The sequence below is a fragment of the Helianthus annuus genome, chromosome 8 (assembly GCF_002127325.2).
Source record: "Helianthus annuus cultivar XRQ/B chromosome 8, HanXRQr2.0-SUNRISE, whole genome shotgun sequence".
Classification (NCBI taxonomy): Eukaryota; Viridiplantae; Streptophyta; class Magnoliopsida; order Asterales; family Asteraceae; genus Helianthus; species Helianthus annuus.
In genome coordinates, this window is record NC_035440.2 from 112,019,072 (window position 1) to 112,091,160 (window position 72,089).

Sequence of the window (72,089 nt, forward strand, 5' to 3'; positions counted from 1 at the left end):
ACAATGTGTAATTTAAGTGTGGGGGGGATGCTAAAACCTTGAATTTTGCAAATCCTAAATACAAGCCTTACACAAAACTCTATTGGAACCGCTAAACACCCCAAATTTTTTCAAAAACTTTTTCAATTTTTTATCATTTACTTGTCTTAGTTTAAGTTGGGAATAACAAGTTCTAAAAAGGTTATATTTTTACAAATTTACAACCGATAGCGTCGTGATAACAAAGAACCAACATAAGAAAATTACGAAACGGCGTAACAAGTCTAGTTAAAAATTCGATTATATATACTTGATCACATTAAAAACCCATTCCCACAAAAGTGAGTTTTGAGCCTTTATTGAGCATAAAGATATACATATTTAGACTAAATGCTCATTTTTCGTTTCTTGTGTGAATAGCTGCTTGGTTCTTACAACTCTAGAACTTGCCACGACGATACATTCCCGGTCCTTACCAACTTAAACCCGAGTAAGTAAGTGATGGAGGCATTAGGACTAACCATATTTTTCCTTCTAAACCATTATTTTTCATTTTTTTTACCACCTACCCAAAATCCCCCTAGATAGCCCCTTTGAGCCTAAACCTTTCATTTCATTACCCAAAACCCTTTTTACCCACCAAAAACCCTTTTTTATTTTTCACCCTTTATTTTAGTAACAAGTTCGGTTTTTCGTAAACTCGCCTTTTTATGTGATGAAAAAAAAAACAATGATGAAGTCAAAAACAAACAAAAGCTATATAAAAGCTTGTTTGGAGAAATACTTTAAAATAAAAAGTCACTAAAAACAAGGTATGTCACGAAAACCGACGCTTTTTACGATTTTCGCCCTTTTACTAACAACGAACCCAACCACCCACCTTTAACCCAAGCCTAACCCTTCACCCAAAAAGTCCTCTTGATATTTACAAAGGTAAAAAGTTAAAAAGGAGGAGGATTGATTGCTTGGCAAGCCTATGGAAGGCGTAAGTTCCATGCCGCTCTCGAGTGATTCACTAAAAATTACACCTTCGGCCGAGTGTTGAGTGATCCCCCGTGAGGTATGTGAACTTGTATATAAATGGAATTTTAATAAGGCATGCTATGCCCAAATAAGTAATTTATCTTATGAAACGTTCAAAATAAATCATAACGAATAGGATTGTAAATAAATAAAAATAAAACTTACAAAGACCTTGGACTCCCGACACTCTAGGACAAGCTAAAAACTTTCTCTTCTACCTATTCCATTTGGGAGTGTAAGCAACATTTAAAGAGTTTTGCTTGAGGACAAGCAAAAGTTCAAGTGTGGGGGTATTTGATGTGTGTAAAATGCAACATATAAATCACATCAATTAAGGCATAAAACTAACCCTTTTTGAGTACTAATGTTGGAAAAAGAGTGTTTTTGTCTTCCTTTTGTATTTTCAGGATGAAATGAGCTCAAAATCACAAAAGAAGCAAAAAGACAACTAATTCTAGCATAAATACAAGAAAAGGAATAAAAGTAGACTGCCCGGATCCTCAACGGCACCTCCCAAGGCAAAGAAGAGAAAACAGAAGACTGAACACGCCCCGTGTCCAGCGAACACGGGGCCGTGCCCAAGAAGCAGCAGAAAAGACAAACCAGTAGAAGCTTCCATTGCCCACCACGGGGCCGTGTCCAGAGGGCACGGGGGCGTGGTGAAAGAACAGCAGGCGCATTAATTGTAATTGCGAATTACAATTAATGAAGAGAGAGAATGTCAGACGGGCACGGGGCCGTGTCCAGCGGACACGGGGCCGTGCCCAGCCTTCTGTTCAGCCTATAAATAGGGGTGCTTGGTTTCATTCCATCTCATCCCTTGGCACACCACCTCTCTCACACTCCATCCACCACCCACCACCACCATAACACCATCATCCACCACCATCATCCATTGTCCATCGTAGAGTGTGTGAGTCGTCTCGGGATCCAAGATTGATCGTAAGAGTTCTTGACAATGAAGGCCATGTTTGCCTAAGTCTCTTACATCACTTGGTGAAGACAAGTGTTTAGTATAATACTTTTTATTTTTAATCTTTTGCACTTTTTATTTGGTTTTGTATTAATGACTTTAATAACTAGTTACTTATGTTGAAGGTGATCTTTCCTTATCGTTTGTCCGTGGTGTCTTGGCATTATTTTACTGTCTATATAAAATAAAAGATTTTCACCATTCATATCTCCACGGTCTATATGGAGGTATGTTGGCTACCTGGTCGGGGGTTAAGGGAACGGTTTAGTAAGGGTCTTGCCCTTGTTCAGCGTTTAGAGGTCCTGCTTGGGACCTGGGTCAAATTTAGTAGGATCTCCTTCAATGCCCATAGGTATTGGATGGTGGGGATCCAAACTCTTTGACCCCCTCATAAGTTAACTACTATTAATACTATAACCCGGCTATTTAGAACTGTATCCCTGCTGACTCAGACTACTTAGCCGAGGGTAACGTCACCGCCGAAAGCGGGGCCTACCACAATTTGCATTAATAACTTAATTCATTATCTTTCAATAATCCGACCCCTTAGGATTGTATCCTTGCTGACTCAAACTACTGGGTTGAGGGTAACGTCGCCTTCAAAAGAGGGCCTACTACAATAACTAAGATAATCTCTTAAACAAGTGCAAAAGTGCGAAAATAATCAAAGGTTATACTAACACACGTGTCGGATCCAAGTGATTCATCTTGTCTATCTGTTTTTATTTTATTTTATTTTTCAGCATTTAGTTAGTATTTATTTTTCTTAGTTTAAAACATTTTTCTCACTTTTTGATTTGATTAGACGTTGAGGATAAACCGGTATTAAAAGCTCTTGTGTCCTTGGACGACCTCGGTATCTTACCAACACTATACTACGTCCACGATGGGTGCACTTGCCCATATGTGTGCTTAGTGTTAGTAAATATCGTGTTTTATAAATTTAAAACTTGGCTAAAAGTGTAAAAAGGGGCTTAAATACTCATCAAAATTATATACACACTGACACGCATCACTTCTGTTACTCAAAAATTGCATTTTTCGTTCCGGTCCCGAAAATCTGAAAATTTTTGGCCAAGTAGGTGCGGTTTCCCCCGAAAATAAAACCCCAAGTGCCTTCTTTCCCAAAACAAACCGTTTACGATTTTATCTTTTTCGGTTCAAAAACAAGGGTTTGGGGTTTTCATGAGAAATTAGGCAAATCTATCAACAATATAAGTGTATTTACTTCCTATTATACTAATCTAAACTAATGCTAACAGATTAAAACAAAAATTTGAGGTTCGATCCGGATGAACTTCAAGAACCCTAGATTTTCCCCCAAATTTTTGATGTTTTTACTACATGCAAGTAACTAATCTAACTACTAATGATGATAGAATCATACCTTGATGTTGTTAGAGTGAGAGGAAACATCGAAAATCTGCGGAAAATCGCCTGGACCAGAGCGTTTTTCGGGGAAACGGGGCGTGTGGAATGAAACTGTTTGTGAAAAAGGGGTTTATATCTCGTCAGTTGCGCGGACACGGCCCCGTGCCGAGCAAAGTTTTAAAAATATTATTATTATTTTTTTATATTTTTTTAAGTGCACGTGTGAGTGCCCTGTTTTCCCAGAACGTGGTTCGAAGACTTACCGTTCTCGATGTTTACCTGCTTGTTCGTAACTTACTAGGTATGATGTTGATGCCTTTAGTCGTCAACCGTTTGGAGCGAGAGTTCTTCCTCTTCATCCTCAATGGATCCTTGATAGAGTTTCAGCCGTTGGCCATTGACTTTGAATGGGATTCCATTTCGAGATTTAATTTCTACTGCACCGTGAGGAAAAATATAGGTGATGTAAAAAGGTCCTGACCACCTAGATTTTAGTTTACCCGGAAATAATCGAAGTCGTGAATTAAACAACAGAACCTGATCTCCTACTCGAAATTCATTAGGTTTAATGTATTTGTCGTGTAAGTTTTTCATTCTTTCCTTATAAATTTCCGAGTTAGAGTATGCATAATTCCTTAGTTCGTCTAATTCATTTATTTGATAAAATCGATTTTTTCCTGCAATATCTAGATCTAAGTTTACATTTTTTATTGCCCAGTAGGCTTTGTGAGCTATTTCTACCGGCAAATGACAACTTTTTCCATAGACGAGCTTATATGGGGTTGTGCCTATAGTGGTTTTATAAGCAGTACGAAATGCCCATAAAGCATCATCTAATTTATCGGCTCATTCCTTTTTATTTAATCCTACGGTTTTTTCAAGTATTCGTTTTAAACCTTTATTAGTCACTTCGGCTTGTCCGTTTGTTTGAGGGTGATATGTTGTTGAGACCCGATGATAGACCCCATATCTTGTTAAGATTTTCTCGAGTTGATGGTTACAAAAATGGGTACCTCTATCACTTATTAATGCTTTAGGTGTTCCAAAACGAGAGAATAATTTTTTCAGAAATTTTACCACAACTCTTCCATCATTTGTTGGAAGGGCTTCGGCCTCTGCCCATTTAGACAAGTAATCAACTGCCACAAGTATATATTTGTTTCCTTTTGACGGTGGGAAAGGCCCCATGAAATCGAGTCCCCACACATAAAAAATTTCACAAACGAGAATGCCATTTTGTGGCATTTCATTTTTGGAAGAAATATTACCTGTTTTTTGGCAAGGATCGCATGTCTTGACAAGATTTTTCGCATCTTTGTAAATGGTCGGCTAATAAAATCCTGAATCAAATACCTTTCATGCTGTACTAGCAGCACCATGATGTCCTCCGTATGGACCTTCATGACAACGGCGGAGTATTCTTCTTGCATCGTTCCTATGTACGCACCTTTGAATGAGTTGGTCAGCACATATTTTGAAAAGATAAGGGTCTTCCCAAAAGTAATGCTTTACATCAGCAAAGAACTTCTTTCTTTGCTGATGTGGCCATCCCTTGGTGACTATACCGCTAGCTAAGTAATTAGCATAGTCGGCATACCATAGTTCTTGTCTGTATTCCACCATCTCCAGGGACTCTATTGGAATTTTTCGTTGATTTGTTCGTCCCTGGTTGCCTCTAAAGCTGGGTCTTCTAGGCGCGAAAGATGATCTGCTGCTGTGTTTTCTGCTCCTCTTTTGTCTTTGATTTCAATATCAAATTCTTGGAGGAGTAGAATCCACCTAATCAAACGGGGTTTGGCATCTTGTTTCTTGAAGAGGTATCGGATAGCTGCATGATCTATATAGACAACAGTTTTAGAAAGAACAAGGTAAGAACGGAATTTATCAAAAGCAAATACCACGGCTAGTAATTCTTTTTCAGTAGTTGTGTAATTCTCTTGTGCATCATTAAGTGTTTTACTAGCATAATAAATTGGGTGGAAATGCTTTTCTTTTCTCTGTCCCAAGACTGCTCCAACAGCAAAGTCACTTGCATCACACATGATTTCGAAAGGTAGTTTCCAATCGGGTGCTATCATGATAGGTGCATTGGCCAGCATTTCCTTGAGGGTTAGAAATGCTTGATTGCAATCCTTGTCAAAGTTGAAAGGCGCATCTTTTTCAAGTAATTTTGTTAGAGGTCTTGAAATTTTTGAAAAGTCTTTGATAAACCTTCTGTAAAATCCGGCATGCCCTAAGAAACTTCTGATTGCTCTAACGGAGGATGGTGGAGGTAATCGAGAAATTGTGTCAATCTTTGCTCGATCAACTTCCATTCCTTCGCTCGAGATCTTGTGACCGAGTACTATTCCCTCTGTCACCATGAAATGGCATTTTTCCCAGTTAAGGGCGAGGTTAGATTCCTCACATCGGGATAGCATTCGTTCGAGGTTATCGAGGCATTGGTTGTATGAATCTCCAAAGATAGAAAAGTCGTCCATGAAGACTTCCATTGTCTTTTCTCTCCTTTGTGGTTGTATCACGGATTTGTAATCATCGTTCATCAGAATTTTGTGCGTGCACATGGAAGGGCTTATTCCTTTTATATCTACAAGCTTCCAAGCGATCGCATTTTTATGTTTTTTCAAAAGTTTAATTAATTTTTCTTTTTCTATATTATTTAGTTTAGATGAAATAATTACAGGAGAACCACCATCTTTGTCTAGAAAATCATATTCCAAAACCTTTTGGGAGTTCTTTGAGCTCAAGAGGTGGGTCTTTAGGAGACTCCTTATTTTGGGGCTCATCTAGATTAAGAACTTTAAAGGTTTGTTCTATGGCGACCTCTTTTTCAACAAAGTGGTCAACTTTTTCACTTGTGTCGGGTGGCTCATCTTCATCTTCAATTAGGGGGTCATTATTGCCAAAAGGATATTTCATTGAACGCTCAATATTTATGCTCCTTTTGAATGCCCCTAGTTGAAGAGGTAGATTATTAAACTTCCGGTTTTTCAAAGCTTCATGAGTTTTTACAAAAGGTCTTCCCAACACTAGAGGAGCGTCATCGAGGATGACGAAATCGGTTGGAATAATCAATTGATTTGTTTGAACCAAGACGTCCTCAACTACACAGATTGATTTTATTACTTTCCGATTGGATAGAAAAATGGGTATTTGAAGTGGAGTAAAATCACTAATACTTAATTTTTCGAAAATGTAATTAGGCATTATGTTAACACAAAGATCTTTATCAATGGTGACATTACTAATAAATGAATTTTGAAAAAAACATGGAACCGGTGTAATGTTAATTTCAAAAGGGTCTTCTTTTATTAGTGAAGTTTGATCATTAGTTAACTTAACACTTACCATTTCTTCAATTTTCGCGTTAGTGTTTAGTTCCTTTAAAAACTTAGCATGAGTTGACACTAAACAATGGTTTTCAAAAGAAGGTGACAAGAGATTAATTTCTTCAAAATTAGACTCTTCTTGGATTTTAACGTTATCGGCCTCACCTCTTTCGTTGTTTAACTCATGTGTCGGTTTTTCACTTGTTTGCTCTTCCATTTTTAATTCCTCAATTATCGTTTCTTCCTTTTTTAATTCTTTTCTCACGCGGGACTCCTCTTCCCTTGCGCGAGATTCTTTTATGCATCTTTCGATAAATTTAAGGTTTTCTCTTATCCTATCGGCTATGTCGATGATAGAGTAAGGATCGGGATCCTCAAAGCTTGAATCCGGTTGTTCGATCCTTGGTTCCTCATAGTACCCATATGAAATAGATGGTTCACACCATTGTCCTTCATTGTAAGCATGTGATGGATAAGGGTCGTAATTTTATTTTTCATAGTACTCATATGAGGTGGGTTGTTCACACCATGGTTCCTCATAATAAGTATATGAAGGTGGTGGCTCATATCTTGACTCTTCAAAGTATGAGTATGAAGGTTCATACCTTGGTTCATCAAAATATGAGTATGAGGAGCTAGGTTCATACCTTTGGTCTTCATAGGGTGTGTATGAAGTTGATGGCTCGTACCTGGGCTCCTCATAATAGTTGTATGAAGTGGATGGTTGAAATAAGTTACAACATTGTACCGAGTGCGGGTTTCCACAATTAGTGCAATAGTCTCTCATATAATCATCCTCCTCATAGGTGTAGTTGTAACCTCCTGAGTATTGATCCATAAGAATCACTCAGCAGACTACAACTGACTCTCGGGAGGCTGGACACGGCCCCGTGTCTGGTGAACACGGCCCCGTGTTCAGGGTCTGTATCTGGGCGTTTTAATTAAAGTTACTGGTCTCGTTGAGCACGGGGGCGTGTTCAATGAGCACGGCCCCGTGTTCAGACTCTGTATCTGGGTATCTAACTAAAAATATGCAGCACGGCCCCGTGTTCAGGCTACTGTAAATGCAAACTAAACTAAAATACAGAAAAATGTGCGCGTGTTTTTAAAAAAGTTTTGAAAAACTGATTAGGCCGTCGATTTTAAGCTTTCTTAAAATCCTTTTGTCCCCGGCAACGACGCCAAAAACTTGATGTGTGCAAGGTGTTATATATTTTAGATGTATATTTTAATCCCTTTTTACACTTTTAGCCAAATTTTAAATTTATAAAACACGATATTTACTAACACTAAACACACATATGGGCAAGTGCACCCATCGTGGACGTAGTATAGTGTTGGTAAGATACCGAGGTCGTCCAAGGACACAAGAGCTTTTAGTACCGGTTTATCCTCAACGTCTAATCAAACCAAAATGTTAGAAAAAGATTTTTAAACTAAGAAAATAAAACTAACTAAAATGCTGAAAATAAAAATAAAAATAAAAACAGATAGACAAGATGAATCACTTGGATCCGACTCGTGTCTTAGTGTAACCTTTGATTATTTTCGCACTTTTGCACGTGTTTAAGAGATTATCTGAGTTATTGTAGTAGGCCCCTCTTTTGAAGGCGACGTTACCCTCAACCCAGTAGTTTGAGTCAGGAAGGATACAATCCTAAAGGGTCGGATTATTGAAAGATAATTAATTAAGTTATTAATGCATAATGTGGTAGGCCCCTCTTTTGAAGGCGACGTTACCCTCAGCTAAGTAGTCTGAGTCAGCAGGGATACAATCCTAAATAGCTGGGTTAAAGTTTCAATAGTAGTTAACTTATGAGGGGATCAAAGAGTTTGGACCCCCGCCATCCAATACCTTTGGGTATTGAAGGAGGTCCTACTAAATTTGACCCAGGTCCATTGCAGGACCTCTAAACGCTGAACAATGGCAAGACTCTTACCAAACCGTTCCCTTAACCCCCGACCAGGTAGCCAACATACCTCCATATAGACCGTGGAGATATGAATGGTGAAAATCTTTTATTTTATATAGACAGTAAAATAATGCCAAGACACCACGGACAAACGATAAGGAAGAATCACCTTCAACATAAGAAACTAGTAATTAAAGTCATTAATACAAAACCAATTAAAAAGTGCAAAAGATTAAAAATAAAAAGTATTACACTAAACACTTGTCTTCACCAAGTGATGTAAGAGACTTAGGCAAACATGGCCTTTGATTGTCAAGAACTCTTACGATCAATCTTGGATCCCGAGACGACTCACACACTCTATGATGGACAATGGATGATGGTGGTGGATGATGGTGTTATGGTGGTGGTGGGTGGTGGGTGAAGTGTGAGAGAGGTGGTGTGCCAAGGGATGAGTTAAAATGTCTCCAAGCACTCCTATTTATAGGCTGAACAGAAACTCGGGCACGGTCTCGTGTCCATCCTTGTCTCTCTCCTCATTAATTGTAATTCGCATTTACAATAAATGCGCTTGCAGGAGTCTGACCACGCCCCCGTGTCCGCTGGGCACGGCCCCGTGATGGGCAATAGAAGCTTCTAAAGGTTTGTCTTTTTTGCTGCTTCTTGGGCACGGCTACGTGCTCGCTGAGCACGGGGCGTGTTCAGTCTTCTGTGTCCTTGGTTTTGCTTGGGAAGATGCTGTTGAGGGGTCGGGCATTCCACTTTTGTTCCTTTTATTGTATTTATGTTAGGTTTTGATGTCTTTTTGCTTCTTGTGTTAATTTGAGCTCATTTAATCCTGAAAATACAAAAGGAAGACAAAAACACACGTTTTCAACATTAGTACTAAAAAGGGTTAGTTTTATGCCATATTTGATATAATTTATATGTTGCATTTTGCTCATATCAAACACCAACCCGCCTCCCCCCCCCCGTCTCAGCGTCGCTTATTGGACGTTGGCGACGAACCAAAACATGTGGCCCCCCTACTAAATCTAACCGTTAAATAAAAAAAAATTAAATTTCCATTTTCAAAAAAAAAAAAAAAGAAAAAGAAAAAACCCAAACGGTCAAAAATCTCAAATATATATATTTCAAATCCATTTTCACCTCCATTCACAAATTTAACCTCAAAAAAATCTTCTTCATCTTCTTCCACTTTTATAAACTTTATACTCTATCATGGATCCCTTCAACAACCCGAACAATCTGAACAACCCGAACAATCCGAACAATCCCAACAACCTGACCCAACCGAATTGAATGTTTTCTTGGTTCCGGGATATTATCTGACGCTAGAACCGAACCAATTCTCGCAATATTCATCAAATGCGTTCGCATCATTCCAACACTCGCCAAACCAATTCGCTCAATTCTCTCAAAATCAAGCCCTACAACAAATGATCATGCGGAGTGCTTTGAATTTCCCACCGAACCCGACACCACCCGTTCAACCCCAACCGATCCCGACGCAACCCGTTCAACAATCCGAACCCGACGACGATATGGAAACCCAACCGTCTAAAGAAAAAGGCAAACGGAAAAAAGGCAAGCAAGTGGTGGGTGAGCAACCGTCCAAACTGAAGTCAACTAAGTGGACGCCAATCGAAGAAGAAGCCTTAGCCAAGGCTTACATAGGTACGTCTACACACCCGACATTTGTTTGTTTATTTTTTTCTTAACAGTTTGTTTATTTTTTTAAAGTTTCTAATTGTTTTAAAGTTTGTTTATTTTTTTAAAATTTAATTTTTTGTTAACAGTTTCTTTATTTTAAATTTAAAAGTTTCTATTTTTTAAAGGTTTTTTATTTTGTTAACAGTTTGTTTAACTTTATATATTTTGTTTGTTTTTTTATAGATAATAACCAAACGGGTGACGGGTTTTGGTCCAAGGTTTTGGCGAAGTTCCTCGAGCTTATGGACCAAGGCCCGTATCGAGAAATCGACTCGGTTTCATCAAAGTGGCGGAAAATGAACGCGTCCGTCAATAAGTTTTGCGAGGAATATAATAAAATATATACAAGTGGGCGTCGTAGCAGCATGAGCGACGACGATGTGTTCAAACAAGCATTGGTGAAGTATAAGGCGAACAATGGTAATACCAACTTTGCTCACGTTCGCGCGTGGGAAGTTTTGAAAACGCAAACAAAATGGGCGCTGATTCCCAACGAGGTGGAGATGGCGAAACGCCAAAAAACATCGGAAACGGGTAGTTTTAGCGCCGGTGGATCGGACGCGAGGTGTTACATAAACTTAAATGATGACGCCGAGTTTGACGAAGAGGAGTACGCCGTACATGAAGCGGAGCGTCCACCAGGCCGAGACAAATCAAAGAAGGAGCGGGCCAAGGGGAAAGAAAAGGAAAAGGTGGACCCGAAGATGGAAAAGTTTATGGAACACTTAAAAATGTACACGGACGTCTCGGCCCAAAAGGCTGTAACAACTCTCCCTAAAATCAATACTTAGGGTACTAATTATCTATTAAGGAAACCCTAATTGAGAAACCCAAGCAATTCTGCATAAACCCTAAAATTTTTAAAACAATCGGAATCAGGATCAGGACCCCTAAAACTCAGGGGGGTTAAACCCTAGTGGACATTTATCTTCTAAATTTGCTGTAGAATTGAAATTTGTTCGTACAAATTACTCATCAAGGCTATCTGGGACACGAAACAACCTAGGCTAGAAAGTAGACCCGTCGCGCCACGCGACGGGTACACATGTCTCTTTCGCGTGGCGCGAAGGGGAGCAATTTCCAGATATAAATAGGGGATGTTGGCACTTGAAATTTTCTGTTACTTCGACGTCCAAATTCCCATCAGACGCTGAGTTATAGTTCGATTACTACACAACACACACTAATCACGAATCACTGCTGCCGCAATCAGGGTAATAACTCCATCGCTATTACGATTCAACGTCCGATCGATTATAACTATCCAACGATTGTTTAAGTGCCGTTGAAATTGAGTTTATACTTTGTTATTCATCGTGATTTCGACTTGAATGTTTGAGTGCTGTTCGAATTCAGACTATACTCTGTCATTCGTTGTGAATCCGCTGAATTGTTAAGTATTGCACTTGTAAATCGTTGTGAGGGTTTAATCTCGTGAATTGTCGTAACTGCTGTATTAGTTACTAACCCGTTTGTGTGTACATTGTTATTTAAATTAGGTTAATCAAGGCTAATCAGTAGGCTTATACTCTGCTCGCAAAATCTGCAATGTGGGTCCATTCTCTTTTCTCACAGTTTGTGAGTCATTCTCTTTTTATCAACTGTTTTACAATACTTCAAATTATTTTCCAAAAGTTATAATTACAGGGACTATGTCGTGGATATCTTGAATCACTGGCTAAGTGGGGTATTGTGCACATTACTAATTTTCTCCCAGTTAGGTTCATTGACCTACTAGGGATAATCATCACTATTTGGGTTCATTGACCTAATAGTGGTATGACCATCGTCACCATTGTGACATGTCACCATTGTGACATGTCACCGTTGTGACATGTCACCATTGTGACACAGCGCCAGATAAAAATAAGATATAAACCATTGTAAAACCTGAATGAACTCACTCAGTATTTCCCGCTGACAAAACCTTTTTCAAACATGTTTCAGGTAATCTGTTATGATACAGGAAAAGTGCCGTGAAGCACTTCAAGCTTAGAAAAGTGGCTCAATGTAAATAAATAAAGAAACATGTTTTGAGAAATAAAGATTTCCCAGTGAAATCACTTTATTGTAAATTACAAGGTTTTATCCCTAAATTATGTAGACGGGCAGTTTTTAAAAAAAATTGAAAGATCCTGTTTTAAAAAGACTTCCGTTGTCGCCTAAATTAAATACCACGGGATTTCTGTCCCGCGGCTCCTGAAACGGGTCAAACTGGGTCGGGGGCCGTGACAAAGGCGAAGGCGAAGGAGCGGGCCGTCGAAGAAAAAACTCGTGTAGCGGAAGAAAAGTTATGCGAGAAGGTCCGATTGTCGAATGAGAAAATCCGAATTTCCGATGAAAAAATTCGGCTCAATGAATGGGAAATAATAACGATGGATGTTGGTGAGTATCCCGAGCCGAAATGTTCAATGTTGAAAAAAACTACAAAACGACATCATGAAGAAGCATGATACTATTTAAGTCTATGTTTTTTTTTTCTTTTTTTAAGTCTATGTTTTTTTTATTAAGTTTATGTTTCTTTTAAGTTTATGTAATGTGGTTTTAATATTAATGAAAATATTTTGTTAGTTTATTTGTTAAATGTTAAAAAAAAGTAGAAGATTTAAAAAAAATAAAAGATTAAAAAAAAAACATAAAAGTGGTGGGGAGGACTATGACTAGGACCATCCTCCATACCCTCTAGTTTTGGGGGATGTAGCATCCTTGGGAGGACTATGACGTGGCGCCTACGTGGCGGATCATCCTCCCTTGAAAGACCATCACCATACCCTCTAGCCTTATAATATTGGTGTGGCGAAAAATGCCCCTTAGATGGGCATTAACCATTACGTATAACTAAATAAGGGCGGTCATGCATTCCAAAATCATTTTCTGGATGATATAAGATTATGATGATTGTTATTATATTTCAAATCCTAAGGAGTAGGGAAAAATTACATACATAAAGGGAAACATTTAAACTACTACAAATATAACTTGCTGATGTAAGCGGGTAATAGTGAGCCCATTAATTGGCCAAAAAGGGCGGCAGGAGCCCATCAATTGGGCAAAAAGACGGCAGGGGTAATAGTGCCAGGTAGCTGCCTGGCACTTCTCTATTGGCCCAACAAAATTACGATTTTATCCTGATTTAAAATTACGATTTTGCCATAAGTTCAAATTTATGTTTTCGACCCCGCTTAAAAATAAATTTACGCTTTTGCTCCCAGCTAAATATTTCAATTTTACCCCTGGTTAAAAAATTACGATTTTGCCCCGTTTCCATTTACAGTTTTGCCATTCGTTTTTTTCCCTTAAAATACGATTTTCCCATCAGTTCAAAATTATGTTTTTACCCCCACTCAAAAATAAATTTACGCTTTTGCTCCTGGCTAAAAATTCCAATTTTGCCTTTGGTTCAAAATTACGATTTTGCCCCGTATAAATTTATAATTTTGCCATTAGTTTTTTTTCTCACAGCCAAGTTATGATTTTACCCTCAACTTAACTTTACATTTTCCCCATCGTTTTTGTTTGTTTTCCTGGTTACATTACAATTTTGTCCCCAGTGTAAAATTACAGTCGTGTCGGCAACTTCCTGGCACTCCCCCGTTGGTCATTTAGTTTACAATTTATCCCCAAATTAAAATTATGATTTGGCACTCAGTTAAAAATTACGTTTTCCCATCGTTTTAGTTTTTTTTTTTTTACCAAAACTATAAAGGTTTTTTGTTTTAATTGGTTTACTTGATTTAATTTTTTTTCGTCTCAAGGAGTTGTCTAACACTAGCTCATTAGTACTGAAAAATTACAGTTTTGCCCTGAGCCCAAAATTACGGTCTTATCATCGTTTTTGGTTTTTTTTTCCCCTAGCAAAATTATAGTAGCTGTTTTTTAATTGGTTGAGAATTATTCGGTTATCGCCCCGCAACGCGGGCGGGGGCGTCTACTAGTTACATACATAAAGGGGAAAAATATTAACGAAAATCTTATGGGTCACTTAATGTTTCGGTTATTTCGGTTCGATCATTTAAGTTTATAACTATAAGACCATAGGTAATGGTTAATGCCCACTAAGGGGCATTTTTCACCACATCATCATCATAATGCCCCTTTAAAAAAGGTGTAATGGTTAATGCCCATTTCATTTATTACTTTCCATTATTTTTCTTCTCTTTGGGCATTATTATAGAAATGCCCCTCACTCTTCATGCCCCTATAATGCCCATGAGTAATGGTGTAAGGGCATTATCAAAATCTTTCATGCCCTTATAAAGCCCCATTACATATGGTCTAAACATATCAACTTGTAACTTACATTTTAAAGCAAAATTTATGGGCTGAATACTTATCAACTTGTAACTTATATTTTAAAGCAAAATTTATAGGCTGAATACTTTTTGTACGTTAACTTAAAATTTAGTTTTGCTAATAGATTATATCATGACAAATGCTTTTAACTATAATAAATACAATACCAATAAGGCCGGTGGTGTTGCTTAACGCCACCCCTCCACCTCACCCTCCATAGCGTTCCTGGAGTGCCATCCTCTACACCGTTGATTTCAAAGGGGACGACATCCATCTCTCGCCAGCATGTTAACAAACGTTTTTTTGAGTTGATCGACAGGAGTTGGTCAAAATGACTGTTGTTTAACGTTCATATTTTTTTTTAAGTTTTTTTTAATTCAAATATATATACAAACCTATACCAAACTAAAACACACACCAATCACAAACTAAAACACACACCAATCACAAAAAAATACATAAATTCTACCCAATCATTTTTAAGAATGTCATCCGGTTCGTCGAGCTCTTCATCCGATGATGTTTTTGACGATATGATTATTGCAATTACGCAGGAGACGATTAATTATTTGCGAGAAGAAGCCCAATCCTCTACATCGTATACCAGACAACCGGCTCTTAAAAGAGACCGGTTAGGTGCTCATGAACGTTTAATGCAAGATTATTTTTGTGAAAATCCGTTGTACAATGATGTCCAATTTAGGCGTAGGTTTCGTATGAGCCTCGTCTTTTCCTAAAAATTTCTAATGATCTTGCGGGTGAATTCCTTTTTTTCACACAAAGACAAAGTGCTAGTCGCAAAGTTGGTCTCTCTGGAATCAAAAGTGTACTGCAGCAACTAGGCAACTAGCGTACGACACAACGAGTGATGCGTGGGGTGAATATTTAAGGATGTCGTCCAGAATGTGTCGTGATTCTCTTGAAAATTTCTATGAAGATATTTTTTTATTTATTGTTATTATTATTATTATTTTTTAATTTACAGTTTATTATTTTTATTGTTATTATTTTTTTATTAACACTATTTTATTAGGTGTTATCTTTCTGTACGGGAGGTGATATTTGAGGATGCCAACCACTGCCGACGTTCCACTTTTATACGAGGCCCATCAGCGGATACACGGGTTTCCTAGGATGTTAGGTAGTCTTGATTGCACGCACTGGGATTGGGCGGCATGTTCAACCGCTTGGAAAGGGCAACACCATCGTGATGAACACGATGGTCCTTCCCTAATATTACAAGCGATTGCGTCTCAAGATTTATGGATTTGGCATGCGTACTTTGGCATGGCCGGTGCGAACAATGATATCGCAGTTTTACAATCTTCGAATCTTTTCGACGATGTCATAGATGGTGTTGCACCAGATACTTCATTCTATGCAAACGGCGTGGAGTATAAGTATGGGTACTCTCTCACAGACGGTAGTTATCCGGAGTGGGCGACGTTGGTGGAAACACTTTCGTGTCCAGATGACGAAAAAGAAATGTATTTCAAGAAGAAACAAGAGTCAGTAAGAAAAGATATCGAGCGGGCTTTCGGTGTGTTAAAAAAGAGATGGTCTATCATCGACCAGCCGTCGATGATACTTGAAAAAAGTAAAATGAGAAACTCATTTGTACGTGTATCATTTTGCATAACATGATATTGGAGGACTCAGGTATAGCGTTTTGTGGAGAAGTTATGATGAAAGTAATCAACCGACGAACCCACTACTAACATACGCTGAAAAAGAAGTTATCCGATCGAAGATACGTGACAGGACACACACCATAACCTTCGAGCTGATCTGACCGAGCACCTATGGTTTTATCGTGAACAAGGAGGAGACGACGAAGAGGACAAGTGACTTTGTATTTTTTTTTATTTAGATTATGATATTGTATTTTTTTATTTACATTATGGCATTTTATTTTTATTATTTAAATTATGAGTTATAAATTAATATATAAAAATTAAATAATTTTTAAATTTAAATAAAAAATAATTAAGTAGCGATGATGGGGGGTTTTATACCATACCCTGCAAGTTAAAGAAAGAGGCTTTAAAGCCTTCTGTATAACGTGGACATGACATGACGCTGAAGTGACATGATAAATACCACACCCTCCAGCCTAACAATAGATTTAATAGATTTAAATCATGAAAACTACCATAATTTCTTATTTTAAACAATATTAACTCTTAACTTATATTTTAAAGCAAAATTTATAGGCTGAATACTTTTTTGTACATAAACGTAAATTTTAATTTTACTAATAGATTATATCATGACAAATGCTTTTAACTATTTTAAACACAATACCAATAACAATAGATTTAAATCATGAAAAATAACATATTTTTTTATTTTTAACGAAAAGTCAACTAACATAATTCTTTTTACCTATAAATTTCTTTTTTTTAGTGGCCAAAATTTTACACCATCAAGATATTAAACTCATGACTTTCTCTTTTTTTTTTTTTTTTTTTTGAAAGATTAACTTCATTAAAGAACTCCGAACCCACCACAAAAACAGGGGGACAGACCAACCAAAAATTACAACATATATAAGGGGAAAGAACACCAATCTCTCTAAACTAAACTCTTATGTTTGGATCTACAACCTAGCCAAAGGAACCCTAGAGACTTAACTTCCCCAACAATCTCTAAACTACACCCTTTACCTCAAGAAAAGAATTTATCGTTTCTCGCTTTCCATATGCACCAACATGATACCATGATAATACCCCTTATATTATCCTTAGCATCCGAACTGACCGATAGACCCTTATAAATCTCCAGAAGATCACCGAAGAAAAAAGCGAAGATAGGAGATATATTTAGCCATTCACTTATTTTACTCCAAACCGAATCCGCCACTCTACACGTTGTAAACAAATGGTCAACCGATTCTTCAGCCCCGCCACAAAGAATGCAATCCGTTGATTCCATCGGGATATTCCTCCTAGCCAAAGCCTCTCTCGTGGGGATCCTATTACGAGCCGTTCTCCAAATAAAAATATTACATTTAGATTGAACCCACCCCCTTTCCATAATTTACGTACCATAGCCGCATTCTGGTTCACAACAAACAAAGATTTAACCGACGATGTAGAAAATTTCCCCGAGACTTCCGGAATCCACTTCCATCTATCCCCATATGACGCTAACTGAATCGAACTCAACTGGGCACAGCAGTCCGCCAACTCCGCACTCTCCTCAATGCTGAACGAGATCCGGGCCCAACACCACCTCCAAACACCCACCGATCCCATCACCGGGGCCCTATCTGCAACCCGACAGCCTTTATCTACCTCTAGAGCAAACAAACGAGGCCACCTGTGCATCAGAGGAGAGTCTCCGAACCAGACGTCGATCCAAAATCTAATTCCTTTACCATTGCCCAGGACCCCTTTGAACAAACAGTTTATTCTTTTGTTATCAATGACCAACTTGGATTCGAGCCCCATAATATTCTTCCAAACGCCAGTTAGAGATGCATTACATGGAAGATACGACCATCTCCTACTCCGACCATGGCACGCCACAATAACTTTCCTCCAAAGACTATCTTCTTCCTGCCTGAATCTCCACAGCCATTTGACCAAAAGCGCATCATTCACCGCTTTAAGTCTATTAATACCCAAACCACCCATTGTAATTGGCTTCGAGACCTCTTCCCACGCAACCCAATTCTTTTTCCTCACTTCGACCGAACCACCCCATAGGAAGTTTTTCATTAACGACTCCAATCTTTCAACCACTTTTACTGGCACCTTGAAGATTGAAAAGTAATAAATGGGAAGACTTGCCAGCACCGATTTAATCAAAACCACACGACCTCCAATGGAGAGAAACCGGGCTTTCCAATCCGATAGACGATTCTAAAAAATCGAGACGATTGGATCCCAATTCCTAATCCGATTCATGTTAGCACCTAACGGAATACCCAAATATTTAAACGGGAAACCCCCCTTGATGCACCCCACAACCTCCGCCATACTAGCGATCTCACCATCTTCCACACCAATCCCGAAAAGGTTCGATTTATGAAAATTAATTTTCAACCCGGAACATGCATGAAAGACTCGAAGTATCCGCAATACCAACTTGATATTATCTTCCGACCACTCTCCCACTATAAGGGCATCATCCGCGTACAATAGATGGGAAACAACAGGACCCCCGTTAGGTAACTTGATCCCCTTAAACCTTCCAACTTCACACGCCTTAGCAACCAGGCGCGAGAAAGCCTCCATCACAATTAGGAATAAGAAAGGAGATAATGGATCTCCTTGTCTAATTCCTTTCTGACACTGGAATTCGAACGTAGGAGACCCGTTTACCAACACCGACGACCTGGCTGAAACAAGAACTCCTTTAACCCACTTAACCCAAGATGGTGAGAACCCCATTTGACCCATCAAGTCCAATAAACAACCCCAGTTTACATTGTCGTAAGCCTTCTCGAAATCTATTTTAAACACAAAAGCACTCCTACCCGACTTTCTCAACCAAGACCAAACTTCGCTCAAAATGAAGAGGCTATCCAAAATATACCTATCCTTGACGAATGCCGATTGCGATTCCGAAATGACTTTCCCTATAACTCCTTTAATCATATTCGCCAAAATCTTGGATATCGTCTTACTGATAATACCTATCAAATTAATTGGTCTATAGTCTTTAAGAGCAACCGGATCCACAACTTTCGGCACAAGAGTAATAAACGAAGTGCTGGCACTCCTATCAACTGATCCCGACTCATGAAACTGGAACAAAATGTCCCTAAAATCGTTAACAAATAGGTTCCAAAAATGTTTGACAAACATAAAGTTAAAACCAACCGGGCCGGGGGCTTTGTCCGCCCCACACTCGAAGACCGCCTCTTTTATCTCCTTATCCGAAAACTGACCCGAGATCTCACTGGCCAACTCCTCCGAAAGCTTACTCAAGCCCGAACATACCAATCTCGGCCTAACCCTCCTGCTGTCCCCAAAATGGTTCCTAAAAAAGCACAAAACCTCCTTTTTAACCTTATTAGGCTTGGAAACCCATCTCCCGTCAACTAGCAAACCCGGAATTCCATTAAGTTTCCTCCTATTGTTAATTAGACGGTGGAAAAAAGCTGAATTCTTGTCCCCCTCTAACGCCCAACGGCATCTAGATTTTTTGTCTCAGATCCAAACCAGCCAGCCTATCCCGTTCCTTCATATTTTTAAGACATTCCACTCTGATCCAGATTTCTTCTTCACTTAAAAGCCATTAAGCCCTAACACACGTGGCAGTAAAACAACTGATGCCTCCCTACCCATTCATGTACCTTACCCATAACTCGCTAGTTGTCGTACGTACGTTAATTAATTAATTTGCTTATAAAACCTATCCCCATGAACATATTCCCAAAACAATTTCGTCAAAACATAAACTTAACTTATGGTTGTATTTTGCTTTTTGGTGAATCAGACTAGAAAGATCCGGCGGACGAAACCGGTGGCCGGATCCTGTTCGCGGTGCGGCCGAGGAGCCAAAGTTGCCGACATGTTAACATCGACTAGATTTTGCTACATCCCTTTTCATCGGAGATCTTGGAAGGCAATCATATGTACGTTCTGTGGTGCCACTCTTAAAACCTATCGATAATTGAATCGATCAGCTGGTAATCTATGGTGATTCGAATCAAGTGATTAGTGGTTGGAGGCTGATACCAATATGTTTAGTTTTTTTTTTTTCGTCTTCTTGTTTACGATTTAGTTGTATATTTATAAGTTATAACGACACAATCCTTACAGGTTTCCTGGGTTCAAGTTCTAAGCTAGGGTCAGTGGCGTCTCTGAGAATTCACATACCCTGTTCGAACTCGAAAAATGTGCTCATATGCTTTAACGAAAATTGTTTTTTTATTTTTATTTTTTAAAATCATATTAGTATTGGGTTGGGCCCAATAAACCTAATGTTATGTTGGGTAAATTATAAAGCATAAAAAGTTATTTGATAATGGGCCTCTATATTGAATTTGTATGTGTTTACAAATTTTTTTTTTAAAGTAACATATATATATCGATATTTTTTTAAATCTCGTGCCCCTCAAAATCATGGGCCTTGTACGGAAATCCTTCCCGCACACCATAAGAGCCGCCCCTCAATAGGGTTATTGGAAAAGTGATTATGTTTATCTCTTTTTTCAAAGATTTGCTACAAAATCCAAAAGTTTTTGGTTAGATTTTAACCTTTTCTTTTTTGTTGTTTTATAAGCAAATGATTATAGCATCGACGACCCACGGACAAGGTTTTTGGAGAAGGGATGCCACCTAACCACCCGGACCAGACAAAAAACTTATGATCGATGCTCTTAGTGTGTATATTAATGGAGTGATGTATGATATTAATCATATTATTATCATTGCATGAATCATAGTTTCGAACTATAGAGACAAAAAATGTAAGACCGTAAGAGAGATAATATACAATGATGAGCAGTGGCGGAACTAGAATGATAAATCAGGGGTATGTCAAAAAAAAAAAATACTGTGCAATTATACAATACTAAAAAAAAAACGACAATAAACAAGTAAAGCAAAACAAATGCCTAATAGATTTGTGCTCTTCTATTTTTTCAATGGCTTGAAATCATTTCATCACCTCGTCGTCATTTACTTTATGAAAAAAATCTTTTTCAACCTCACAAACCATGACATTGTTCAAAAATACAGAATGCACTAAAGTATTTTCTTTTCTAAAAATATCTATTATAGTATTGATTATATTTAAAAGTTTGCAAAATCTATAGCGCATATTGTAATTAATAATATTGCTTAAGAGTATGTTTGGCATAGAACTTTTAGGAGCTTCTAGCTTTAAGATTTTAAGAAAAAATTCATACTCAATAAAAAGCCTTGTTTGGTTGAAGGAGATTGAAGCTTTTAGGTTAGGAGCTTGAAGCTTTTGGTTGAACGCTCCTACTAGTACGTCTAGAAGGAGCTACAAGCTTTTAAGGAAAAAATGACTATTTTAACTTCTAAAGATGATGAACTTTTTAATGCACAAACTTTTTAAATTTTTAATTATATTCATTTTGGTCATTTTATACATTTTATTACCAGCTACAGCTACCAGCTACTTTTGCCAAACATACCCTAAATGTGTGTTAACCCAACTACATGAAAACATCATCGAATGTATATTGCAACAAATTAATATAGACATATAAACAAAATGAGTATTTTTTTTTTTTTTTACTAATAGCAAGGAAGCAAGGAAAAACAAATTGGTTGTACTGTCAGCTTGTCATTTTTACTTTGCTTTTATCATAAACTATTTGATTTGCCGTCCGCGCGTTGCGACGGAGACCCAATGTCTGCAAAACGCGTGTTGGCAACGACAAACAGATACCGAATATCAAAACATAAATAAGAATGACGTAGTAAAGATAGTCATCCCGTCCTAAAAAAACGATTTAACAATAATCTAATATATAATAATAGTGGCTCTGATTACCTGCGTAAAAGAGGAAATTTGTGTTTTATCAATTCGGATTTATCCCTATAAAAAGATTTGAATGGAATATGGGTTTTATCCCATTTGTTTAAATATTAAACTTTGGTGTTTTACAAACTCTAAAATTATTTCCTAACTACGATCCTGATGAAAAGTTTTCCGCTGCAAATTTAATAAACATCGGTACCACCTGACTGTTTACGGCTCCCGACTAGGGTGGGGTCGATAGTTGTGACAAGTTAGTTGGTATTATGCAAGTAACTTAAAATTAGTCATAACAACTTGGGTGATGCAAAAACCTGCTGGATGTTGATCTGATAACAAGTGTGATGCAAACCTGCTAATGTAGTTAGTTGATTTTGGAAGAGAGACAAAATCAAAGGGATGCTAAAATAGAAAGCACATGGATGTGAATTGCAATAAAGACTTAAGATAGGGATTCAAAGAAAAATGTATTTTGGTCATTCCAACATGATTCTAATAGAGAAGTAACGTCAGTAAGGTAGGAGGGACTCATAGCGTAAGGAAATACAAACCACAATGACTAAGGTAACCGGATTTTCAAATCAAGGACGCAAGTTGATCTCATCACCATACCTCAAGGACATAAATTACACTTTACTATTTTTCAGATTTACTAAAAGTACGGCTTAACAATAAAAAAAATAATCAATTTTTATAATTGTTCAACTTTAGTCAAATTGAAAAAGAAAATCAGTAAATAGTAAAAAAAAATTAATTTATATATGTTTTATTTACCGCACTCAGTTTTAAGTTTTTCTAACGTTTATAAAATAAATATTTTACAAGATTGAAACATTAAATCAAAGTTAAATGACCCTAGAAGTAAAAAGAATAAAATTTTGACTGATTCTAGTAAGGGATTTATAAAACTTGATTAGTATTGTGTGAAGTTATCTTTTTATATTCTTAATATAGGAAAATGTATTTAAGTGGTGTATCTTGTGAATTTGAGTTTTTTTTTCTATTCTTCCCACTCAATGGACATAACGAATCATACTCCTATATTTGATTGTAGACCATTTTTTTCATGCATGGCTCAATACCTATCAAGTATCAAACATACTTATTAGTGTTATAGAAAATTTCGGGATTCGTAAGTATAAATATTTTTTCTTCCTTTATAATTTTATATAGTGATATGTTTCTTTAAAGTCTACTATATACTTAAAATTAGACATGTTACATACATACTATTATTATCATAAAGTATTTGAAATATTTAAAGTTGTAAATGTCATAATCCATGAAGCTCAAAATAATACTTCGAATTTCGTTACCAATAAAAAAAATATCACTAAAATATATATCCTAAAAGAGAATTTTATTTTCTAACAAATGTAGCTATTAAAATAGTACATTACTAAACAAGGGTTAAGAAAGACAAATTAGAAAATTTGGAGTATATGGTTAGGATAAACGGGTATATTATTCTGGTAATCAAATCAGGTATCATCTAATCTCATACATAAAAAAAATTTGAATTTCAAACCTGTATAAACCGCCTCAATACTTATTGTAGGTGTTTCGAATTTTGTGTATTCTTGTTGGGCTCGGGTCTTTTTGCTATCCGTGGTCAAAGACATCTTACAATGCCTGGTTTCCTTTAGAGGTGCATAAATCCGTTTTTTCTAATACTTGGTTTCGGGTGATTGCGTATTTCAAAATTGGGTATTGAGAGAAACTAGGTAGGGTTCGGGTACGAGTATTGAGGAGAAAAACCGTACCGTATGTACTCGGGTAGGGTATGATCGGGTTCGAGTATAACCGGGTATTAAAACCGAGTATGGGTTCGGGTATTAATACCCAGTTTTAAATAATAAGCTTTTTTTATTATTTTACAAAAAAACAATGCGTTTATAATTTAAATTTGGTTTATAATTTATATTTATAAAAATAATTAAAATAAATTACAATAACATTAATTCAATCAAAGTACATATTATTTGCTTTATAATATGCATTTAAGAAAAATAAATATAAAAGTCGTGAAGTAAACATAAAAATATACTTTAAAAAGTCAGGTATTCTATTTGGCATTAAAAATCAGTATCGGCGATGGGTAACGTCAGGTTCGGTTACGGAAATAAAATACCCAGATACAATGTTCACTTGTCCAAATTTGTCGGGTCTGGTTCACGGGTTTTTTTTGTCCACCTCCGGTTTCCTTCCCATGCACCTGATTTGACATGGATTTAGATTATGGGCTTCAGGCCCACAGTTCTGCAACATTTTTAGATTATGGGCTTGACCGCTAGGAAGAGACTAATAACATAGCCGAAGTCCGAAGATGTCGGTTAATTAAGTTATGTTATGGAGTACTTTGTGTTACTTTTGTATTGGATTATGAGTTAATTGCCCGGATGGTCCCTGTGGTTTCACGTTTTTTCACGTTTAGTCCCTACCTTTTGAAAATAGCAGGTATGCTCCCTATGGTTTGTTATTTTGTTACTCGGATAGTCCCCTGAGTAGATGTCAGTTAGTTTGGAAATAACAGATATGCTCCCTATGGTTTGTCATTTTGTTACTCGGATAGTCCCCTGAGTAAATGTCAGGGGACTATCCGAGTAACAAAATGACAAACCATAGGGAGCATACCTGCTATTTCCAAAAGGTAGGGACTAAACGTGAAAAAAACGTGAAACCATATGGACTATCTGGACAATTAACTCTTGTATTATTGATCTAACTTTATGACCTAATTATCTTAGGTTTGAATATTTGACAACAATAACATTGTCCGCAAGACAGTAACAATACTAAAGAGTTGCTTCAATGTCCCTGGTGTTATTGGAAGGGCTCCACAACAAACCACTAAATTAGGGTGGAGGTATAGTCAAACACCTTAGGGTGTTTGAGTGAAATCCTACCCAATAATATTATGTTATGTCAACTCTTTATTCTACTCCTCATTTTGCACTCAATCAGGGGGTATGGTCAATCACCCTAGGGTGTTTGAGTAGATTAAAAAATAAAAAAAATTGTGATTGGTTGAAAGGGGTTGAGACCCACCATTAAACCTCCCTCACTCCCCCCCCCCTTTTCGGTAAACACTCACCGAATTCCCCACCCTCTCTCCAACTCACCGAACACCCACATTCACCCGGTATAGTCACCGATCGGTGACTTAGACTACCCGCACAACTCCCCGCTTATTATACCCTCCACCCTTATGTTTGAGCACCTTCGTGTAAGTACATATCATGAGTAACCCAAAAAAAACTTGAAAATCGAGAAAAACTGCTACTAACCAATTAAATTTATTATTTTCATTTTTTAATTATAAGGTTAGTATTCTAAAAATAAAAAAATATACGTAGATTGATGAGTTACATATATGAAGGGTATGTGTATGTATGTGTATAAGAATTCACGAGCTACATAAATGTGGCTCTGTCGATCTACATACATACACTAGGTGAAACCCAATGTGTTACAGGCAGTGTTTTAATAACCGGTAAATACCGGCCGGTTATACCGGTATTACTGGTTCCGGATGCAATTCCGGTACGAAACACCCCGGTAAATAAGTGAAACGGCATAAGATTCGTACCGGCGGTAAAATCCGGTATACCGGTTTGAACCGTAATACCGGTACCGGCACATGGTTATTTTAGTTTGGGTTTTTAGTATTCTAGAGTTTCATTAGATACATATACCATCGATCGACATTCAAAACCATCATCACTTATGGTTCATCACTTCATCCACAAGATTCAGCTCCATCTTCGTCGGTTCATCACTCCATCTTCATCATGCTTCCAGTTCCATCTTCATCGGTAGTTTTACTTATTTCAATAAAATAATCTGAGAGTAAATAGATCCATAAGTGGGTCAAAAAGTGAAAGACTTGAAGTAATTTGATGTATCTCTCTCTCCATATATATGTATGTATGTATGTATATATGTACGTCTATACGGGTAAAGCAATGTTATGTGAAGGATTGTATTTTGAAACTTGAAAAAGAAAGAGGACATGATAATAGTTATATTATAATTTATTATGTTAATAAAAAATATTAAAACTGATAGTTATGTCAATATAATTCATGTACGTGTGTATCTCTATGAAATTATAGAGTTAACTAGTTCATCCGGTTGAACCACTCGGTACAACCCGGTTCTACCGGTTGAACCATTTTTAAGGCCATCCCGATATGATTTTAAAACCGTTTTTAAAACATTGGTTACAGGGGTTGAATAAATATAAGTTTATATATTAAGTAATAGAAAAGTTATCTTTAAAAAAAACTCGTGTATTGCACGAATTGAATAAGCGCATGTATTATATGAGTTGAATAAATATAATGTAATTGGTTAACACATACAATTATCAAGACATGTCTTTAATATAATGATATAGTATTTACTTACTATAACATTTTTCTTTATTTCTTTTTTTAATTATCGGTAAATTTGAGAGATGGGTGGATCTTTGTTGACAGTCTTGACTTCATCAACATCATCATGCCATACGATCCATCTTGGATATCACCAATTCATTGGAGCGAGATGAGCATGAGGGTACGCATTGCTCTAATTAAAATTTAACATATATTTTTATATCCTAATTTATGATTACTTTCTTTGTGAAAGGCGTAGGACACCGATAAATAGAAGGTGTAGTTGAAAACCGTTAGAGCGAATTGTAACACCTAGTATGGATAGAGGAGTTGATTGTGTGGTTCGAACTTTGTAACTTTTTTCTAGCATTCTTCAACATTCATATTTGTTTAGTAACTAACAACTTAACATTTCCTTGTAGATTGTGGAGAAAAAAAAACACGTTCCCACTGTTGCCAAGCTTTTTGATAGGATATACACCAAGAGACAAGTGGTGTGGGGTGTGTGTCCAAAGGCACGTGAAGTGTTGATATGATTTTCAATAAAAGAAAACACTTATTTTCTTTATATGATTACTCACTGTTTAGTGTTAATGTGTTATCACTCTTGGACTGTTAGTTAACACTCATATAATGGATATGTTATATCTATATAAATTGTACTGTTGAATTTTGCATAAACTAACTAACACAATTATTTTTGTTTCCCACACAACAGTCGTTGATAACACACTTGTGGGAGGAGAACGTCGGAGGACAGAAGAATGGGCGCCTCTACATCTTAAATTCAAATTGATACGTTTTTCTTCTAGGCAATATTAAAATTATTTAAAAGGATGAATCATGATTAAAATTACAATCAGACAATCTCCATTGTTGTCGTCTTCACGGGCTGCTCACGTCTACTAGGGATGTAATCGAGCCAAGCCAGGTCGAGCTCGAACTTAAACGAGTTAGTTAGGCTTGGCTTGTTTATTTTATCGAGCTGAAAAGTCGAGCTTTTACTCATATAATGTTTGAGCCAGCTTGGAATTTTTTTTATATATATTTTCTTTACAAATATTGATAACATAAAAAAAAAATACACATATATCTATATGTTATATTTTTATTCTTTAAAATATTTTTAAGATTGAAAGGCGTAATATAAGTATTTTAAAAATTAAAAGCATAATAAAAGTATTATATGTGTGTTTTTGTTTATTTTCCCATATTTTTATATCTTATTGATTAGTTAAACTTAAAATGTTAAAACTTCAACCCCTCTTACATATTTTTTATTTTAATACATTTAAAATTAAAATTAATCTACATAGAATACAATCATTCGAGCCGGTTGGCAAGCTCACGAGCCGAGCCAGCTCGTTTACAATCGAGCTTTTTTCGACCAAACTTTTTCCGAGCCAGCCGTGAGCTTTTTGAACACCCCTAACATCTACGTCCGCATGACTAACATTCTTGCACAACAACCCCCCCCCCCTCTCCCAATTCCTGTTCTTACCTACATTCGCGGACAGATTACGTTGTCCTTCTCCTTTCGCCACATCATTTCGTGACTGACCACGGATTTCTCTCACATGCATGTGTTGGTGGATTTCTCAATTAGACCATCATCATTGCAACCATATTCACGGACAGTCTATCGGTCTATTCACATTTAGGTAGGCATGACTAATTTTCTCACACACGTGACCCCTCTCTCTCCTCTCTCACAATTTATGTCCTTAGGGGAGGAGGGGTGGTTCACTAGTGATAGATTCTATCACTCCCACTATCCAATCAAATCATACCATGTCATCACCCAATATTCTATCACTAGTGATAGAAATGTAGACGGGTGGTATCACTAGTGATGGAATTCTATCACTCCCAAATTTTTTAATTTTCATTTTAAAATTAGAAATTAACAATAAAACACTAAAATATAAATTTCATTAAACTTAAAAAATAAATTACATAGCCAAATAAAAAAACAACTAAACGGGTGGCATCTCCCAACCCCACTTTGCGCAAATCACGCGCTTTTGTTGAACCCCCACCTCTCTTCCTTGAACCTTCCATGTGTGTTGTAAAATTATTTAGATTGAGATGTAAAATTTTGGAGTTGAATTTGAGAGTTTTTTGATTTATTTGAGTGGGGGAATGATTTATATAAAAAACCTCTCAAAAATATAAACCCCCAAACGGTAATATTTGTGCCAAATGGTTAAAAATTCAAACGGTCATGTCATCTTCAACGCGTTATCTGTTCCACGCGTTATCTTTATCACGCGTTGAAAGAGGGGAGACGGCGGTGTAGCGTTATGCAATAACGCGTTATAGGGGTGGTATAACGGATCACCCCGTGTACCCTTAACCGCGTTCCCAAATTCCACTCTCCTTGTGACGTCATACTCGCCCGTCTTCTCTCTTCCAATTCGACCCCGAATTATCTCACATGCATGCGTTGAATCTTGATAATAATCTTAAAAAAAAAAAAAAAAAAACTTTTTCCGGTTTTTTTATAAAAAATCCAACTATCTTACGGATAATTGCCACAAATCTAGCGGCAACTAGCAACTCGGACCCCATGTGTCGAACCTTCACTTCACAACCATGAACTATGCAAATTTAGTTGTGGGTTCCACCGTTACACCCTCTTTCTTTCATTTCTTGTGTACCAGCCTGTAAAGAGCTGTGCAGATTTTCGCTTCAAATTTCAAAAAGCTTTAGCTTGCTGTTCATCATCTTCTGTCTTCATTCCAAATGAGGTAAGAATTACTAAATCAACCTATTTTTCCACAACTTTCCATTGCTCAGTTCAAAGCCCTAGTCACCACAATCTTATCTTGTTTCAGTATTTCTTCAGACATTGCTTTTTTTTTTTTTTTTTCAATCCTAGGGTTTTTGACATTTTTATTGGAGTTACCCATTCCTTGCTTTGCCTCAAACTTTCTTGATTCATCACTAGTTTTTGGGGATTTTAAGGTTGTGAATGTCCAAGAAAATGAGTTTCTTGAAGTGGGTTGCTTGAAATCTTTAACCTTTAACTTCAAGAAATTTGGGGATTTGTAGGTTATGATGTCCAAGAATATGTGTTTCTTAAAGTGGGTATCTTTAGTTCTTGCATTTACTATCTGTATCTATATCCATCCATCATCATCTCATTCATTCAGTCCTATTGATAGCTACTTAATTGCTTGTGGTTCTACCCAAAATGTCACATATCTTGGTCAAACCTATGTTCCGGATTCCTCCCAATCATCAATGGTTTCTTTAACCAACCAAGAAACTTCAAATGTAGTCGATTCCAATTCCACTGTCCCGTTACCTGTTCACCGATCGGCCCGAGTGTTCACCACAACCACCTCGTACAAGTTCAAAATCAAGAAACAGGGCCGCCATTGGATCCGCCTCTACTTTTACCCCATCCCAGGCCACAACCTTACATCGGCTTCTTCGTTAACTGTAGTAACCGAAAGCTTTGTCCTCTTAAGCAACTACACCTTTAAATCCTACAATGGTTCGAACCACCTGTTTAAAGAGTACTCGATAAATGTTACTTCGGGTTCGTTGCTTTTGAATTTTATCCCTTCAAACAACTCGGTTGCATTCGTCAACGCGATTGAAGTTGTATCTGTACCCGACTATTTGATCCCGAATGAAGCTACATCTGTATTCCCGATTACCACAATTAACGGGCTTTCGAATCAAGCATTCGAAACTATGTACCGTTTGAATATGGGCGGCCCAAAACTAACCCCGCAAAACGATACATTGGGAAGAACTTGGGAAAATGATAAAAAGTATCTTCATGTGAACGGGTCAGCTGCAAGTGTCTCGGTCATCCCGTCAATTATAAAGTATACCGAAAGTGTCACACCCGAAATTGCACCGAATTGGGTGTACGCAACTGCTCAAACAATGGGAAATGCTAATGTTGCTAATTTGGACTTCAATATCACTTGGGTTCTTCCGGTTGATCCCGATTTCACTTACTTTGTTCGTGCACATTTTTGCGATATCGTGAGCACGTCTCTAAACACCCTTGTGTTCAATTTGTTTATAAATTCCGAGAATGCGTATCCCGATATTGATTTATCGACATTAACCGGTAACCTCGATGTGCCTGTTTACAAAGATTTTGTCTGCAATTCATCCGATAATTTAAGCACTTTGACTGTAAGTATCGGTCCGGATAGTGTTGCGGATTATCAAAACGCGGTTTTGAACGGTCTCGAAATCTTGAAAATTAGCAACGAGGCTCGAAGCTTAGACGGGCTTACTTCAGTGGAGAATTTTATTTTGTTTCCGTCGAAGAAAACTATAAAACCCGCTTTGGTTATCGGATGTGTTTTAGCCGGTTTGGTTGCGATAGTCGGTTTACTTTTGTGTTATTGTTTCTTGGTGCCGAAAAGATCGAAAACGGGTAATCAAAAACCGTCATGGTTACCACTTCCGTTACATGGAAACTCACTCACTATGACGAAAGTCTCAACCGTTTCTCAAAAAAGCGGAACCGCAAGCTGCATCTCGTTAGCGTCGTGTAACCTTGGTAGAACCTTTACATTTCAAGAAATCATGGAAGCAACGAACCGATTTGATGAGAATCTGCTTCTTGGAGTTGGCGGTTTCGGGCGGGTGTATAAAGGAACAATGGAAGACGGGACCCACGTAGCGGTGAAACGAGGAAACCCGAGATCCGAACAAGGGCTTGCGGAGTTCAGGACCGAGATCGAAATGCTATCGAAGCTTCGGCACCGGCATTTGGTGTCACTTATCGGGTATTGTGATGAACGGTCGGAAATGATTCTTGTTTATGAGTACATGGCTAACGGACCGTTACGAAGTCATCTTTACGGGACCGATCTACCGCCGTTATCGTGGAAGCAACGGCTCGAGATCTGTATCGGTGCAGCTAGAGGTCTACATTATCTTCACACGGGTGCAACGCAGAAGACGATCCACCGCGATGTCAAAACAACCAACATATTACTAGATGAAAACTTTGTAGCAAAAGTCGCGGACTTCGGGCTCTCGAAAGCGGGCCCGGCTCTCGACCAAACCCACGTCAGCACCGCTGTGAAGGGTAGTTTCGGGTATCTCGATCCCGAGTATTTCAGAAGACAACAGTTGACCGAAAAGTCAGACGTGTACTCATTCGGGGTCGTTTTAATGGAAGTTGTCTGTTCAAGACCGGCTTTGAACCCGGTTCTTCCAAGAGACCAAGTCAACATTGCCGAGTGGGCGCTGACGTGGCAAAAGAAGGGCATGCTGGATCAGATCATGGACGGAAACCTCACCGGAAAAGTGAATCCGGCGTCGTTAAAGAAGTTCGGTGAGACCGCGGAGAAGTGTTTGGCGGAGTACGGTGTTGACCGTCCTTCGATGGGAGATGTGTTATGGAATCTGGAGTATTCGTTGCAACTTGAAGAAACGTCGTTGGCGTTAATGGAGCCAGATGACAATAGCACGAATCATATTCAGGCGATCGCGTTAACTCCACTCGAGCCGTTTGAGAACAGCACGAGTATGGTTGATGTGGCGCAGTCGGGCACGGATGAAGAGGCCACTAGTGCAGTGTTTTCCCAGCTTGTTAATCCACGAGGAAGATGATCTAAAGTCCATTTGAAGATGATTTATTATGTTTTTATATGTTATGTCTCTAGCATTTATTTTTGTAAACACTTGTTCAGTGATCAATATATACTAAATATAGGCCAAGAGAATATCCTTGCTTGATGTGCAGCTTTGTCTCCAACATTTTAATCGCGTATTCGTGTTACATGAAACATTTGTTAAACGATTGATTGAAAGAAGATCGATCAAACATGTGACATCACATTGTTTAGGAAGACGTGACACTGCAGATTGTAGTCGCATACAAAGATGAAGAGAAAAAGAGGCCAAACATGAGAAAAAAGGAGAACCCCTTTGACAAACGCAGTATGAATTTCAACAAAAGGTGACTACTTTGAGGTGATCATTAAAAAAGGTAGTCAGCTTTTGTAGAAAGTCATACTGCATTTGCGACGGTGAACTTCCTTTTTCTCCTACTTGACCACCATGTAACTAGTGAATGCAGTATTGGAGCTACTCGTTGACCACTAATGGATTGCGGTATTGGTGCTCCTCCTTGGCCACGATGGTGGTGTTTGTGGTTTTGGTGGCCGATACACCACCATGGTGAAAATGCTAGTAGTGAAGTCATGAATGTTTTAACCTCTTCACTCCCTGAAGATGTTTTTGAAATGCTGGTCCAATTTCCTTTCAATGAATCTTGGGCTGTGAACATATCAAATGTGGAAGCAAATCAATTACTATGTATGCAATAACATAACAAATCAATCAAGACACAATGGATTGACTTTGATTTAGGTCAAACAATGCAAATAGGATCACCAAATTGGCTTGCAACCACTATACAAAAAAGAACCCATGCTTAAATCTTAATCAACGGATGTAGGTTTGTAAATTATTAAAGAACCAAGTGTAAGTAACACCTTTCATCCTATACTAAACTTAATTAGATTACAAATATAATAACCATATGTCCATACGAGTAAGTAATCATAATAATAATGTACCTGTGTTCTTTTGGAGTATATGTCTTCCTCTCTTTTTCTCATCCATCAAAGGCCAATTGAAGCATTTGAGTTATGCAATATATAACAGGCGTACTTAACCCCTGTTTATATGGTTTTCTGTTTTAAAATAAGATAAACTTATTAAATTGCTAGCTCCTTTTATACAAAAAAATCATGCAACACTTTTATAATCGAATCATGTTTCGTTTTTCAAATATTTCAAATATATATTTTATAAAGTCATGATTATGATAGGAAGGATCAATTTTTTCAGTAACCTAACTGATTTACTTTAATTACGCAAATATAAATTGAAGAAATATCCATCATATTTTTTTTTCATATAAAATCTTATCTTATCTTACTAATATAATAAAGTAAATTCAATGTGGACACATGACAATCTTACTAATATAACAAAGTAAATTCAATGTGGACACATGGCAATTTGTCAGGCTAATGAATTATGATTTTGGCGGGAGTCTGTACATGGTACATGGGTTATACCTGAATCCCTCTTAACTAGTTTAATACCCGTCCGGTGGACGGGTTATGTTGAACAACGTAACAAACAAAGCTAATCTATATTAAGTCTATACAAATTTAAACATTACAAATAAAAGCACCAATCTTTAATTTATAAAAGCAAAACAAATGTCAACGGTTTATACAACCACAAAATGATAGAAAATAAAGCTGATAGAGTACTAAAACACGAAATTGTGTCCTTTAAATGCAAAAGTAAATGGTAGGCAAATTTAACATATATGAATCTAGAATGATTATGTTGTTGGCATAGTCACACCGTGGGACCCACGACCCACGACCCACCCAAAGAACACAATACAGATCTCCAACATATTCTTCCTCCTACAAAGAACCTACATGACAAAAGATGTAAATCTGCAAACCATCGAGACTAAGTTAATATGAGTAGTTAAACATCAAGATTAGTTATAGGAGTTCCAAAAATATATTATATTCAATACATAAAGTGAGGGGTGTTTATCAGGTATTTTTTATCGGTGTTTCGGGTTAGTCAGGTTTTGGTGGCTCGACACTTCAACCGAGGACCAACTCAAATAAGTTCGGTTATTCGATATTCAGGTTATGAAAGGGGTTGCTAAAGAAATTATGGCTGCTAAAACTAACACGAGTTATTTTGCTACTAAATTACATGGATTCAAATTTGTATATATAAATGCTTCATATTATATCTACTCTTTGACACATTCTATCTGCATATAGTTAGTACAATTATCAACCTTACTAAAAAAAGGATATATAGATCTCCACTTCAGGTTTCATCAAAACTGTAAGGTATTATGAGATAACTCAATATAGCATACACTACTAACCTTTTCATTTCAAGCAAAATGCATGTTTTTCTTTGGATGAACAACCTATTGCCTTCATGTATTTCGTCCATATATAAGGCTTCTATGGGACCGACAGTCATCTCGCCTGCAAACAACTATTCAAGTTAAATTATATATGCAAGAAGATACCACTTTCAATTACACTTAGGGATGAGCATTTGGTACCGATACCCATTTTTTGGCATTTTCGGTACGGTACCGTACCGAACATTTTTGGTACCGGTACCCAGTTTTGACTAATTTCGATTCCGGTATTTTCGGTATCGGTACCGGTTTGGTATGGTACCAATACCACGCTCATGCCTAATTGCACTCATTGACATTGTATGCTAAATTTAGGCAATGAAGGTCACTAAATAGGGCTTATATATTGTTGTTTCTAACAGTCAAGCAAATGCAAAAGTCAATCTTTTCTTTTAACAACCAGAGCCTCTGCTTATTTCACCTAAGGGGTAAATCCATAATTTTGCATTTACGAAAAATAAGCAGTTAGAAATCAGCAAATCTGAATTGCTAACTAAAACAACTTATTAATTTATTCATATAAATAAAAGAGAACGTGTTCGTATTTGAACCATACCCGGACTAAAATTGTTTTTGACCCGTTATCCAACCTGTATCCAAACTAAAACGATAATGTATTGTTTTTATACCCATCAATATTCATGATTCATATTATAAAGGGACTAAAACAGAGAATCTAAAAGTAAAAGATTGACCTTGAAAGTTAAAAGGCTCATTATCAGTTCAAAATTATATTGCAAATTTGTAAAATCTATCAAAATTATCGACATAAATTATTAACCTTGTAAAATCTACCAACATTTAGTAATATAAACCAACATAAAACTGATAAAAATCATGCCAAATGATTAAATAAAAAAATAAAATAGCTAGAGAGAATGATAAACATGTGTGTGTCTCCCTCTCTTTATAAACAAAATGTTGATATCAACGTTTTTACAAACTGTTTAATTTTTTTTTATCAATATTCATGTTTTTAAAAGATCAATTTAGAACTCCATCGGTGGCTCAAAATCATTTTTAGCATGTTAGATAGTTAAAGAGCCTAATATAATGTGATAAAATATAATCATAATTTAACCTCAAAGAGTTCGAAAGCTTTCGTATCCACCCTAGTTTCACCCTAAAATAGGAAGCAAAAGCAGCCTCTAGACCCTCTCTAACCACTACAAAATTCTTGATTTGATTTAAGCAGTAAATTCTGAAAGGACATGGTCCAAATATTACCCGTATCCGTACCGAAATAGCACGTTCGGATCTGACTCACCACATGCCAAGCCATGGAGCACGGTGAGACAGCGGTTACTCTTCATGTATTGTGGTTATTCCTCACGTCCAAGAGTCGCGTTGCGCCTTGGATAAACAGCAGACGAGCAACATAATAGATATAAAAATCTTATTGTGCTACCCCATCAATCCTTTAGATTAACTTCCACACATTCTTTCTAGTAGAAACTCGACAACATCACACAACCCTTGCACACTAGTTATATGTAAAAACAGATCATTCGGTGCACATACATATGGTGTTTACTGTTCTTGCATCAATGCTTCCGTTATATTTCAATTTCATCTTTTTATATATAACAAACAAAAGGAATTTTTTTTTTTGCATTTCTTAGTACAAGGAGAGCATAAGGCTAACAAAATGCAAAATTCATTGATATCATCTTATTTGTAGAGCATATTCATAAAACCTTAAATAACCCGGAACTTAGTTCATTAGACTTCTGAGTGCCTAAATTGAACAAAGGATACCTATTGTATACAAATTAACAAATTGCTAAATGTAAACACTAATATAATTAAGAGAATCCCAACTACATAAATTTAAGGAATTCTGCTTACCCATTTAGACAAATTATGAAGTTCAGCAGCCCGGTTGAGCTTGTAGCATTTTGAGAAGCGCTTGTTCATGCAGTGCCCACTTATTCTTCTTCATCATCCTAATAAAAAAATTAATAATAGTTAGTGGATTGAGCAATTAAATAACACCAAAATATATAAAATTCAAAATAAGAGTATAAATTTACACTTTCAACATACTTGATTTTGGCACAAAAGACAACTATGGAAATCTAAACATCCATGAATGTGTATTAAGTAAATTAATAGAAAATATTAAGCAAATTAATAGAAAAGATTTGGGCAGAATTAGGGCAAATTTGATTTAGGGCTCGAACGATTAGAACATAAAAAATTACCTTCAACACTTTCTTCAAGTGATTAAGAGGAGAGGGAGTCAGAAAAGAGAAAAGAGGGAAAGGGAGATGAAGACTAAGAGACCATCATCTGTTTTTTAAATCACATCTTGAACTTTTAAAACGTCATTGATTGTACCGACGGGTGAGGAGGTGCATATGGGGTCTGAGGGGAAGAGGACCCTCTGATCTCTCCACTTTTGCGTTTTGATTTGGGGATGTACATTGTGGGTTGGGGTGACAGTTTTATGGATGAGGAGGAGACCTAAGACAACCGACGGCAAACTGAAATTGTGAGCACTACGAAGGAGGTTGAGTTGTTGTGGAGATCATGGGCAGGAAAATGTGGAGGTAACTACCAGGTGAGGGAAACCGTAAGGAACTGCCCCCTGAACTGCTACTACAGCAGTTATTTTTGGGAGTTTAAGTGGCTGAGATTTAATTTCAGCCAAATCCAATGGTGGATATTGATTCAAGAGTTGGTTACACTTAATGGGAACCATAGATATATATATAATTCGGATCCATTAGAAATAAAAGGAAACACCATATCACTCTTTTGTAGAAACCCTTGGCGTCAAAATCTCTCAGCCGGTTCCTTCTTCTTCCCCTCAATGCTCTACGATCTACAAGGTATAGTCATCAAATCCTTCTTTTCTTCTTCAACTATCTAGCATCCACTTTAATCATCTGCTATTTGCTCCTCCATTGCTTATTTTTAGTCGACTTCTAACTTTTGTCTTTGATAGATGTTCTTCACTTCTTTGTTTATGTATTACTTATGTGTATGTTATTAACCATAAGCCACTGTTTGTAAATCGATTCATCAATATTTAATTTGCTGAGGAATTTCAAGAATCTTGGTTTCTTGAGAACCCATGATTGATTAGTGAGGAACTTTTTCAAGAATTGGGGTTTTAGTTATGAGAAATAAAAAGTATTTTTTTTTGAGTTGAATAAATAATTTTATATGGTGCTTAGATTGATCTTGATGACTTTTATGTAGCATTAGTTTATATGATTGTGATGCCATGTTGGAAAGCAATACATCTTTAAGAAGAACAATGTTTGTGCTGATTTTAGTATAGTTGTACCAAATTCATAGCATTTAGTTGCTTTTATTATATAAAATAACTGTTGTTAATAGTGTGATATTTGTTGCAGCAAGGCTATTTTGTATAGTTGGAGTGCACCCAACACGTTGCAAAGCGGGTATATTTTCTTAACCACAAACCCCTGTTTGCAAATTGATTTATCAATATATAGAACGCTAAAAGCTGAAGAAACCAATCATCCTCAAGTGCAATCGCCTCATCTTTCGGTGCTTGAGTCTCAAATCGCTACAAATGTTGCTCAAGTATGTCACATATTCGTTGTTCTAGTCTTAATTTTGTGTTTTATATATATATATATATATATGTGCGCGAATCAAAGTGTATATATATATATATGTGCGCGAATCAAAGTGGATATATAACAGTTTGTTGTTTTTGTCTCAGTTTTTTTTTTTATAAAATTTGTATATATGAGCTACAGTTTACGTAAACGTTTTAGGTAGTTGAGTGGTGAACCACAAAAATCATCTTTTACTTTTGTTTGTTTCTTTTTTGGTAGTGTGATGTTTGGACGAGAATTATGTAAGACAAACAAAGTGGTGCAAGAGGTTTCCACTATACGTTAATTTGTTTTTAATAACATTGTGATGCGATGTGACAATCGAGTTTCCAAGATTCCACTTTCGCATTTATTGCACATTAAACGTTTAAATTGTTTACTTATACGACTTGTTTGATTGTGCGACTTGTAATTGTACACACTGAATTATAGGCGGAGATGTTTGTTTGATATGTGATGTATGTTTAAACGTATTCTGATTATTACATGCATTTATGTTCGTTGATATAACATGGGACTTGTTTAGAAAACTTAAACTGTTTAACACATGAAAGGACCCGACGAAACAAGTGTTTCGCCAAGACCAAACCCAACGAAACAGGAGTCTGTTTCGTCATTCCAATCTCGACGAAACAGAAGTGTTTCGCCGAGCCCAGTTTCGCCAAAGCCCATTACGGCCCAGTACGTTAGTATGCCTATAAGTTACACGGAACGGCTTCCTTCGTCACACTTTATCAGAATCGAAACCCTAGAGCCCTTCTATGTGACGGCAACTTGAAGCTCTCGAAGCCTTCCTTAGCTTTCAATCCATCTTTCCTTTCATCACGGTTAGCGTTTAAACTTTTCATGATCATTAGAATGTTGTCATTGCTAACTGTTAATCAGAAACATGATTCATTGATGTTATGTAATGGTTGATCTTGTGTTTGAATTCTCTGCTTATTGTTAATGTTGATCATTGTGAACGATAACAAAAAGGGTAAACACGGTTCGGTTGGTAAAGGCTCAAAGGCTGAATCTGTTGACACATAGGGTTCTTGTTATTGATTTGATTTGAGTACTGTTCAATGATACAGATTGATAAATCTAGTAAACATGTGAACTTGATCATCATATATATAGGCTGTTTAAGATTAACCTGTGTGATTATGTTATGATTCGTAAATTCATAAGATTGATGATTGGTTGTATGATTGAATGATTTCCGTATGACGATGACGACAATTAGGGTTTCTGTACGTAACTGTTTTATGACGTAACTGACATCTCGACGAAACGCTACTCCCGGCGAAACAGATATGATGAAATAGATGTGTTTCGCCGAGAGTAGCCACGACGAATCAGATACAGCGAAACAAGTGTGTTTCGCCGAGGTTGTCACGACGAAACAAAGTGTGTTTCTCCAAGGGTAAACACGATGAAACAAGGGTGTTTCGCCAAAGGGGATTCACGGTGAAACAGGGGTGTTTCGCCGACTGGGTAATCAGCTTAGTAACTTAGTTTAAGTCTGTTAAAGTTAACTGAGTTAGTTAACTGCCGTTAAGTGTTAAGCATAACTTGTATGAACTTGAATGCGTGCTCTGTGCTACTTGGTGATTACTCATTCAATATCCGCTATGATTGTGCATATACGTGAACTTCGTGAATACAAACTGATTATGTATACGTGCGTACTTTAGGACGTGATTGATTAACTGTGAGCGCATACTTTAGCATACCGAGCAAACCAAGGTGAGTTCACACTCTTACCAAGGCATGGGATTCCCGGTGGGTAGGGAATGGGATTGAACGGAATGGGATTGAACAGTTACTCGTACTTACGCTATTACTAGACTATCTACCATCGTCCTCGGATAGCGAAGGGCACTTACGTAAAACCTACGTAAACTTGTACTTACCACTGTCCTCGGGTTGTGAAGGGCACTTACGTAAAACCTACGTAAACTTATGTATACTACTGTCCTCGGGATGTGAAGGGCACTTACGTAAAACCTACGTAAACCTCACCCGTACCACTGTCCTCGGGTTAAGAAGGGCACTTACGTAAAACCTACGTAAACCTCGTACGTACTCCTGTTCTCAGGTTAAGAAGAACACTTATGGTTACAACTAGTCTAGTACGTATAACATGGGAAGCCCCCACTAATAGAACATGCAATCGGCTTAGTTAATAACGCATGGTTATGCAACGAACTTACTATTACTAAAACGAACTCATTGATTGAACAACCAACTGTGAACTCGCTCAACTAGTTGTTGACTCTCTGTTACATTCCTTGCAGGACAATAGGTACTCTTGGAGCTTGCACGGGAGGCGTGATCGTTGTGGGCACATGGACTGTTGAGTTCCATGTTAAATTTTACATTTTGTGAACTTATTACTTATGTTGGGTTTTTCACAATTATGCTTCCGCTGAATACTTTAACTATGTTTGGTTTTGATCACCTTTATATTGATGGGTTGAATTTTATTTAATACTTTCAATGTTCAAAATGATTGGTGGCTTGATCCTGGTCATGTCACGCCTCCATGCGGTGGTACTCCGCGTGTGGATTTTGGGGGTGTGACAGATTGGTATCAGAGCCATTGGTTATAGAGAACTTGGTTTTAATAAGGGGAAAACGTTTTTATTAAAACCAGACTATAACCTGTACAGTGCTCAACGATCCACAACGACGCCTCGCTCTACGTGCAAGACTCAACATTCTAGGTGACATGGTATATGTTTTATTGCCTACTTACTAGATTACATAGAACTTTGCTCATGGTATGCTTAGATATACGTAACAACTATTGCTTGAGAACACTTGTGTGCTTACTCTCTTCTGTCATCGCACTTTTCGCGAACCTCTCTCACTTATGTTACCTTTGCTATGAAGATCATGGCTGGACGCATTAACATGACACAAGCCCAGTTGACGGCTCTCATTAACGAACAAGTTGCTGCGGCACTTGCAGCCGCACAAGCAGGAGGTATACCCTGCAGTCGTGACTCACACTAGGATCTTTAGATCCTACACTCCTAAACCAACTCTTGTGTTTAACCTTGTCCTGTTCTTATACACAACAGGTCAACACGTTCCGCAACCTGTTTGCACTTTCAAGTATTTCATGGATCGTCGTCATAACACATTCAGTGGCACTGAAGGAGCAGTTGGACTCCTCCATTGGTTTGAAAAGCTCGAGTCCGTATTTGAGATGTGTGAATGCCCTGTGGATCGCAGGGTGAAGTACGCCACTGGTACTCTAGAAGGCATTGCGCTGACTTGGTGGAATGCGCAAGTTCAGATGTTAGGGTTGGCAACTGCTAATGCCACCCCTTGGAATGATTTCAAAGAACTGATCAAACGGGAATACTGCACACGTGATGACATCCACAAGTTGGAGGTGGAGTTCTTTCATTTGAAAATGACGGGGTCAGAAATTGAGGCTTACACGAAAAGGTCGAACGAGCTAGCTATACTGTGTCCAACTATGGTGGACCCTCCTATCAAGCGTATTGAGTTGTATCTCAAAGGGCTAGCACCAGAAATCCAAAGCCATGTGACATCGACCAGTCTTGATAATATCCAGGATATTACCGTCTTGCTCATCGCCTCACGGATCAGGCAGTGGAACAGAACAGGCTGCCTAAGCGCATCAGTGCTACTACTACCGCTACCACTTCTGCTACTCCTGCTACTCCCAGTGACAACAAGAGAAAATGGGATGGGGATTCCAGCAAGGGTTCAGCTACAGCTCAGTCTCAGGTTCAGCAGCGAAAGACTGACAACTACCAGAGCCCCGGTCAACAGTCTTCTGGTAGTCACGGGCATAAAAGATATCAAGGAAATCACCCAAGGTGCAACAATTGTAACAGACACCACAGTGGCCAGTGCAATAGGGGTCATTGTCAGAGGTGTCTCAAGATGGGTCATGAGGCCAAGGATTGTAGGAGCCCACGGCCTGTAACTCAGGATCGCCAGCAGCAGCAGCAGACACAGTAGAATCAGCAACAGGGCAACAAGGGATGTTTTCATTGTGGCGCTGAAGGTCACTTCAAGAGACACTGCCCCCAGTTAAACCGAAACCAGAACAACAACAACAACAACAACAATAATCCGGGCAATGGGAACAACAACGGGGGAAACAATGATGGGAACAATGGCGCTAGGGGTCGTGCATTTGTGCTGGGTCAGGGTGACGCAAGGAATGATCCTAACGTGGTTTTGGGTAAGTTTCTTCTCGAAGACTTTTATGTTACTGTATTATTTGATTCAGGTGCGGATACCAGTTATATGTCTCTGAAAGTTAGTCAAATGCTCAAGCGCATACCCACACTTCTGAACACTAAACATGTCGTAGAGTTAGCTAACGGTAAAAGTCTAGAGGCCACACACATAGTTCAGGGTTGTAATCTTATCCTCGCTGGTCAGACTTTCTCTATCGATCTCATTCCTATAGCTCTAGGTAGTTTCGACATCGTCATTGGTATGGATTGGTTATCCCAACAACAAGCAGAGATCTTATGCAAGGAGAAGATTGTTCGTATTCCCCGTTCTGGTAAAGAACCTCTCAAAGTTCAAGGCGACAAGAGTGGTGCCGTGGTTGGCATCATCTCCTTTCCGAAGGCTCAGAAATGTTTGCGAAAGGGGCACACTGCCATTCTGGCACTCGTTACAGACGCATCAACGAAAGAGAGGAGATTAGAGGATATCCTAGTTGTGCGTGATTTTCCTCAGGTGTTTCCTGAAGATTTACCTGGGCTACCGCCTCATCGCCAGGTCGAATTCCAAATCGAGCTAGCTCCAGGAGCAACACCGATAGCTCGTGCACCGTATCATTTAGCTCCAACCGAACTGGAAGAACTGTCTAAACAACTGCAAGAACTCTTGGATAAGGGTCTTATTCGTCCTAGCTCTTCGCCTTGGGGAGCTCCAGTATTATTTGTGAAAAAGAAAGACGGTACCTTCAGGATGTGTATTGACTACCGCGAACTCAACAAGGTGACAGTGAAGAACCGCTACCCTCTTCCACGTATTGATGATTTGTTCGACCAGCTTCAAGGGTCGAGCTACTACTCGAAGATTGATCTGAGGTCAGGTTACCATCAGCTGAGAGTCCGGGATGAGGACGTCTCCAAAACAGCATTCAGAACTCGCTACGGCCACTACGAGTTTCTTGTCATGCCATTCGGATTAACGAACGCACCTACAGTCTTCATGGATCTAATGAACAGAGTGTGCAAGCCTTACTTGGACAAGTTTGTGATTGTTTTCATCGACGACATCCTGATCTATTCCAAGAGTCAGGAGGAACACGAACAGCATTTGCGACTTATTTTGGAACTTCTTCGAACAGAACAGCTATACGCCAAGTTTTCAAAATGCGACTTCTGGCTTCGTGAAGTCCACTTTCTAGGCCATGTGGTAAATAAGGATGGGATTCATGTTGATCCATCCAAGGTAGACTCGATCAGGAACTGGCCTGCACCACGTACACCAACGGAAATACGCCAATTCTTGGGTTTGGCTGGTTATTACAGATGGTTCATCAAGGACTTCTCAAAGATTGCACAGTCGCTTACACTACTGACACAGAAGGGTGTCACCTACCGTTGGGGTAATACTCAAGAAACAGCTTTTCAACACCTAAAAGATAGGCTCTGCAGCGCACCTATCCTTTCATTGCCAGAGGGCACGGACGATTTTGTGGTTTATTGCGACGCTTCCATTCAGGGTCTTGGATGTGTGTTAATGCAGCGCGACAAGGTCATTGCTTATGCTTCGCGCCAACTCAAGGTTCATGAATGGAATTACACTACACACGATTTAGAGCTGGGAGCTGTTGTTTTCGCGCTCAAGATATGGCGACACTACCTGTACGGTACCAAGTGCACTATCTACACCGATCACAGGAGTCTCGAGCATATCTTCAAGCAGAAGGAATTGAACATGCGTCAACGTCGATGGGTTGAGCTACTTAATGATTACGAATGTGCCATCAAGTACCACCCGGGCAAAGCCAATGTTGTGGCTGACGCCCTCAGCCGAAAGGATACTACGCCTAGGCGCGTACGAGCATTACAACTTACTATCCAGTCTAGTCTTCCTGCACAGATACGAGATGCTCAGGTAGAAGCATTGAAACCAGAAAACGTCAGGGCTGAAGCCCTACGCGGCTCAAGGCAACGGTTAGAACAAAAGGAAGACAGCGCCTATTACGTAATAGGACGCATTTGGGTCCCACTATATGGCGGTTTACGAGAACTTGTGATGGATGAAGCACACAAGTCTCGCTACTCGGTACATCCAGGTTTGGATAAAATGTACCACGATCTCAGAACTACGTATTGGTGGCCTAGCATGAAAGCCCACATAGCAACTTACATCAGCAAATGTTTGACTTGTGCGAGAGTCAAATCGGAATACCAGAAACCATCAGGCCTACTTCAGCAACCAAAGATACCACAATGGAAATGGGAGGAAATTTCCATGGATTTTGTTACTGGCCTACCTAGATCTCAGCGTGGTAACGATACTATTTGGGTGATCATGGATCGACACACTAAGTCTGCACACTTCTTGGCTATCAAAGAAACAGACAAGTTCTCTACGTTAGCAGACATTTACTTGAAGGAAGTTGTTTCGAGGCATGGGGTGCCAACCTCTATTATTTCGGATCGTGATGCACGATTCACTTCAGAACTGTGGCAAGCAATGCACAAAGCGTTTGGCTCACGATTAGACATGAGCACAACTTATCACCCTCAGACGGATGGGCAGTCTGAGCGTACTATCCAGACTCTAGAAGACATGCTTCGGGCATGTGTTATCGATTTCGGCAACAGCTGGGAAAAACATCTCCCGTTAGTGGAGTTTTCGTACAACAACAGTTACCACACCAGCATTCAAGCCGCTCCATTCGAGGCATTATACGGACGTAAATGCCGGTCACCTCTCTGTTGGGCAGAGGTGGGCGATAGTCAAATCACAGGTCCAGAACTTGTAGTTGATGCTACTGAACGGATTGCACAGATACGACAACGCATGGAGGTAGCTCGTGACCGTCAGAAAAGCTACGCTAATAAGCGCAGGAAACCACTCGAGTTCCAGGTTGGGGACCGAGTGCTACTCAAAGTCTCACCCTGGAAGGGTGTAGTTCGTTTTGGCAAAAGGGGCAAACTCAATCCGCGGTATGTCGGACCATTCAAAATCATTGAAAGAATAGGCAAAGTGGCCTACAGACTGAGCCTACCAGCAGAACTCGGTGCAGTTCACAACGTTTTCCACGTGTCGAATCTGAAGAAGTGTCTGTCAGATGAGACCCTCATAGTTCCTTTGAAGGAACTCACTATCGACGAACTGTTGCGATTCGTCAAGGAACCAGTTGAAATCATGGACCGGGATGTTAAGGTCCTCAAGAACACCAGAATACCTCTTGTTCGAGTTCGTTGGAACTCCCGTCGTGGCCCAGAGTTTACCTGGGAACGAGAAGATCAAATGGAGCTCAAATATCCCCAGTTGTTCAAGAACAATGCAACTACTACTGAGGCTGAAGCATACAGAATTTCGGGACGAAATTCCAAATCAACGGGGGGATGATGTGACACCCCAGGAAAACCAGTGAACGATACAACTTACCTAGCTTCCTCAGTAACTGCATGCTAAATTTCGGGACAAAATTTCTTTCAAGTTAGGGATAATGTGACAACTCGAGTTTCCAAGATTCCACTTTCGCATTTATTGCACATTAACTGTTTAAATTGTTTACTTATACGACTTGTTTGATTGTGCTACTTGTAATTGTACACACTGAATTATAGGCGGAGATGTTTGTTTGATATGTGATGTATGTTTAACCGTATTGTGATTATTACATGCATTTATGTTTGTTGATATAACATGGGACTTGTTTAGAAAACTTAAACTGTTTAACACATGAAAGGACCCGACGAAACAAGTGTTTCGCCAAGACCAAACCCGACGAAACAGGAGTCTGCTTCGTCATTCCAATCTCGACGAAACAGAAGTGTTTTGCCGAGCCCAGTTTCGCCAAAGCCCATTATGGCCCAGTACGTTAGTATGCGTATAAGTTACACGGAACGGCTTCCTTCGTCACACTTTATCAGAATCGAAACCCTAGAGCCCTTCTGTGTGACAGCAACTTGAAGCTCTCGAAGCCTTCCTTAGCTTTCAATCCATCGTTCCTTTCATCACGGTTAGCGTTTAAACTTTGCATGATCATTAGAATGTTGTCATTGCTAACTGTTAATCAGAAACATGATTTATTGATGTTATGTAATGGTTGATCTTGTGTTTGAATTCTCTGCTTATTGTTAATGTTGAATGATGTGCGTGAAGTGTGTTATATTTTAAATGTATATTTTAAGCCCTTTTTACACTTTTAGCCAAGTTTTAAATTTATAAAACACGATATTTACTAACACTAAACACACATATGGGCAAGTGCACCCATCGTGGACGTAGTATAGTGTTGGTAAGATACCGAGGTCGTCCAAGGACACAAGAGCTTTTAGTACCGGTTTATCCTCAACGTCTAACCAAATCAAAATGTTAGAAAAGATTTTTAAACTAAGAAAATAAAACTAACTAAATGCTGAAAAATAAAATAAAAAAAATAAAAACAGATAGACAAGATGAATCACTTGGATCCGACTCGTGTATTAGTATAACCTTTGATTATTTTCGCACTTTTGCAATTGTTTAAGAGATTATCTTAGTTATTGTAGTAGGCCCTTCTTTTGAAGGCGACGTTACCCTTAACCCAGTAGTTTGAGTCAGCAAGGATACAATCCTAAAGGGTCGGATTCTTAAAAGATAATGAATTAAGTTATTAATGCAAATTATGGTAGGCCCCTCTTTTGGAGGTGACGTTACCCTCGACTAAGTAGTCTGAGTCAGCAGGGATACAGTCCTAAATAGCCGGGTTATAGTATTAATAGTAGTTAACTTATGAGGGGGTCAAAGAGTTTGGATCCCCGCCATCCAATACCTTTGGGTATTGAAGGAGATCCTACTAAATTTGACCCAGGTCCCTTGCAGGACCTCTAAACGCTGAACAAGGGCAAGACCCTTACCAAATCGTTCCCTTAACCCCCGACCAGGTAGCCAACATACCTCCATATAGACCGTGGAGATATGAATGGTGAAAATCTTTTATTTTATATAGACAGTAAAATAATGCCAAGACACCACAGACAAACGATAAGGAAAAGTCACCTTCAACATAAGCAACTAGTTATTAAAGTCATTAATACAAAACCAAATAAAAAGTGCAAAAGATTAAAAATAAAAAGTATTATACTAAACACTTGTCTTCACCAAGTGATGTAAGAGACTTAGGCAAACATGGCCTTGATTGTCAAGAACTCTTACGATCAATCTTGGATCCCGAGACGACTCACACACTCTATGATGGGCAATGGATGATGGTGGTGGATGATGGTGGTGGATGATGGTGGTGGATGGTGGATGAAGTGTGAGAGAGGTGGTGTGCCAAGGGATGAGTTGCAATGAATCCAAGCACTCCTATTTATAGGCTGAACAGAAGCCTGGGCACGGCCCCGTGTCTGCTGGGCACGACCCCGTGCCTGTCTGACAATCTCTCTCTTCATTAATTGTAATTCGCAATTACAATTAATGCGCCTGCAGTACTTTCGCCACGCCCCCGTGTTCACTGGGGACGGCCCCGTGGTGGGCAATAGAAGCTTCTATAGGTTTGTCTTATCTGCTGCTTCTTGGGCACGGCCCCGTGCTGGCTGAGCACGGGGCGTGTTCAGTCTTCTGCCTTCTCTGTTTTGCTTGGGAGGATGCTGTCGAGGGGTCGGGCAATCCACTTTTGTTCCTTTTCTTGTATTTATGTTAGATTTAGCTGCCTTTTTGCTTCTTTTGTTAATTTGAGCTCATTTAATCCTGAAAATACAAAAGGAAGACAAAAACACTCTTTTTCCAACATTAGTACTTAAAAAGGGTTAGTTTTATGCCTCATTTGATGTAATTTATATGTTGCATTTTACACTCATCAAATATCCCGACACTTGAATTTTTGCTTGTCCTCAAGCAAAACTCTTTAATACGTGGCTTACACTCCCAAATGGAATGGGTAGAAGAGAAGGTTTTGGCTTGTCATAGAGTGTCGGGAATCCAAGATCTTTATTGGGTTTTATTTTTATTTATTTACAATCCTATTCGTTATGATTTATTTAGAACGTTTCATAAGAGAAATTACTTATTTGGGCATAACATGCCTTTTTAAAAATTCCATTTATATACAAGTTCACATACCTCATGGGAGAAATCACTCACACTCGGCTGAAGGTGTCTTTTTTTTTTAGTGAATCACTCGAGAGCGGCATGGAACTTATTCCTACCATAGACTTGCCAAGCAATCAATCCTCCTCCTTTTTAACTTTTTTACCTTTGTAAATATCAAGAGGACTTTTTGGGTAAAGGCTTGGGCTAAAGGTGGGTAGTTGGGTTAGTGGTTAGTAGAAAAGGGCGAAAAGCGTAAAAAGCGTCGGTTTTCGTAAAACATTTTGTTTTAGTGACTTTTTATTCTTAATGAAGTATTTCTTCAAACAAGCTTTTGTTTTAGGAGCTTTGTTTGTTTATTTCTAACTTCATTATAAAATTCTCTCTCTCTTTTTTTTTAGTCACACGAAAACCGAGCTTGTTACTAAAATAAAAGGTAAAAATAAAAAGGGTTTTTGGTGGGTAAAAAGGGTTTTGGGTTAAGAAATGAAAAGGTTTAGGCTCAAATGGGTTAACTAGGGGGGAGTTTTTGGATAGGTGAAAAGAAAAATAAAAATAATGGTTTTGAAAGGAAAAGGGTTAGTTCTAATGCCTCCATCATTTACTTACTTGGGTTTAAGTTGGTAAGGACCGGGAATGAATTGTCGTGGCAAGTTCTAGAGTCGTAAGAACCAAGCGGCTATTCACACAAGAAACGAAAAATGAGCATTTAGCGTAAAGATGTATATTTGTATGCTCAATAAAGGCTCAAAACTCACTTCCGCTGAATACTTTAACTATGTTTGGTTTTGATCACCTTTATATTGATGGGTTGCATTTTATTTAATACTTGCAATGTTCAAAATGATTGGTGGCTTGATCCTGGTCATGTCACGCCTCCATGCGGTGGTACTCCGCGTGTGGATTTTGGGGGTGTGACATGCGAGATGATCAGAAGTATGCAAAAGAAGTGGTGCCGATATTTTTCACCCATAAGGAGAGGTGTGCTTCTGCTAATTCTGCATTACAACTATAAGTGGGAAGAGGGGTAAGTTGGGCGGGTTGGGTAACATGTGGCCAATACGGGTCGGTTGGAGTAATGGGTTGACATCAATCATAGAACTTCCATATAAGTTTTCATTCACCATCTTGAACTATATATTGTTTATACTCTTTTGCGAACTTTAGGAAGAGAATGTGAACAAGATGGTTAATGAGAATGTTCGTGAGTGTAAAATTCCTCAATTAAGGTACAGTCCTTTATATTATTCTGTTTCTTTATGTAAAAACCAATAACATAATTTGCTTCAAAATCATTATATTTATACTTTAAAAGATTTGATTGAATTAGTTACCATTATCCTTCACATATGGGACTAAATTAAATTTATTTAATCATGATAAGGAAATCAATTGGTGCTCATCTGATATATTTTATTATTTGATCCGGTGTTGTTGACTTTTAGCAGTTTCCTTTATGAGTTTGTTACTTTAGAGATATGAACTTAAGCTGATATGATTCTACCATTTAAAAAAAAAGTTTCAGTTTGTTTGGTTAAAAGTTAGATCGGTGAAGTTGATGAGGACTGTGACAACCCGAGTTTCTGACTTTCACTTTCACACTTATTGCACGCTGAATTTGACTGCTTAAATTGGTTGACTTGTAACTGTATATGTTATATGGTGATGAAACGCGTTGTAGTTATTGCTTGTATGTGATTATGTATTAAAATGAGACTTAGTAGAAAACCATTAACGGTTTACACATGAATAGGCCCACAAAAGTGTTTCGCCAATAATACCTCGACGAAACAAAAGTGTTTCGTCGACCCGTCAATTTGTTGAGGCCCAGTTACGGCCCAAATTGGTGTGCGTAAAAATATATACATATGATTAGGGGATCAGTTATCAAATACAAAAAAAAAAAAAAAAAACCCTAGAGCCCTTCCCTAGTGACGGCAGCCTTCGTGAACCCCAAAGAATCGATCAAGACATTCTTTGATTCATCGTGGTCGTGATTGATTAACTGTGAGCGTGTGTACTTATTTAGCATACCGAGCAAACCAAGGTGAGTTCACACAGCCAAGGCATGGGGTTCCCAGGGTGGGAATGGGATTGAATGAATTATACGTACATACTTAGTTAACGGAATATAATGATATGAGTCCTCAGGGTGAGGATGGTGAATGATAAGATACGGCTAGACTAGTATACCTACTTGAACAGATCTTCGCACACACGCCAAGGGTTGGCTGCGATAATTATGACTGATCTTCGCACACATGCCTCGGGAAGGCTGCGAACTAAACATACTAGGACTTCGCACACATGCCAGGGTGGCCAGCGATACAAATATACATAGTCTAGGATATTTGGGAGTATTAACCCAAATCTTCGCATACATGCCGAAAGGGCCCGCGATACGAACCAATACTATCCATGAACAATGAACGAACTAATACGATGCTTGATTAGATGAACGAACGCAACGCTTGCTATACTATTCTATTACTGAACTTACTTTCTGTGAACTCGCTCAACTAGTTGTTGACTCTCTGCTGCATGCCTTGCAGGACCTTAGGTACTTTATGGAGCTTGCACAGGGAGGAGCAGGTCGTTGTGGGCAAAGGATCGTGAATACTATTCCAACACTTATGATATGTCATACGTTAACACTTATGTTTGAGATTTGTTTAAATGCTTCCGCTATACTTAACTATATTATACGTTCAATATGATTGGTGGTTAAGATCCTGGTCATGTCACGCTCCCAAGCGGTGATACTCCGCAGGTGGATTTTGGGGGTGTGACAGATTGGTATCAGAGCCATTGGTTATAGAGAACTAGGTTTTAATATGGGAAAAACGTTTTTATTAAAACCAGACTATAACCAGAACAGTGCTCTTAACGATCCACAACGACGCTTCGCTCCACGTGCAAGACTCGACATCCTAGGTAATAAGGTTTATGTTTATTACCTGTTTACTAGAACTGTTTAGAACTTTGCTCGTAGTATGCTTACCCTACTATTGCTCACTATCTGTTATTGCTTAAGAACACCTATGTGCTTACACTCTTCTGTCATCGCACTATTCGCGAACCTTTCTCACTTATGTTGCCTTTGATGTGAAGATCAATGGCCGGACGAATCAACATGACTCAAGCCCAGCTAGAGGCTCTTGTTCAGGCTCAAGTTGCTGCGGCACTTGCAGCTGCCCAAGCAGGTCAACACGCGCAGCAGCCTGTCTGCACTTTCAAGAATTTCATGGATTGTCGCCCTAGCACGTTCAGTGGCACTGAAGGAGCGGTTGGACTCCTCCACTGGTTTGAAAAGCTCGAGTCTGTGTTCGAGATGTGTGAATGCCCTGAGGCACGCAGGGTTAAGTTTGCCACGGGTACTTTGGAAGGGATCGCACTGACTTGGTGGAACGCCCAAGTTCAGATCTTAGGGTTGGCAGCTGCTAATGCCACACCCTGGAACGACTTCAAGGAACTCATTAAGAGGGAATATTGCACGCGTGAAGATATTCACAAGCTGGAAGACGAGCTGTATAACCTGAAAATGGTTGGATCAGAGATCGAAGCGTATACTAAACGGTCAAACGAGCTGGCCGTGCTATGTCCAACTATGGTAGACCCTCCATACAAGCGCATTGAGATGTATCTCAAGGGATTGGCGCCAGAGATCCAGAGCCACGTTACCTCGGCTAACCTCGGCAACATCCTGGAAATTCAGCGCCTCGCTCATCGCATCACCGACCAGGCAGTGGATCAGAATAAACTGCCTAAGCGTGTCAACGCTACTGCTACAGTCACTCCAGCTGCTACTTCTGCTACACCCAACGACAACAAACGGAAATGGGATGGGGATTCCAGCAGGGGATCAGTTCCCGATCAGTCTCAAGCACAGCAGCGCAGGACGAATGACTACCAGAATCCGAGTCAGCAATCATCTGGCAGTCAGGAGCAGGGTGGATACAGGGGAGTACACCCACTATGTAACAAGTGTAACCGGCACCACAGTGGAAGGTGTCGCAAGGAACGTTGTCAGAGATGTCTCAAGATAGGGCACGAAGCCAAAGATTGCAGGAGCTCACGACCTGCAAACCAGAACCAGCAACTTCCACCACCAGCTCCTCAGAACCCACAGCAGCAGCAGCCACAGCGTGGAAATCGGGGATGTTTCCAGTGTGGGGCAGAAGGTCATTACAAGCGCGATTGCCCTCAGTTGAACCAGAATCAGAACCACAACAATAACCAGGGCAACGGGAACAACAACAACAACAACAATGGCAACGAGGCAAGAGGTCGAGCTTTCGTGCTAGGACGAGGAGACGCTGTGAACGATATTTGAACTCATAATTCGTTTTAGGATTTTCATTATTATGTCTCTATTACATAAACAAAGTTTGGTTTGAACATCAATCGTATTGGGTTTTATGAATTATTTTAACTGCTATACCTTATGTTTGATATGATGGATGGTTTGATATATTTGAACGCACCTGCCGTATTTAAGGACCTTATGAACAGGGTGTGCAAACCCTACCTAGATAAGTTCGTCATAGTATTCGAGAAGTCCACTTCCCAGGCCACGTAGTGAACAAGGATGGGATCCATGTCGATCCATCCAAGGTAGACTCGACCAGAAACTGGCCTGCACCACGTACTACAGACGGTTTACCAAGGATCTCTCGAAGTTTGCTCAGCCGTTTACGCTACCGACACAGAAGGGTGTCACCTATCGCTGGGGAGAACCCCAGGAGACTGCTTTTCAGCACTTAAAGGATAGACATTGCAGTGCACCTATCCTCTCATTACAGAAGGGCACAGATGACTTCGTGGTATATTGTGATACATCCATTCGGGGACTTGGATATGTGTTAATGCAGCGCGATAAGGTTATCGCTTACGCCTCTCGTCAACTCAAGATTCATGAACGGAACTACACGACGCACGATTTAGAGCTGGGAGCTGTTGTTTTCGCGCTTAAGATATGGCGACACTACCTGTACGGTACCAGGTGCACGATTTACACCGATCACAGGAGTCTCGAGCATATCCTTAAGCAGAAGGATTTGAACATGCGTCAACGAAGATGGGTTGAATTACTTAACGACTACGAATGCGCCATCAAGTACCATCCATGCAAGGCCAATGTTGTGGCGGACGCCCTCAGTCGGAAGGACACTCTACCTCAGCGCGTGCGAGCGCTACAGCTTACGATCCAGTCTAGCCTGCCAGCACAGATACGAAATGCTCAGGTAGAAGCATTGAAGCCCGAAAACGTCAAGGCTGAAGCCTTACACGGCTCACGACAACGATTAGGACAGAAGGCAGACGGCGCCTACTATGTAACGGGGCGTATTTGGGTCCCACTTTATGGCGGTCTACGCGAACTTGTGATGGATAAAGCTCACAAGTCTCGTTATTCGGAACATCCAGGGTCGGATAAAATGTACCACGACATCAGCACTACTTATTGGTGGCCTAGCATGAAGGCCCACATCGCTACGTACGTTGGAAAATGCTTGACCTGTGCGAGGGTAAGGTTGAATATCAGAAACCAGCTGGCCTACTTCAGCAGCCTAAGACACCTCAATGGTAATGGGAAGAAATTTCCATGGATTTCGTTACAGGCCTACCTAGATCCCAGCGGGGGAACGACACCATATGGGTGATCGTGGATCGACTCACCAAGTCTGCACACTTCTTACCTATAAAGGAAACGGATAAGTTCTCCACTCTAGCAGACGTCTATCTTAAAGAAGTTGTTTCGAGGCACGGGGTGCCCACATCCGTCATTTCGGATCGCGATGCACGATTCACGTCGGAACTTTGGCAAGCGATGCATAAATCTTTCGGCTCACGGTTAGACTTGAATACAGCATATCATCCTCAGACGGAGGGGCAGTCTGAGCGAGCGATTCAAACTCTAGAAGACATGCTTCGGGCATGCGTCATCGATTTCGGCAATGGCTGGGAAAAGCACCTCCCTTTGGTGGAGTTCTCGTATAATAACAGTTATCATACCAGCATCCAAGCCGCTCCATTCGAGGCATTGTACGGACGTAAATGCCGGTCACCTCTCTGTTGGGCAGAGGTGGGGGATAGTCAGATCACGGGTCCAGAGATCGTAGTGGACGCCACAGAAAAGATATCACAGATACGACAACGCATGGCGGCAGCACGCGACCGTCAGGAAGCCTACGCGGACAAGCGTAGAAAGCCATTGGAATTTCAGGTCGGGGACCGGGTTTTATTAAAAGTTTCACCCTGGAAGGGTGTAGTTCGTTTTGGCAAACGGGACAAGCTGAATCCACGATATGCCGGACCATTTGAGATCATAGAACGAATAGGCAGGGTAGCCTATAGATTGAACCTACCAACTGAACTCGGGGCAGTTCACAATGTCTTTCACGTGTCGAATCTGAAGAAGTGCCTATCAGATGAGACCCTTATCATTCCTTTCAAAGAACTCACTATCGACGAGCGGTTGCAGTTCGTCGAGGAACCTGTTGAAATTACGGACCGGGATGTGAAGGTCCTCAAACACAAGAGAATCCCTCTTGTTCGAGTTCGTTGGAACTCCCGACGTGGCCCAGAGTACACCTGGGAACGCGAAGACCAAATGAAAGAAAAGTATCCCCAGTTATTCGAAACCAATACAACCACTGCTGAGGCAGAAGCTACTACCACGGAATTTCGGGACGAAATTCCAGATCAACGGGGGGAGGATGTGACACCCCAGGAAAATCAGTGATCGATGCAACCTATCTAGCTTCCTCAGTAGGTACGTACCAAATTTCGGGACGAAATTTCTTTTAAGTTGGGGATAATGTGACAACCCGAGTTTCTGACTTTCACTTTCACACTTATTGCACGCTGAATTTAACCGCTTAAATTGGTTGACTTGTAACTGTATATGTTATATGGTGATGAAACGCGTTGTAGTTATTGCTTGTATGTGATTATGTATTAAAATGAGACTTAGTAGAAAACCATTAACGGTTTACACATGAATAGGCCCACAAAAGTGTTTCGCCAATAATACCTCGACGAAACAAAAGTGTTTCGTCGACCCGTCAATTTGTTGAGGCCCAGTTACGGCCCAAATTGGTGTGCGTAAAAATATATACATATGATTAGGGGATCAGTTATCAAATACAAAAAAAAAAAAAAAAAAACCCTAGAGCCCTTCCCTAGTGACGGCAGCCTTCGTGAACCCCAAAGAATCGATCAAGACATTCTTTGATTCATCGTGGTCGTGATTGATTAACTGTGAGCGTGTGTACTTATTTAGCATACCGAGCAAACCAAGGTGAGTTCACACAGCCAAGGCATGGGGTTCCCAGGGTGGGAATGGGATTGAATGAATTATACGTACATACTTAGTTAACGGAATATAATGATATGAGTCCTCAGGGTGAGGATGGTGAATGATAAGATACGGCTAGACTAGTATACCTACTTGAACAGATCTTCGCACACACGCCAAGGGTTGGCTGCGATAATTATGACTGATCTTCGCACACATGCCTCGGGAAGGCTGCGAACTAAACATACTAGGACTTCGCACACATGCCAGGGTGGCCAGCGATACAAATATACATAGTCTAGGATATTTGGGAGTATTAACCCAAATCTTCGCATACATGCCGAAAGGGCCCGCGATACGAACCAATACTATCCATGAACAATGAACGAACTAATACGATGCTTGATTAGATGAACGAACGCAACGCTTGCTATACTATTCTATTACTGAACTTACTTTCTGTGAACTCGCTCAACTAGTTGTTGACTCTCTGCTGCATGCCTTGCAGGACCTTAGGTACTTTATGGAGCTTGCACAGGGAGGAGCAGGTCGTTGTGGGCAAAGGATCGTGAATACTATTCCAACACTTATGATATGTCATACGTTAACACTTATGTTTGAGATTTGTTTAAATGCTTCCGCTATACTTAACTATATTATACGTTCAATATGATTGGTGGTTAAGATCCTGGTCATGTCACGCTCCCAAGCGGTGATACTCCGCAGGTGGATTTTGGGGGTGTGACAAGGACAATTGAGTTTGTTTTTACAGATATAATTTTTCTTGGTCTTTTGGTAATTTGAAAATAAGAGGTTTATATTGTCCTTGGAAAGAGAGCATGTGATAAGTTACAAAAAAAGGAGTTCAGTGGTTTGAAGCCATTGTTCTTGATTTTGATGCAAAGTTTTTTTTTAAAGGAAAACTTCATTAAAACAACACCAACTCGAAGACCGAGCGGCCAAACCATGCAAAGTATGATCTAACCAATTTTTTTGTCCTTGGATATTATGAATAACTTTTTATTAATATTTTGTTTTGAAATAGGATTATCATGTTCAAAGGCAAGAATTGTTGTTGCGATGCTTGTAGAACCAACATTTAACAAGTTGCGCAACTTTATGTGGGATTGGATTCGAACTTGAGACCTCTGCGTTGAAACTCAAATCTTCACTTCCTCTGGAACGCCAATTGAGCTATAGCTCATTGGCTGATGATTAACTTTCTCATGATGGAAAATTGGAGTCCTCTATCAATGGAAAGTTAGTATTTGAACATATTTATTATTATAAAGATGATAGTATTTGTCGTTTAGTTATGCACCTCTTAGGCAAAAGGGATAATCAAACATCTTTTTCTTTTGTTCACGTTTTAATGCGTGTAGTTGTGCACCTAAAATAATTGCCCACCATACAACTATAATATTATCTATGAAAAAGCCTTGTGATACATTCTATGTTGGTTTGTCTTTTTTTTTTCTTTTTTTACTATGATGCAAATTTGAATGAACAAATAGAGGTTACATTATTTGTTAAACGCGTGTATACGCAGGCTCTAACCTAGTATAAATTATAAAATATATTATGTGTATAATTATAGGTTTGAATAAAGTTTATAGATAACCCCCTACTAAATATTATTCAGTTTAATCTACAACAACAACAACAAGAACAACAACCGTACCCAGTATATCCCACAAATAGCAAAGCTATTTATAGGGTCTGGGGAGGGTGGGATATAGACAGACCTTGCCTCTATCCCTATGGATAGAGAGGCTGCTTCCAGAGAGACCCCTGGCTCTAAAACCATCGGCTCTAAAACCATCAACATACCAACGCACCAAGTCACAAAAATATATAAATATATAAATAAGAAGTCAGAGAGTATACCAACACACAACATACCAACATACCAAGAAGTGATCAGAGAGTGACACAATATAATGTATAACATGTATGATAGCATACAACATCATATGGGTATAAACACAAGAAGGCAGTCACATGTAAAGTCACTTAAAAGATAAGAAAAATCTACGTCCCTAAATATACCTAAGACCCTACTGCAATATCTTCTAGAAGTCTTTAACCCTAATTCTACGCCTCCACGAAGTCCTAACTTGGACCATGTCCTCCGAAAGGTGCATCTCTAATAAATCATGCCTAATTTGCTCAGGTCAGTTTGGGTCTACCTCTTCCTCTCCTCCCCTCCACAGTGAGATTTTCGACTACTCTAACTGGTGCCGTTGTTTCCCTCCGCTTCACATGCCCAAACCATCTCAATCTCCCCTCCTTAATCTTATCCGATATACTAGCCACTCCTAATCTTTTCCTAAAAACTACATTTCTTATTCGATCTAACCTCGTGTTTCCACACATCCACCTCAACATCCTCATCTCAGTTTAATCTCTTATACATAATTATTATTTAGTTTAATCTCTTCTAATTAATTATAGATAACTCTCATACTAAATTTTATTTAGTTTAATCTCTTCTACTTAATTATAGATAATTAATATTTAGTTTAAATTTAATGTATACTTTTCATTTATAATATTATTTAATTGATTTTCTATATCATATTATCTTGATTGTTTATTTTACCTAACGGGTCATATAACAACTACAATTTTTAGTTTTCATTTACCCAAATTATTACTTCTTTTTTACAGAAACCTACTTTTTATTTGTAATATACAAATTTACACATATTCTTTTTGATGATGTAATTATCTCTAATAAACTATAAATTTTTACCATAGTATATATAATTCTAGACATAAAATCGAAAAACATTTTGGATGACATCAACAACTTAAGACACAATATAATTATATGTATAATATGCACTTTTTAATAAAATAATACCAAACAAGATTACAAATATAAAATCACTGATTTTACTTCTTTTCAATAATCACCTCCTCAATCACCATATTTATCGTGTACCGAATATATCCATTAGTTTTTTTAAATATAATTTTCATATTATTTGGTATATAAAATTATATTTATTCAATCCGTATAATACACATGGTTTTAAAAATATAAGTTTTTAATATTTGGTATATAGAATTACATTTATTTAACCCGTACAATATATATGGTTCTTATAGATATAACTTTTTATATTGAACCCGTACAATACATATGATTCTTATAGTATAATTTTTTATTATTTAATATATAAAATTACATTTATTCAACCCGTGCAATAAATGAGGTTTTTAAAGATATATATTGTTTTATTATTTAGTATATAAAATTCATTTATTCAACACGTGTAACACACGGGGTTATAACCTAGTTGTAAATAATGTAGAATGAGTGACAATATCTTCTTAAATAATTTACATTTAAAATATTATAAATCGTTCTATAATGATAATTCAATTTCTTATTAAAATTTAAAAATATTATAATTATCAGTTTTTCATTCTATTGTTATAACATTTTTTTATAAGATTACCTTGAACATCAATTCGTCATTATCAAAAAAATAGATCTATCAATTCTGATATTAGATAATAAGAACATGTGTAGTAGTGGTTTAGTGAATAATGCCTCTACTTTTAGGCGTTTTCTGTCATGTGTCAGTTCAGTTAGCAAGGGGGCATTATTGGGCGTTTTTACAAAAGTGACGTAGTTAAATAATGCCCAATAATGCACTAACCAATCATTACACAATCATTATTTTTTTAATTTAAAAACTAATAATATTTCATTAAATAAAAAAAATACAATACTAAAAATAAAAACGATCATCCTTAAAAAAAACATTAATTTTCGTCTTCGTTTTCGTCATTCTCGTCATCTTCGTCTTCCTCAGCTGGGATATACCGAATCGACCATGCGTGTTGTACCAGGTCAACCGTTAACGCGGAATGGTGAGGTTCGTAACGTAATTCTCGTGCATTATTCACTCTTTCTTCCATTGACGCTTGCGGATGCTTCTCCTGAATGGCTTCTGGTACATAATTCTGGCATATTGCCTTTCTTTCGTCTTTACGACAAGGATTTCTCAAATATTGCCATCATTGTTTAAGAACCCCAAAGCATCTCTCAATGTCTTTCCGCGCAGACTCTTGAACCCTTTTAAAGTGTGCTCTTTTTTTATCGAACAGATCACTAAAAGTCTTCACGACCATCGAATACCTAGGATAAATTCCGTCGCACAAATAGTATCCATGAGGGTAATAGTTTCCGTTGGCGTAGAAAGATGCTTTTGAAGCTCTGCCAGAAATATAGTCCTCTAACAACGGAGATTGTTCAAAAACATTTATGTCATTGCATGACCCGACCACGCCAAAGTAAGCCGACCAAACCCAAAGGTCCTTGTTATGGGCCATTTTCTGAGCCTATATATATCATGACTAATATCTTGCTTTTGACTGTTTGTTTGTGATCAGGATACTGAATCGGGATACTGGTAACATCTCGGGCGATATCCTGGTGTTAACTTAATAATTCACGTGCAGGTAAGAGGCTATAAGTCACCAACGGTCAGGTGGACTTCTTCTCCTCAAGACTCAGGCGTATCTGTTATGTGAAAGATGTTGAATCCGAAAGATCAGTTCTACAACGTTCGAGTGGGGAATATTCACCGGATCCCGGTTATTTAGGATAGTTTGTTGCATTTGTTTTACTATAAATAGATGGAGGCGGATCAGATTGAGGCACGCAATCTTACACACACACTCTCGAACACTTTTGCTCTCTAGCTTTCAGCAGTCACTACACACAAACACTTGTAATCAAATTAAATTGTAAACACTTAGTTGATCCGCACCACATCCTGCACTGTATCCTGATATTTGAAGCAATAGAAAAACAAGGCAGCTGCCATTGTCAGCTCCCGAGGTTTTGTGCCGGCGATCTAGATTGATCAAGGGCTTTCCTCGTACATCACGTGTTAACCTTTACTTTTTTGCTCATTGTTTTGATCATAGATACAACTCTATATCCCGAGCCGTATCCTTAAACTGTTTTTGTAATTAACTCGGCTAACATATTTTCACACATATTTCTAGCACACTACCTCACTTAACTAATTTGATCACTTAATTACTTCGGTAATTTTTGACCTCCTGTGAGGCAACCGCCTGAAGAATAACAGTGGGTCCTTTTTTGTCACCCCGTGTGTGTTGACCTCGCCATGCGGTCAGACAGTTATCCCAACGCCAATGCATACAATCCAAGCTAAGCTCCCGATCATACCCGACAAACCATGCTCATTATAATGGACCTCGTAAATCTTTTGAAGGTCGTACCAAGTGGGCGTTCTCAGATAACGCGCGCCGTAAAAATTTATAATACCTTTAACAAACGTATACAACCATAAGATAAAAAAATAAAAAATACTTGTAATGTTTATAGTAAAGTATGTCTCGCGTTGTTTTCTCGGCCATTTTTAAATACTCGTCGTTGATGTCGGTCGTGTTTCCGTAAGCAAGGACTTTTGAATACCGGTGAATCCAAGTGTCCCTTTCGCATCCACTTTTTGTTTAAAATAATCGAAGTTGTTTTCAAAGTCCTCGATGATGCATAGAAACAAACGCTTACTCATCTGGAAACGACGCCTAAAAACTTCTGGGTTCAGATATGTTGGTGCTTCATCGAAATAATCTTTTAGCAACCGATCGTTTGCCGCACGTCGGTCTCGTTCAATATAATCTCTTGTTTTAATTTCACGTTCGGGCCGCCTACAATGCTTCATATATCGCACCGCTAGTTGAGAAGCATTTGTAACCACTTCTTGCTCGACCTCCTCATCGGTGGACTCACCGTCATCCGCTAAAAACTCTCTATAGTAATAATTTGTGATGGACGAGGAACTAGGGGAACCCATTTTTTTTTTTATAAAATTGGTTTAAGGGTAAATTACTTTTTGAGTCCCTGTGTTTTATAGGTTTTAACTAGTTGAGTCCAAAAGCAAAAACTTTAACGACCTGAGTCCCTATAAGCATTTTATTTAACCATTTGAGTCCATTTTTTGGATGTCTGTTAAGTCTGCTGTTAAGTTCCCCCACGTGCAATCCACGTGAGGGGTATTTTCGTCCATTTATGCCTATTAACCCCTGTGTATCCCTTTATAAGACTATCCCTTCCATCTTCTTCCACAAAACTAAAAAAATCCTAAATCTTCATCATGATCACTCCCTTTCATCTTCTCCCACAAAATTAAATCCCTAAATCTTCATCACGAATCCAAGTCTTCTGATGAAACACTGGTTAACACCGAGGTTAACTAGTTGGGTCGTCTCTTATGTGGGTTCAATCTCCTTCTCTACTCGCCTAAGACTGAGATTCTGCAAAATAGCAACACCGTTAGCTCGTTAAGAGGGGAATATGGGGTTTCCCTCTTAACCGGGCTCCGACGTGAGAATAAGTACTGCTCTGAGGAGGAAATAGTGTGTGTTGTAGGTGAAAAGTAAGGAGAACATAATGTTTAACCTGAATAATGAAGGGTCCTATATATAGCCGGGGGTGAAGGAGGGAGGAGAGACCTTGCCAGCTGCTATTGAGCGCCAGCTGTCTGACCAAGGAGAATATCCTCTTGGTCTCCTCTTCTGTGGTCAGGATAGTGGTACACCTGGCGCGTTGTTATTTGTCCATTCAAGAGAATTCGTACTGCAGCTGTCGGTCTGCCTCCAGGTTGTGTCACAGGTCTACATGGCGTCCGATTAATGGTGACACGTGTCACACTTTTTGTCTGGAGGAGCATCTTCGGTGCCACCTTGACGTCTTCCAGAAGCTTCTAGAAGCTTCTGGATTTGTTTGCTGATGTAGGCGCCATGTAGGACGAGAAAAGTGGTGTGGTCCCTGCCATATGTGCATAGAATTGGGACCATACCTCTTCAAGTCCCCCCAGTCCAATGTGCCTTCTATTTAAGTTGATCGTCTAGGAGGGATTCTGGACTTATAAGGATAGTGGTTTTTGTTGTTTGTCTTTGTAAGGCGCATGGTGATAGCCTTGTGAAGTTGAGCCAAAACGACGCACGATGCATGGTGGCAGCTTTGCAAAGTTGAGCCAAAACGGCGCGCGGCGCATGGTGGCAGTCTTGCAAAGTTGAGCCAAAACGGCGCATGGTGGCAGCTTTGCCAAGATGCTCTATTTTTCCATAGAAATATATTCGTTCAATAAGGGATCCAGAAGATGTTGATCGTAAGTGAGAAGATTGGTTACGGAGAAATAGCAAAGTTGAGCCCAAAACGATGCGCGGCGCATGGTGGCAGCCTTGCGAAGTTGAGCAAAAACGGCACATGGCGCGTGGTGGCAGCCTTGCAAAGTTGAGCTAAAACGGCGCGCGGTGCATGGTGGCAACTTTACTTTTTGGCGGTTTCTTTTAAAGGAAGTTTCTTTTATTGGGATGAGGACAACTGACATGACTGACGTGCCATCTGAGGTGGCTGTCTTTTCGGAGATGAACAGTTGCTTTTCAGAACCGTCAGTCACTTTTTCACCGCCTGTCAGACGCGTGTTGTCCACGTTCCCTAAAATCGAGGAGACGGTTTATCTCTCTCCTGACGTGTCACCTCCCCATTGGACGTCCTTCTGCTTCCTGACGGTCTACTACCCATTGCAATAAATGCGATGGGTATAAATAGATGGCGGTTACCCGTTCTTTTTCCACTTTCAAAATTCAGACTCCTTTTTTCTCTTATCTTCTTCCACACATCTCTTCTTCCTATTCTCTGAATATTTTCTTCCATCTTCCATAATCATGTCTACCGGAGCGAATCCCACCACTAAGAAGAGAAAATACAGACCCAGGAATCCTCCTGGTCCTGATCGGGCAGAGATAAACTGGAAGGAGGAAGAGTTCCAGAATCTTGTTCGAGATATGGGTTTCCGTTCAGAATGGGGTGCCCGGTTTCCGACCCCAAATTCTACTGCCTTGGATGCCCCTCCGGGATATATGGCGTTATATGCTTCTTTCTTCTGGGAAGGCAACTTTCGTCTCCCTATGATGAAGTTCACCAGTGAAGTGTTGACGAATTACGGACTGCATATTTCGCAGATAAACGCTCTAGGGTTACCCCGGATTACTCATTTTGAGTTCATATGCAGGGCCAACCGTATTGAACCTACTATTGAGAAGTTTAATGTATTTTACTTTGTGAGTTATACTGGGGGTTTCTACTCGTTCAATTCACGTACCAGTGGGGTTAGTCCTTGCAGTACTAATCCACCGAAAAGTCTCCATGATTGGAAACAGAAGTTCTTCTACATTCTTCGTGGGGTTGTTCCCATTGATATACATTACCGAGACGAGAGTGAAGAGGTTCCCCGTGTGAATGTATCAGTAGATTTTACTGAGCAAGAATGGTATAAGGTGTTGACCCGGAAAGTTACCTCTACTGCTCAACTTGAAGAGAGGGCGTTGGTGGCAACAGGGATGAGCATGCTGTGGGCTCCTCGGAACCCAAGGGGTTTTCCGGTGTATGGTTACCAAGGGAAAGGTATTACTGTCATTCATTTGTTTGATTTTCCTCGGATTTTGTTATGCGTCCCTTCACATTCTTTCATCTTTTACAGCAGGATACAACTTAATGAACGTTTTTGACTCTAAGGCCGGTGGTGCCATGGTTGTAGCTATACTGCCTGAAGGGAGGCCTTTGTGGCTTGACCAGATAAGGGATAACTTTTTGCACCCTACCAGTGAAAGCATGGCTACTTATGCCAATGCCATTTTAGGTGAAGATGGTGGGGACGATCTTGACGATGCTATTAGTCCTACTCGAGAGGAGGTTATCGTCCTTTCGAGTGAGGGTTCTGATGGATCACATGAAGGTCTGATCCCTCGTTCCACGCGTGCAGGTCCACCACAAGGGTCTGTTCGCGAACCCATGGCTGCTAACGTTGAAACTCTTGCTGTGGATCCTCAAGATGATACTGCTGAGCAACTAGAAACCCGAAAAAAGTAGAGGGGAGATAAGGCTGAGGAAAAGAAGGCTGAGGAACCAGTGACTAAGGCACCTCGTAAGCATCCTTCTTACTCCTCTTTGCTGGACTATGTTGTCGTGTCTGACACGCTATCTGGTTTAGGCGCAGGAGATAAGCGTGACGAGTGATGTGCACAAAATGCAACATATAAATTACATCAATTGTGGCTTAAAACTAACCCTTTTTTATTACTAATGTTGGAAAAAGTGTGCTTTTGTCTTCCTTTGTATTTTCAGGATTAAATGAGCTCAAAACAATAAAAGAAGCAAAATGACAGCAAAATCTAACATAAATACAAGAAAGGGAACAAAAGTGACATGCCCGACCCCCCCGACAACATCTTCCCAAGCAAAACAAAGAAGACAGAAGACTGAACACGCCCCATGCTCACTGAGCACGGGGCCGTGCCCAAGTAGCAGCAGAAAAGACAAACTCATAGAAGCTTCTACTGCCCACCACGGGGCCGTGCCCAGAGGACACGGGGGCGTGGTCAACTTCCTGCTGGTGCATTTATTGTAATTGCGAATTACAATTAATGAAGAGAGAGAGTCAGATGGACACGGGGCCGTGCCCAGCGGACACAAGGCCATGCCCGAGCTTCTGTTCAGCCTATAAATAGGAGTGTTTGGAGCTCTTGCAACTCATCCCTTGGCACACCACCTCTCTCACACTTCACCCACCACCCACCACCATCACAACACCATCATCCACCACCATCATCCATTGTCCATCATAGAGTGTGTGAGTCATCTCGGGATCCAAGATTGATCGTAAGAGTTCTTGACAATTAAAGGCCATGGTTGCCTAAGTCTCTTACATCACTTGGTGAAGACAAGTGTTTAGTGTAATACTTTTTATTTTTAATCTTTTGCACTTTTTAATTGGGTTTGTATTAATGACTTTAATTACTAGTTTCTTATGTTGAAGGTGATTCTTCCTTATCGTTTGTCCGTGGTGTCTTGGCATTATTTTACTGTCTATATAAAATAAAAGATTTTCACCATTCATATCTCCACGATCTATATGGAGGTATGTTGGCTACTTGGTCGGGGGTTAAGGGAACAGTTTGGTAAGAGTCTTGCCATTGTTCAGTGTATAGATCCTGCAAAGGACCCGGGTCAAATTTAGTAGGACCTCCTTCAATACCCAAAGGTATTGGATGGCGGGGGTCCAAACTCTTTGATCCCCTCATAAGTTAAACTACTATTAAAACTTTAACCCAGCTACTTAGGACTGTATCCCTGCTGACTCAAACTACTTAGCTGAGGGTAACGTCACCTTCAAAAGAGGGGCCTACCACATTATGCATTAATAACTTAATTAATTATCTTTCAATATTCCGACCCTTTAGGATTGTATCCTTGCTGACTCAAACTACTGGGTTGAGGGTAACGTCACCTTCAAAAGAGGGGCCTACTACAATAACTAAGATAATCTCTTAAACAAGTGCAAAAGTGCGAAAATAATCAAAGGTTACACTACACACGAGTCGGATCCAAGTGATTCATCTTGTCTATCTGTTTTTATTTTTATTTTATTTTTTCAGCATTTTAGTTAGTTTTATTTTCTTAGTTTAAAACCTTTTTCTAACATTTTGATTTGATTAGACGTTGAGGATAAACCGGTACTAAAAGCTCTTGTGTCCTTGGACGACCTCGGTATCTTACCAACACTATACTACGTCCACGATGGGTGCACTTGCCCATATGTCTGTTTAGTGTTTGTAAATATCGTGTTTTATAAATTTAAAACTTGGCTAAAAAGTGTAAAAAGGGCTTAAAATTTATACCTAAATTATATTACACCTAACGCACATCAACGAGCGTGATCCGGATGATGATGCCACCCTGACGGAGATAATGAAGAAGAAGAAACTCCTTGAAGATAAGAAGTAAGAGCTCGATGAGCAGGCTGTTGCCGCACTTGCGGAGAAAAAGTCCAAACTTCAGAAAGAGGCTACTACTGCACCTTCAGAGTCGGAGGTTGACCTGGGTGTTTTTAGCGCCGAAGCTAGTAACCTTCTGGAGAAGATGTATAAGTCAGCTTCTGGTTCTCGAGGTACAATTCTTTCCGTTTGAGTATGTTTTGTACTTTGCATTTCATTCTTGTTTTTTACTATTATACCTAATTGGTAACAGGTCCTAGACCAGGCAAGGGGGTTCGCAAGGTTGATGTTTCCAAGATTACACCTCCTACCTCTCCTCCTTCTAGAACCTTTGATTTGTCTCCTCCACGCGCTGACCCGGATGGAAAAAGGAAAGAGGATGATGTGAAGGTTGAGCAGGTTGAGGAGGGTTGTGGTGCTGGTGCTGGTGGTGATGAGGGTGGTGGTGGTGGTGCTTATACTGGGGTGGAATCAAGTGAGGCTACTCCTCGTCACACCATTTATACGAAACGTCCGCCAGGTTCTGGAGGGGGTGGTACGTCTGGGACTCGCCAGAGCCCTGAATTTTGATCTGTTGTAGGTCCCTCGGAGGTTGAGGTTAAACCTTATCCTTGTTATGTTTAACACTCTAGCAAGTGCGGAATCCAAGCTAGAATGCAAACCGATAGTTTAGATGAAAGCACAAGTTACAAAGAGAAAGAGTAGACACGCAATATATCAAAGTTTTCTCTTGTATTTCAGTGGACACGGTTACAACCCTTAACCAAACTGAAATGCTCTCTACAAGACCTTGGTTCACTCACATGCACTATCAACAACACTTGAAAGACTTGCAAACTAACTGTGAAGTGAAACCAACATGGGATATATATACCCATAACAGATAACATGTGTCGAAGGATCAGAAAGACTGTCGAAGGATCATCTATCGACCACAAACACTCCGAAGGATCCATACATACCTCGAAGGATGATATATCCTTCGAGGTCCATATGTTTCCTTCGAAGGTTATCCTTTGAGGTCATCGAAGGATACAAACCATCCTTCGAACACAAGTAAGCTTACACACTAAGTGTTGACTGTTTGGCCAAGTCAAACCAGGAGGATGGTTGACTTGGTCAAACATACAGTCAAACACATATACAAATCAAACACAAGACGTAAACAAGACTAACAAAAGACATCGTTTATAACATTACAAAATACAGACAAAGTACAGACACAAGTGCACCAACAAACTCCCCCTTGGCTGTAGCTTTGTCTCGGTCTTCGTGTCTTTAAGTCTCGGACGTCCTTTCCACTGTCAAATGATGCGATGACCATGCACTTCCTGCGTTGACCAGGAGATTGAAGCAGTACAAGGCCATCTTTTGAAACTTCATTGCCTGTTCCCGATCCCGAACCAAGTAGTTTATCTCATGATCCTTCAGATCAATAATATCCGATCTGGACATGTTAGTAATCCACATCGGATCTATTATTCTAAAGTTCTCTTGACTATCTCTGAATAGGATCACGGCTTCTCCAGTATCCGCATCGTAGACCCAGCAACGAAAGTTTCCTAGAAAGTCAGTCTTCATTTTCAGCAAAGGTATCTTCTTCATCACTTTTGGAGGATCATAAACCAAACGATAGCGAGCAGTGTTTGTTTCTGGATCAAGTGTAAACATGATCTGCTCGTATCTAGGAAACTGTGGCTTGTATAGAGGATCCTTCCAGCCCCTTCTTCTTTCCAACCTGATTTTCTTAGCAAACAGATCCACCATCTTTTCTTCGTCTCGATTGATAACATCTAGTTGAGCTAACACTGCAACATCATAGTACGGAAGTGAGAGAATACTGAGAAGAGTTCTGAAATACTGAAGACCATTTTCTCGTTTCACGACCATGCAGTGAAGTTCCTTAACAAACATCCAACTAATAATGCGACCCCGAGCTTTATTCTTCTCCAGACTCATGTAATTAACCTGATCTAACGGAGCGAGCGGAGGAGGATTCCTAGCTAGGAAATCCGCTCGCCATTCATTCACTGTTTTCTCACGGTTTTCTTGAGCTGTCGGAGAATCGGAAGAAAGATTGGCAAATTCTGCTGTCTTTTCTGCCACATGCTCATCATCAAGAGCGTTAACCTCTGTATTATCTTGCCCAACATAGACAGGACGTTCAGGATCCGAATCGATGAAGATTTCATCAATTGTAGAGAAATCGGTTTGGTCCTGAACCAGCGGAGTAGCATCAATCATGCTTAAAGCAACCTCATCCAATTCCGTCAGAGCCAGTACCTGTTCATCAGACATTTCGGTAACATGTTCTCCCTCTTCTAACAGTTCACCCGTGACTGGATGATACTGAAGAACACCTGAGGATTCAGGGAGATCTGCAAACATTTCTGCTTCCAGACTAACATGCTCAAGCCCTGTAGAAGTTCCCAGAGTTTCTGTCTGCTCAGATGGGCCAGTAGTAGCTGTGGAAGGAGCAGTAGGAGCATCTTGAGATGTACCAGACCCACCTGCAGCCCCGGATGCAGTTGCACCGGAACCTGAGGCAGCTGGTTGATCCGGATTTGCTACATCATCATCCTTGTCATCCTCATGCCTTGAGGGTACAATGCCTAATGCATTGCATCTTTCATTCCACAGCGTACCCACTTTCTGATTAGTCTTCTTGAAGTTTGCGAACACAGGCTTGAAGCTTTCTATTAATCGATCATCGCGATTTTTATAGCGCTCTGACAGCTCTTCATGCTTCTGCCTTAGTGCTTTTGCCTCATTCTCCAACACAGTACTATGCCTTTTCATTATTTCAACCTCCCTGTCTCGAGCCCTGTTCGCTTCCTTTAACCTTTCAATTTCCTTGGCCTGTTCCTTAATCTTGATATTCTGAGCGTTAACAATTGAACACAGCGTGTTGTGTGCCACCACGTCCTGTTTTCGCTGAGCGCGATACTCTTCAATTGTTTTTGTATGCCGACCGACTATCGAACCCAATTCACTGACTTGTTCAATCAGGAATTGAATCTTGTCAGCTTCAGAAAATCCCGACAAAGTTTCTGCCAGAGTCGGCCGTGAAGGCTCAGGCCCTGAGGAGCCGGACTGACCAGCCTGACCAGGAGCACCTGTAGGACCAGCAATAACGAGAGGGGGTCGGACATGTGTACCTGAGGCGGGAGTTGCAGGCGGCTGTTGATCAACAGTCACCGTGCGCGTCCCAGAAGACCTCTGAGGAGAAGACATCAGCTCCAGCGTCTCTGATGCAGTCAGTTGATCACTAACAGGAGGAAGGTGTTGCTCAGGAGCAGATGAAGGCTGAATAGAAACTGGAATAGAGGAATCACCAGCAGTTTTCTTTGATGAACGAACACCCTGTCTTTTTGCTTTCCTCTTTCTAACAAAACCCGGAGAAGTAAGGATATAATCCTCATCCTTGTCAGATTCTCCAGTTCTAACCGTCTTCTCTATTCGCTCAAAACGAGGATTCCCGCGACTATCATAGACCTTTTTCATTCCTGGAGGAGGAGGATTATCGTCCTCAGAAGATGAACCATCGTCACCAGAACCTCCTTCTTCTTCAGAAGACGAACTACTATCATCCGCTTGTCTCCTCGGCTCATCTACCTTTCCTTTGCCTTTGTCAGTCGCAACAGTACCTGACTGACTCGCAGGATCACCATCTCCACCTGCACTACCACCTGTTTCAACAACCACAGTACCACCATCACCACCTGCACCAATACGAGTATCAGGATCGACAAACTCTCCCTGAACTTCTTCAGCAGCAACATTAACATCAACATCAACACGTGCTGCAGCACTAGAACTGCCAGCAGATTTCCTTGTTGCTTTGATTCCATGTTTAGCCCCGAGCTGCGTGTCAGCCAAAGCGATCAACCTTGGCTCTTCATTATCAGAATCACTCGCGTCTCGACGCCATTTGTTGTTCTGCGGTGCCTCGTAGTTAGGAACATCGAGATGACCAATCAGCTTTCTAATTGGATCCGATTCCTTATAGGCGGACATGGACTTGAATATCAGCAGTGTACGCTCATTCATTGGATTGACAGGTAGAATATCTGCTTCAGCCTTTGGAAGATCAGGAATCTGATCATCAATTATCATCTGCAGAAACCTGGGATATAGCCAGAATTTGGTAGATGTTCGCTGTGTTGCTGATGGGAGTGGCCTTCGAGCATTTTCCTTCAGGTTGTCGAAGATATAGCGAGATATGTTGAACGGCTTGTTCAGAATCAAAGCCGTAAACAATCCAGTTAAATCAATCGGCGACAAATCATATCCAGAACGCTTGTTGCTCAGGCAGTGAATAAGGATATGCAACAAGAACTTGTATCGAAGCGGCATATACTTCTTGTTGATCTGATTTGCAAGAACGTTGTCGCTGTACCGTAGCCTCATCAGTAAGCCCCGCTGACATTGTAAATCAATTGAAGTAGGATCTTCTGGTTGATCTCCAAGCTGTAGACGTGCTCTGATTGTGTTTTCTGTAATTACCACGGGTCTCCCAGCAACTGATCCATTTATCACTTCCTTATTCTCCACTGTTTCAACCACAGCCGAACTCCAGAACTCCTTGATGTGAGACTGATAGGCAATGTGCTGTGTGGTGATTGCATAGTTGATACGAGCACGATGAAGGTACTCCATGATTCCCGTGAATTCCTGACTGATCTTGCCTTCCGGTTGTAAGTAAGCAGCCATGTTATGTCTAGATTCAGACATAGATTCAACCTCAGATTTTTCCTTCTTTGTTGGCTTTGCCCGTTCCTTTCTCACTTTCGGTGCCATTTCTGTTCATCAAACATAGACACGTAATAAGAAAAAGTCAAATAGTCAACAGGATTTCACACTCAGAAAATTTTCAATTTCTTGAAAAATTACTAAGTGTTGAATCCTCGAAGGATGCTATTTATCCATCGAAGGATTGAACCATGACTCGAAGGATGGCAGTCTGTTCGAAAAATGTCACTTTCCTTGAAGGATAACAACCTTATCGAAAGATCATCTTTCGAAGAATCAAGAATTTGAAAGATGTCTTGATCATTCGAAGGTTTGAACAATCGAAGGATGATCCTTCGAGAAATCTAACATCTTTCGAGTCTCAGTTCGAAAGATGTTGTGCAGCACATCTATCGAGGTTGAGAGTCAACATCCTTCGTGCTGACTTCCGGCAACACTGTTCATCGGCGATATTCCGGTGGTCAATTTTAAGTTATTTCCGGTGATTGTTTTAAATGGAGTTCAAGTTTGTTTTATATCAAATACAAACAACATCAAACCCATTTAAACTATCAACATTTTAGACCCACTCGGACACAAAACATACACACATGTATCAATTTAGCCCTTAAACCCTAACCATTACCCTGTTTAACCCAATACAACCACCATTGACATCAAGATTCAAAACAACATTCTGAACACAAACCAACAGATAAAAGAACACCATATGATCATCAAAACTATCATAGATTCATTTACAACATATTCATGTTTCACATTTTATCCTATCATAAATTAGAAAAATAAGAACACATGATCATGTTGATGATTGAGCCGTTGTATGTTAAGATGATAATGATTATCCTACCGAGTGTTGTGTAAAAATCCTGATACTTTAACTTCTTGAAAAATTTTGGCAGAGTTTTGGGGTACTCAGAGGGTTTTGAGAGATGAATTTGAAACTGTTAAGTG

At 39.4% G+C, this 72,089-nt stretch overlaps 3 protein-coding genes and 1 long non-coding RNA gene across 6 annotated transcripts; 3 read left to right on the forward strand and 1 right to left on the reverse strand.

The window, feature by feature from the left end:
- Positions 1–15,662: 15,662 nt before the first annotated feature.
- Positions 15,663–16,238, forward strand: LOC110870590. Its single transcript, XM_022119774.1, has one exon. The coding sequence runs from the start codon at positions 15,663–15,665 to the stop codon at positions 16,236–16,238; it is 576 nt and encodes a 191-aa protein (XP_021975466.1).
- Positions 16,239–19,997: 3,759 nt separating this feature from the next.
- On the forward strand, positions 19,998–20,673 carry LOC110873761. Its single transcript, XM_022122749.2, has one exon. The coding sequence runs from the start codon at positions 20,013–20,015 to the stop codon at positions 20,217–20,219; it is 207 nt and encodes a 68-aa protein (XP_021978441.1). The 5' UTR covers positions 19,998–20,012; the 3' UTR covers positions 20,220–20,673.
- An 8,338-nt stretch (positions 20,674–29,011) lies between these two features.
- LOC110873759 (receptor-like protein kinase THESEUS 1) lies at positions 29,012–32,164 on the forward strand. The gene has a single exon (XM_022122748.2). It carries the CDS (start codon positions 29,495–29,497, stop codon positions 32,030–32,032), a length of 2,538 nt encoding a protein of 845 aa, XP_021978440.1. The 5' UTR covers positions 29,012–29,494; the 3' UTR covers positions 32,033–32,164.
- Positions 32,165–33,620: 1,456 nt separating this feature from the next.
- Positions 33,621–36,986, reverse strand: LOC110873762. Of its 3 annotated transcripts, none has more exons than XR_004864435.1 (4): positions 36,611–36,986; positions 36,255–36,352; positions 34,362–34,467; positions 33,621–33,884 (listed from the first exon to the last, which is right to left on the reverse strand). It is a non-coding gene; the product is annotated as an uncharacterized LOC110873762 (long non-coding RNA). The 3 variants fall into 3 exon arrangements; XR_002555460.2 differs by having other exon boundaries at positions 33,621–33,906; XR_004864434.1 differs by having other exon boundaries at positions 33,621–34,467; positions 36,611–36,979.
- Between the last annotated feature and the right edge of the window lie 35,103 nt (positions 36,987–72,089).

What these genes read in the sequence shown, in the direction of transcription:
- LOC110870590 (XM_022119774.1), top strand. Translation starts at nt 15,663, where the DNA reads ATGCCAACCACTGCCGACGTTCCACTTTTATACGAGGCCCATCAGCGG.
- LOC110873759 (XM_022122748.2), top strand. Translation starts at nt 29,495, where the DNA reads ATGATGTCCAAGAATATGTGTTTCTTAAAGTGGGTATCTTTAGTTCTT.
- LOC110873761 (XM_022122749.2), top strand. Translation starts at nt 20,013, where the DNA reads ATGGTTGTATTTTGCTTTTTGGTGAATCAGACTAGAAAGATCCGGCGG.